Source organism: Rhineura floridana, chromosome 11 (genome assembly GCF_030035675.1).
Source record: "Rhineura floridana isolate rRhiFlo1 chromosome 11, rRhiFlo1.hap2, whole genome shotgun sequence".
In the NCBI taxonomy this organism is placed as follows: domain Eukaryota; kingdom Metazoa; phylum Chordata; class Lepidosauria; order Squamata; family Rhineuridae; genus Rhineura; species Rhineura floridana.
This window is the reverse complement of record NC_084490.1, coordinates 64,341,129-64,413,217: the sequence shown is the minus strand read 5'-3', so window position 1 is coordinate 64,413,217 and position 72,089 is coordinate 64,341,129. Positions and strand designations below refer to the sequence as shown.

The window sequence follows — 72,089 nt, the reverse complement described above, 5'->3', positions numbered from 1 at the left end:
GGCTTTGCAGTGGCAACAGCAGAGAAAAACAGGCTAGCGACTAACACAAGGAAGGGGTTTAGAGGAACAGGAGCTTGTGATGGCACTTTGAAATGCCCCTTCAGCTTCTGTCCCTTCTCCAGACTGGCTCTCTATCCCTCTGTGCAATGGGAGGCAAGGGAGCAGGAAGCTGTGGAGCCACAATGCAGGTAATGCTGCTTCTGAAAACTGCTGCCAGAAGAGAAAAGAGGGAAATCAGTCCCACATTCCAATCAGTGGCTGAGGTGGGGGGTGCACACTCATTTCCCTGCCCTCCCTCCGGCACTGTCCCTCGTCAGCTTCTAAGGAGAGGACAGCTTCTAGGAATGGGGGAGAGAGTCAATTCACTTCACATGCAGAGGTGAACTTACCAAATCCACACCTTCTGAAACAACATGCAGGCTGAAACACAGCCATTTGTGCAAATATGTGTTATGTGCTGGGGAGCATCTTGGCTAAAAGTCTAGTTAAAATTCAGACCCAGTAAATTAAAAATTAAAAATTGATCTTCTAGAATTCACATTTTTTTATTATTTTTAACAGGAAATGTGTTTATTGGGAGAAATTTGCTCTAAAATGCTGCAGAATTTTCATGAGGATTTTTTTTTAAAAAAAATGGCAAATTTCTGCAGAACTATGGAGAACAGAATTTAAGATTGGAAAAATGAGAAACAGAGAACTGAAAATCGACGGGTTCACCCATCCCTGTCAGCCACCAGAAGTAAGTGGTTCACTTTGCCTAATGGGAGAGCCCAGCCTGCTTCCAAAGTATTGGGATAGCAGGGCTCACCATGAGGCACCAGACACCAACTCACTATCTGCCTACAGTTCCACGATCCACCTTGGGGGAGGACTAGGATGTCCCACTTCAATGACTGCAGATGTTACACATCTGTTTAGGGAGCTACAAACAAAGCAGACTTTTATTGATCCAGAGCCACTTCAGCAGTTCAGGTGGAAACAGACTTACACAGTCTCTCAGAATTGCCACACCACTGCCCTGAAATCTACCTCTTTTCCCAGAGTTCAGTTTGCTTTTTACTTAAATGGGGCAGTTCTTGGAAGAGGAAGTGTGGGACATACATTAGTTTAAATGAATAAATATTAACCCTCAATAAAAGGCTAAGCTCTTAAGGCAGTCTGATAATTAAGAGAAGATTAAGACCTCATTACCTTTCAACAGACACACAGGTGGAAGCCTTGAGCCAGGTTGGCATTGCATGGCAGCGAGCATGAGTGGGATGGGCATTGCAGCTGTCCCAAGGCTAGACACCTGATACTGATGATTCTCTCAAGTGCTATGCAGAGCCTTTTGAAGTTTGGGGAGGGCATTTCAAGAGGGTGTGGGTGTGAAATGAAGTAGCCTGTGAAAAGGCTACCATGCTAGCCATGCCAGTAGCAACAACAATGGCCTTATGCACAAGGTAAGTGTTCTGACTATGCCTGGGCAATAGGGGAGGGATTAACTTTGCTGGCCCTGATTACCTCCACGGGGCTGTGCTGGGGAGCATCTTGGCTAAAATACAGACCCAGTAAATTAAAAATTAAAAACTGAGGTTGTAGAATTCACCTTTTTATTATTTTTAACAGGAAATCTATGGCATGAATCCATGTTCTTGCACCTTGGAGGTGCTATGAATTACAGGATCCATTATTTCAGCTGTTCCTGCAATTCTCCCCATGAACAGATGATCAGTGGCATCAAACTCTATCTCACTAGCAGCTTCAACTCCTAGACTGGAATTTTCAGTCTCGGCAGGGTAATATGCCTACAACACCTATATGCATATGCATTTCCTTCTGACATTTGTTCCCTCTTCCTCCCCACAAACAGATGGTTGGTATTACTGAAGACAATTTTATTAGGATTGCATATGTGCAGTCCTGGCTCCTGGATCAGACTTTGCAGGCCAGGTAAAGTTGACTGCAACACTTTCTCCAGTTAGATCATGGTCTTTCTCTTAATCTCTCACCAATAGTTTCTTATACCCTTCTGCCACTTATGGATCTCATCAGGGCTGGCTCCAGGCATGCTGGGGCCCTTGGTCTCCAGCCTGCCCTGGCCCCCGGCACACACTGCCAAGGATCGCACTGCCCGCCCATTCCCTCACTCTGCCTATCTTTCTGCCCTGTGTTTTGTGGCTGCACGCGCATTGCTGCCCTTAACCAAGATGGCGGCTGAGGTTTCCCTAAGGGGCTGAAGCCTCCACCGTCATTTTGGTTGATGGCACGCATGCATGCTATGCACATGCAGGGCTGCCATCAACCAAGATGGCAGTGGACTCTTTAGCCTCTTAGGGAAGCCTCGGCCACCATCTTGGTTAAGGGCAGCGCTGCATGCGCAGCAACAAAACACAGGAAAGGTAGGTGGAGCGAGAGAATGGGTGGGCGATGCTATCTGCTGCAGGGATTCTGCAGCAGATCGTGGGAGCGCTACTCCCCCACCCTAAAGAGGGGCCCTTCAAGGGCCACAGGGCCCTCAGCCAGGGCCCAATCTTGCCACCCTTTAGAGCCAGCCCTGGATCTCATAAATGTACCATTTGTGACATATTTGATAACATTGTAACTATAGATCATGTTCATTATTATGTGATTAGCTTGTTAATAGTTTTCTTCAGTAAACGGGACTGTAGATATTTTATGCATAGCTCTCTCTCTTTTTTTACAGAGTTAATGTAATTTTTTTAGATGACGTACTATGCTTAGAATGTATTGAATCTTCTATTGTTTATAGAATTGAAACGGGATGCAACAATGCATTGTTTGGATGTGTTCTGTGGTTTTAGGTGTGACAGTAGTTAAGACCCCCCAAATGTATAGAGCAGTTCAGAAGATTTATACTGATGGGTGCATTTACAGAGTGAGTGTCATCCTCCATAGTGCTATCTAGTTGCCTACCATGCTCTCTTATTTCTCTTGGTGCACAAATGCTTGTTTTACAATTTGTTTATTATATGGCAATTACCACTCCTTTTTGCAGTGTTAAGAAATATGCTCTCTACAAGGATCCATCTGAGCATTTCCTGTCCCTGTGATTTTTCCAATAAGGAAGTTAAATTCCCACCAGTGTTGGGTTGGAATATGTGTCTGATCTAAAAGAAGTGAGTTCTGTTTACTCATTTCATAAGGCGGGTTCACTGGAAAGAATGCCTGAGAAGGTCATGGTGTATATTGTGACGTCCTTCCCTGGTTCTCCCTGTCAGGTTCCCACCTGCTTGTGGCTACTGCCTTTCACTAGGCACCACCAGGGACACTACCAGTCAGGACCGTCCTTTATATGGTTTCTCACTCTGCTCTAGCACAGATCTCACTAGATCCCACTGCTAGGCAGCAGCACCAGTCACGTCCTGTAACCAATACGCCCAGAGACTTTGCCTAAGTCTCCCTATAGCTTGTTACTTTGTGACTGTGTGCCTATGCTGTTCCCAACCCTCTTGTATCTTTAGATATAAAGCATACAACTCTGGGTTGCTCTGGATACTTGACTTGTTACAATATCTCCCTTCACCGCTGCCACCATTAGATACAGTTTCTGTTCAGCCTTGGTAATTACCTTGCCCTCCCTTCTGGTTTGTATATCCCCCAGCCAAGGATCAGGCCTTTGGTAAACCAAATAAGTATTTATTTACTAATAACAGGAAATAACAAGATTACTTTAGGAATGTTTCACAAGCGTATGGTTTCATATATGGTTACTCTTTATGTTTCTGTTCATATATATCCTCTTTAAATATCAGCCAAATCCAATCCAAACTTCCCTCAGCCCTCTGCCAACCAACTCAACAATCTCTCTCTAACCGACTCTCTCTCCCACCTTCCAACCGACCTCCATCACTCACAAACCTCCATTTATACCTTCAGCCAGCCAGCCACTCAGCCAATCATCATCCAGCACACTTCAGCTGCTCACCCATGTACTCCCTCTTTCTGTCTCAGTCATTTACCATACATCACCCAATAGACCCGCACTTACCATATTTACAGATGCTAACTTACAGGAACATCACATCTATCCTCCTTGGCAAACCCATGTGCCAGATGCACATTTGGAGGCCATGTGAAGCGGCCTTACACATATACAGATGTATGTCTGTAGAGCATCTCCACGCAAGGGGTGGTGGTAGTCCTGACTGGACCATGATCCCTCTCATTTGGAGGACCAATGGATGCGGTGCAGCCCACTGACTATGTTTGGCAGTCCACAGGAGAACTGAAATGCTTCCTCCTTTTGCTGCCAGCTAGGATTGGGGGTGGGGGGGAATGCACTTATCAAACACCTGGCAAGTCACAATGTATATAGCTTGTACCTGAATGTGCCATGTGGGTCACATTGTAATCTAAACCATTACAATGGTGCTACACTGCTATACTGTTTCAGAATATTACAATGTGGTAAATATATGAATTGGCCTTATTTTAAGACCACCTCCTTCCCTACAGACCCTCTCTGGTGTTGAGATCAGCAGAGGGGGCCCTTATGGTAGTTCCACCACCCTCAGAAGCTTGAGGGGGTGGCCCGGGCCAGGGCATTCTCTGTGACGGCCCCTATGTTGTGGAACTTCCTCCCGACTGAGGTGCACCTGGCAACTCACTGCACAGCTTTAGGCGAATGCTGAAGACACACCTGTTTACCCCAGCCTTTGACATCTGAGATGTATATTCTTAGTACACACCTGTTTTGTGATTCTGGTTGTTTTTTATTGTTTTTAACACTGCATTTTAAGGTTGTTGCACCTCTGGGTGAAGGGCGGGCAATAAAAGCTAATTATAATAATTTCCCCATCTAGCCCATTTTATTCTGGCAGTGGCTCTCCAATGTCTTGGACAAAGTTCTTCGCCAACACTACGACCTGAGATGCCAGTAACTGCATTTGGGAACTCATGATAGCAAAGAATGCACTACACTACTGAGCTTTGGGTTCCCCAAACATGTTCCTCCTGTTGCTCAGGAATATGGACTTGTCTAGCAGCTGAATCCAAGACCTCTCCAACCAAAGTGACACTCATGCCAAGTTCAGATCCATACAACCGGTGATCCCCAAACCAAACACTGATCATCAACAATGTTTGGTGACCTGATACAGTCTCGACTCTTTAGGAATCCTAAGCTGCAATACCAACTTCCGGATTAGTGGGGTTCTTGTAAAAGGTTCTAGCTTGGGGAATGTTCTCTTTGCAGATGTTGGGAACTTTCTCTGGAGCTAGTCCTGCCTGGCTGGCAGCAAAAATATGGTTGGTTGCCATACAATGTAGCTGAATACTAGCTGGGTCACAAATTGTGTAGGCCTGCCTAAGACCAACAAGTCTGTTCTTGAAACCAACCATCAAACTGCAGCTCCTATTCTTGAGGCCATGTGTCCACCAGGTTTCCGCTATGCACAGCAGCCGAGGGTGGGAAGGCGGGGAGGGGGAGTGGCAGTTGTTTATCGAGAGTCGTTGATCTTTGCCAGACCTCCCCTTCGTGGGACTAACTTTGTTGATTGTATGTACTGGAGGTTGGGCTCGAAGGGCAGTTTAGGGATCCTGCTCATGTACCGCCCACCCCGCTGCACGACGGACTCCCTGGCAGAGGTGCTGGAGGTGATCTCGGATGTGCGAATGTTGTCCCCGGAGCTGTTAGTTCTGGGTGACTTTAACATACACGCCGAGACCACTCTCATCGGAGCCCCTCGGGATTTCCTGGAAACCATGGCTTCCTGGGAACTGCGCCTTAGTAATATTGAGCCCACCCATGTAGCCGGTCATACTCTTGACCTTATATGTGTCCCAGGGGGGGAGGGTAGTGTGCTGAAATTAGGGGTTATTTCTTTTACCCCTGTGTCATGGTCAGACCACTATCTGGTAAAGATGGATCTCTCGATGCCACACGCCCTCCGCAGGGGTAAAGGTCCTATTAGAATGGTCCGCCCCAGGCGCCTGATGGATCCAGATGGTTTCCTGACGGCGCTTGGGGAATTGGAACCTGCTGAAGGTCGCCCGGTTGAAGCCCTGGTGATGGAGTGGAATGAGAGGATAGCCGGGGCGTTAGACCGAGTGGCTCCGAAACGTCCTCTCCCCCTGAACAGAACTCAAGTAGCACCATGGTACACACCACGGTTGCGTACTTTGAGACAGGAGGTGAGACGACTAGAGCGCCGGTGGCGGAAGTTGCGCTCCGAAGATGCTCGGACACAGGTTAGAGCAGCAATAGCTGCCTACCAGGTGGCGGTAAGGGCAGCAAAGAGGGAATTCTTTGCTGCCTCTATTGCATCAGCAGAGTGCTGTCCCAGGAGGTTGTTCCAGGTGGTCCGAAGCCTGGTCGGTCCAGTTGCTCAGGAACCCTTGGAACAGTCCAAGGCCTCCTGTGACAATTTGGCAAAGCACTTTGCTGATAAAATCGAGCACCTGAGGAGCTTGATTCCGTGCGCCGTGGATACAGTGAGTGAGCTAGAGTTGTCCAGTTGCAAACCGGTCAAATGGGATCGATTTCGGCCTCTTCCTTCTGAGGATGTGGACAAGGTGCTCTCATCTGTAAGGCCTACCACTTGTCTACTTGATCCTTGCCCGTCGTGGCTCCTCATGAGCTGCAAAGAGAGATTGGGCGAGGGGATCAAGGCACTGGTCAATGCATCCTTGCAAGAGGGTGTTATGCCACTAGCCCTCAAGGAGGCTATTATAAAGCCCATCTTAAAGAAGTCCTCCTTGGATCCCCAAATATTAAACAACTTTCGCCCAATTTTGAATCTACCATTCTTGGGCAAGGTCATTGAGCGAGTGGTGGCTAATCAGCTGCAGACACACTTGGATGAAACGGATTATCTAGATCCATACCAATTGGGTTTCAGGACTGGACATGGAACTGAAACAGCCTTGGTCGCTCTGGTAGATGATATGAGGAGGGCATTGGATAGGGGAGAATTCACCTTCCTTGTCCTCCTTGTCTCTCAGCGGCTTTTGATACCGTCAACCACGGTATCCTTTTAGATCGCCTGGAGAGTTTGGGATTGGGAGGCACGGTTTTACAGTGGTTCCATTCCTTTCTCTGCGATAGGCGTCAACAGGTAGCATTGGGTGATGAGGTTTCAGACCCTTGGCCTCTCAATTGTGGTGTGCCACAGGGTTCTATCCTCTCTCCCATGCTATTTAACATCTATGTAAAGCCGCTGGGAGTGATCATCAGGAGATTTGGGCTGCAGTGCCACCAATATCCGGATGACACTCAGCACTATCTTTCATTCAAATCTTCACCGGAGAGGGCTGTGGAGACCGTATCCAAGTGCCTGGAATCCGTGAGTGGATGGATGGGCAGGAACAGGCTGAAGCTGAACCCTGACAAGACTGAGGTACTACTTGTGGGAGACAAGGGAAGGTTGGGAGATGTTGACCTGGTGTCTGGCGGGATGAGGCTGCCCCTACAGGACCAGGTCCGTAGCCTTGGGGTCATTCTTGATTCCAAGCTGGCCATGGAGGCTCAGATTTCGGCCGTGAGCCGGGCAGCTTGGTATCAGTTACACCTTATACGTAGGCTACAACCCTACCTCCCTGTTCAACAGCTCCCACTCGTAATACATGCCCTGGTCACCTCTCGATTGGACTACTGTAATGCGCTCTACGTGGGGTTACCCTTGAAAATGACCCGGAAATTGCAACTTATACAGAATGCAGCGGCGCGCTTACTTACCAACAGCCGCCGCCGTGATCACATTACGCCGGTGTTATTTGATCTACACTGGCTGCCGGTTGTTTTCCGGGCCCGATTCAAGGTGTTGGTATTAGCCTTTAAAACCCTGTATGGTTTCAGCCCAGTTTACCTGTAAGAACGCCTCCACCGCCACCAATTATGCCGCCCGATCAGATCAGCCACGCAAGGCCTTCTCTCAATCCCACCAACCAAAACAGCTAGGTTGGTGGGTACTAGGGAGAGGGCTTTTTCTGTGGTGGCCCCCACTCTCTGGAACTCCCTCCTGTTTGATCTCCGACATGCCCCTTCCATGGATGTATTCCGCAAGGCCCTGAAGACGTGGCTATTTCAACAGGCCTTTGAGATTTTTGGGATGGGTTAATCTCCATGATTTTGTCATCTATTATATGCTGTATATGTAAATGTTTTTATAAATGTACTGATGACTGTCCAGTATTTTATTTATTGAGATTAATGTGACTGCATTTGATACTATTGTATTTTATCCCATTTTAATGTACGTCGCCTAGAGTGGCTATCTGCCAGATAGGCGACACACAAATTAATTATTAATATTACTGTTCTATTAAAGAAGTGATAAAAAGTCACTTATGCAATTTTCAGATATAGGAAGCACAATAAACCAAACTCCCATTAAAGAAATATTGGACCAGATGGCTTAAGCAATTTATAGTGATTCATGTTAAACAATTTATTCTGTGCTTAGCATTGTTTGCCTAAGCTAATCGTGATAGATTAACCTTTGAAATGTGTAAGTTGATCTGATTCCTCCATCATGTTTTTAGCTTTGTAAACAACAGCTGACATTTGCAGATAACATGGCCAAGTGCAAATATTCCTCTCTAATACAGTCTTTCCACCTGGGAAAGAGATAGGAAGGAACCTTTTTAAATATGCAAGCCCAGTTCATACAATTAAATATCTATGCAAGTCATTAGGATCTATATCTTACAGCTAAAGCTATATCTAGATGGATAGCATGTTAGTGATTGCAGCAAAAACAGTCTTGTGAATATTAACAAATGCATTATGTTGTAAGTGAACCACAGCCCATTCTGTCAGATACATGAAGTGCTTTGATGGCACATCTGTTTTTATGGATGATTTGATGTGCTGCTTTACAGTAAGTTGCACACTGTGCTGAGAGCCCTTCAGATGAAGGGCAGGATAGAAAAATAATAAATAGATAAACGTAAATTCCGACATGTCAATACCGACTTATGGCAACCCTACGAATAGGGTTTTCATGAGGCTGAGAGGCAGTGACTGGCCCAAAGTCACCCAGTGAGCTTCATGCCTATGTGGGGATTCGAACCCTGGTCTGCCAGGTCATAGTCCAACACCTTAACCGCTACACCACACTGGCTCTCAATAAATAGATAAATAATTAAAATAATAAGTGTTGTCCTCGCTGGAAAACATCCTTACCATCACCATCACATACACACGAGTTCTACAAAGCGAAGCCTTCTGATCTGAGAACACCTTAAGCTGACAAAGGTGCCACACGCAGCCCATGTATTGTGGCTTGCCAGGTGCCTAACATCTATTCCCTCCCCATCCCCAGTAGACAACAAATATAGGGGTTAGTTCATGGTGGGCTGCATGTGGTCACAAGTTGTGCAGGTCTGGTTTATGACTACAAACAAGCATAAATCAGGTACCAGTAAACAAGATTATCTATCTATCTATCTGGAGACAAGGTAGTTCCCAACGTTTGTTCACACCAGGGGTAGAGAACAAGATTCACTATGATGTAAGGTGATTCCTCTTCAAAGGAAAGAATTGGGTGTGCACTCAGGAGCAGTCCCAGCCCTTCCTTTCTTCCTCTACAATCTGGCTTGAGCTCAAGAGACAGCTGCAAAGGAAGCATCAGGAGTGCACTTTAGGTCAGATGTTTGGCTTTAGATCAGGATGTTCTCCACAGTTTGAAGGTGTCCAAAGCACAGGTTTTGTTTTAGGCCATCTTGTAGGCCAGTCTTCCCCTGCTTGGTGCTCTCCAGATATTATGGACAACAACTCCCATCACACCATGGTGGCTGGTGGCCCGTGGGAGTTGTAGCCCAAAGCAGCTGGAGGGCTCCAGATTAGGGAAGGCTGTGATAGATTGTCACAGCTTCCCCAGTACTTTGCTTTGAGGGTGTGTGTGTGTCTTTCTGGCCCACCTCTACATACCAATGAGCTATTTCCCATAAGAACAAAACAGCAGAACAAATCCAGCCTTTCTGATGAGCAATCTGGAAGAGAATGAGAAAGCAGAATAAGCAATAATATTGCACAGCACAGGGCTGGTGCCAGGCATGACTGGGCCCTTGGGCACCAACTTGCCTCTGGTGTGCAGCTCCTGCCTGTTTCACCTACCTCTCTCATCTTCTGTTGCTGCGCACGCTGCGTGCACAGGGCTGTCATCAACCAAGATGGCAGTGGAGGCTTCTCTAAGGGGTTGATGTCCCTGCCACCATTTTGGTTGATGGCACGCATGTGCGGTATGCTACGCACATGCAAGCGCACATGCCTGCCATCAACCAAGATGGCGGTAGGAGCATCAGCCCCTTAAAAAAGCCTCTGATGCCATCTTGGTTGATGGCAACCCTGCGCATGAACCATGCACAGCCTCAGAAGACAGGAGAGAGAGGTAGGTGGAGCGAGCGAATGGGTGGGCAGCCTGAAAGCTCCCTCCCTGCGTTTCACGGCAGGGAGCCTGCCACGGATTGTGAAAGGGGAATGCTACTCCCCCACCCTAATGAGGGGCCGTTCAGGGGCCCCTGTGACCTGCAGGGCCATTGGCCAGGACCCAACCTGGCCATCCTTTAGCACCAGCCCTGGCACAGCATATTTTCTAAGCAAGCCTTGTATATCACCTCTGACCTTGTAGCCTAAGTGATCCCTAGCCTCTCCTCCTTTATTAAACATTATTAAATGCTTCTGATTTTTTCCCTTTTCAGCCACAGCTTAAAGCCTTTGACTGTGTAGATCATGAAAAACTATAGAATGCTTTAAAAGAAATGTGCAACCTATATTCTGGACAAGACACTACTCTCAGGACAGAATATGGAAAAACGCATTGGTTCCCCATCGGAAAGGGTGTGAGACGGGTGTATTTTATCACCCTATTTGTTTAATCTATATGCAGAATATATCATACGGAAAGCGGGATTGGACCAAGATGAAGGAGGTGTGAAAATTGGAGGACAAAATATCAATAATTTAAGATATGCAGATGATACCATTTAGCTAGCAGAAAGCAGTAGTGATTTGAAGCGAATGCTGATGAAAATTAAAGAGGAAAGCACAAAAGCAGGACTACAGCTGAATGTCAAGAAGACTAAAGTAATGACAAGTCTCCCCTTATTCCCTTTTTTCTAAACTAAAAAGTCCCGAATAACCTTTCCTAATAGGGGAATTGCTCCAGCCCTCTGATCATTTGCCCCTTTTTCTGTCTTTTCCAGCTCTACAATATTCTTTTTGAGATGCAGCAACCAGAAGTGTACACTGTATTCCAAGAGTGGTTGCACCATAGATTGGTATAAATGTAATTTGATTTTGGCAAGTTTATTTTCAACCCTTTTCCTAATGATCGCTAAAATGAAACACAGCTTTTTCAGAACTGCCACATGCTGGATTGACACTTTTATCCAGATATCCACCATGACTCAACACTCTCTTTCCAGGTCTGTCACCACCAACTCAGACCCCATCAGTATGTATCAGAAACTAGATTTTTGTCCCAGTGCACATCACACTACACTTGCATTGAACTGCATTTTCCATTATGATGCCCATTCACCACTTTGGAGATATCCCACTTAAAGTCACCGTAATCCTTTTTTTTTTAACCCCACCCCACCCCACTCTGAATAATTTGCTGTCATCTGCAAACTTGGCCTCCTCACTGATCACTCCTTACTCCAGATCATTTATTAATCTGTAAGCACCTTGAAAACAATGCAGTGACTATTTATTTTATTTATTTGTTATTGGATTTATATCCCGCCTTCCTCCCAGCGGGAGCCCAGGGCGGCCAACAGAAACACTAAAAACACTTTAAAACATCATAAAAACAGACCTTAAAATACATTAAAACAAAACAACGTTAAAAACATTTTTTAAAAAAAGCTTTAAAAACATCTTTAAAAAAGGGTTAAAATATATTATTAAAAAAAAAATTAACAAGCAATTCTAACACAGACTAGGATTACTAGAAGCCAACATGGATTTATCAAGAACAAATCCTGCCAGTCTAATTTTATCTTTTGATTGGGTAACCTCCCTGGTACACTGTGGGAATGTTGTGGACACAATATATCTTGACTTCAGCAAAGCTTTTGACAAAGTGCCCCATGATTCTGATTAACAAGCTAGCTAAATGTGGGCTGGATGGAACAACTATCAGGTAGACCCACAGATGGCTACAGAATCATACTCAAATAGCGTTTCTCAATGGTTCCTTCTCAAACTGGGGGAGGTAACAAGTGGGGTGCCGCATGGCTTGATCCTGGGCCCAGCGCTCTTCCACATTTTTATAATGATTTGGATGAGGAGGTGCAGGGAATGCTTACCAGTTTTGCAGATAATACAAAATTGGGAGGGATAGCTAATACCGTGGAAGACAGAAACAAAATTCAAAGGGATCTTGATAGGCTGGAGCATTGGGTTGAAAACGACACAATGAAATTTAACAGAGGTAAGTGCAAAGTGCTACACCTAGGAGAAAGAAAAGCAATACACAGTTATAAGAAGGGGGATACTTGTCTCAGCAATACTACATGCTAGAAGGATAATTGGATTGTTGTTGATCACAAGCTGAATATGAGCCAACAGTGTGATGTGGCTGCAAAAAAGTCAAATGCTATTTTAGACTATATTAACAGAAGTACAGTTTCCAAATCGTGTATTGGTTTGCCTCTGTTTGGCACTGGTTAGATCTCATCTTGAGTACTGACTCCAGTTCTGGACACTGCACTTTAAGAAGGATGCAGACAAACTGGAACAGGTTCAGAGGAAGGCAATGAGGATGATCAGGGGACTGGAAACAAAGCCCAATGAGGAGAGAGTGAAAGAGCTGGGCATGTTTAGCCTGGAGAAGAGAAGTCTGAGGGGATATGATAGCACTGCTCAAGTACTTGAAAGGTTGTCACACAGAGGAGGGCCAGGATCTCTTCTCGATCATCCCAGAATGCAGGACACAGAATAATAGGCTCAAGTCACAGGAAACCAGTTTTCAACTGTTCTTCAGGAAAACATTCCTGTTAGAGTGATACGACAATTGAACTAATTACCTAGGGAAGTGTTGGACTCTCCAACACTGGAGGCATTCAAGAGGCAGCTGTACAGCCACCTGTCAGGTATGCTTTAAGTTGGATTCCTGCATTGAGCAGGGGGTTGGACTAAGTGGCCTTATTAGGCCCCAACTCTATGATTCTATGAATAAGTTAAAAGGTTCCAGTCCAAAATCCCACCTGATCCCTTGGGGATGCCACGTTTTACATCCCGCCATGGTGAGAATTGTACATTTATTTCTACCCTCTGCTTCCAGCTGATCCGTAAGATTTGCCCTCCTATCCTATGACTGAAAAGTTTAGCAAGGAGTCTTTGGTGAGAAACTTCATCCTAATCTTTTGTAGTAGTACACAATTGGAACATCCCAATGTACATGCTTATTAACATTTTTGAAGTACTCTAAAAACCATTAATCAGATAGGACTTACCTTTGTAGAAGTCACGTTTATTTTTCTTCAGCAAGACCCACTCTTATATATGATAGCTAAATTTATCTTTAATAATGGTTCCTACCAATTTACCCAGAACAGTTGTTAAGCCAATCAGCCATAATTTCCATGATTCCTCCTGGACCCCTTTTAAATAATTGATGTTATATTTGCTCTTTTCCAGACCTGTAGTCAATCTTAGGAATAAGCTGCATATTTAGTTAGAACAATTTCACATTTGAGATCTTTAAGGCCTTTTGGGTGTATATCATCTGGATCTGGTGATTTGTTAATATGTAATTAGTCAACACGAACCAGAATTTTATCTTGTCACCACAGTTCGCTCCATTCCTTCAGACTTCCTTCCTAAAATGGTCAGTTCTTGTACGGGGATCTGGTCTACATCTTCTGCAGCGAGAGATGGGGAAAAGCTCTTGCAGCTTTTCTGCAATCTCCTTATCCTTAAATGCTCACTTTTAATTCTCTTGTCAATCAATAGTGCAAACTGTCTCCCTAGCCAAGCCATTTCCTTCTACTGATGTATTTTTTTTTTTAAAAAATAGCAATTCTTTGTCTTACTGTTTTTAGAGATTCACTCCTCTGATTTCTTTTCTTTGCATCCCTTATTGCTTACTTACCTTTTGTATGCCAAAGTTTTTGTTACTTTTTGTTCTCATCATTCTTTGAGAGAAGTCTTCTTGCCTCTAATAGCTTTCTTGACTCTGCTCATTAACCACACTAACATCTTCTTCAGCTGGGTAGTACATTTCTGATCTTCGGTGTACATTCTGTCTGAGCTTCTGTTATTGTGGTTTTGAATAATCCCCAAGTATTCTGAAGAAAATGAACTCTCTTGACTTTCCCATTCAATTCTAATTTTGTCAGTTCCCTGTTTTTGGACTTCTTTAGCATATGTTGAATTTCTTTCGACAACACTTAACATTTTACACTAGGTCCTGGATATCATTTAGGATTAAGTCCAGGATTGCCTCCTCTCTGGTTAATTCCATCATAAACTATTGTGGGCTTAGTCATTTTGGGAGTCTAGAAATTTTACACTCTTGCATTGAGCAGAATATGCTGTGAGACTGTTTGAACTCATCCATTATTATAAAACTTTCTTCCTTGGATGCACCCCTGATTTTATTCTCCATTTCAATATAACCCTGAGCATTTTGGTAATAGTATGTCCCTAGTATTAAATGACTTACTAACTTAGTTTTGGGGCCACAATGATTCTCAGGAGCAGTCTGCCCCTTTTGAGAAGTCTAGTTTGTTTGACACTCTGCCTTCTTTGATATACATAGTGACACTGCCCCCAGTAGGATGTGCTAGAATTCTGCCCGATGCAGATTTGGTACCAAATTTTTCATTAATTTGCTTATTCTCAAAAACTCAGTGAAATGTTTCCCCAGTGTCTCTGTCCACAAGTAGAATAGGAAATTTGGAGAGGCCATTTGGAGTTGTCACCCTAAGAAAAGGATGCCTTTATTATGTCTCTGACGGCCTTATCAGCAGATCTCTTTGCCTGTCTCAGCTTCTCCAAGTAAGCTACCTTGGCATCAAGGGAACAAACTTGTTTCCCAAGACCCAGAAGCTTGTTGTACCGAGCACACACTCATGGCTTCTGTCTAGCAAGCAGGTCCATTTGACCCTGAGCAACACATTTGAAAGCCCACAGCCCTTGCTGGCTTTATGTCAGCTGTTTTTGTTTATTGCAATTGTTTGTTTGGTAAGCTGAGTTATGAAAACCCAAGGGAGGGCTGACTGCCCTGGCCTCCTCACCCTGTTGTTAAGTCAGTCTGATAAACTGTTTACCTCAAAATACTGTTATACTGTCATAGTTTTCTATTACTATCGTTCTAAAGGGCAAGACAAGGTGATGCTTCCCTTCCAGACTTGGAATGAAGAACCCATGCAATTCCTGTGCCAGCCCCAAAGGCCTATGCTCAAGGAAGCTAATTTATCCTCTTTCCCTACATAAGATGAAGTATAAAACCCAATTAAGGCAATTAATTATTGTCTTATGGAGTCATTAACTTTTCCACCCACCCCATTACAAGTGAGCTGGCTCCATTCTTCCTGGACACACCTCTGTCACCTTTCCTGCAATGGAGTCTGTCCTATTCCATCCTCAGTTTAGAACTCTGATCTTCCTGGGTTCTAAATCATGCAGGGATTCTGCTCAAGGAGAACAGTCGCGCCACTGCATAAATTGAGCCCCTACATGGGGGAGACTACAGGAACAGCATGTACTAAAATGTGTATATTAGGGGGAACTGTGCATAAAATACATACATTAGTGAAAGTGGCATACAAAATGCATTATATTAAGGAGAATTGCTCACAAAATGGCAAAATCATATGAAGCTTGTATGTATTCACTAATAGGCAAAAAACCTTGCGGTTTAAGAATGTACCTATAGCCCACAGCTATTCTACCAAACTTTAAAAAGCAGGGAAATTGGGAAGCTATAGTGAATGCACCAGGGGAGCAGGAGACCTGAACTCCTCTCTGAGATATTGTACTGCCCTACACATTTGTCAAAATGCAAGCAGAATTTGAGTTGGTCTTTCACAGTCCAATCCACTTCCTGTGTAGCTTGGAAGAATTTGGTAACATGTGCCTCTGAGCATATGGTGAGTGGTGGCAACACCTGCCATCTCCAAAGATGGAGAATTATATTTTTGTATGTTTGTTGGTGTTCTTCTTACTTTGCTTCTTTCCTGTGTTACTAATGTTTCTACAGAGAATCTAAACTAGAAAATTTTATTTCCCTCATTATTCATCCTAGAAATCTGTGTCAAATTTATTTTTTATTAATTTCAAAGCCTTTTTATTGGTCAATGTCATATGATGATGAAGATAGCCTTTTTTGTTTTGAACTGGAGGTTGTGGTCTATTTCTATTTTGGGTGCATTAACAGTTTTAGCAATGCCTCTAGTTGTTGGAAAAAAGAGGATGCATGTTTTCAGCCTGCTATGTTTAAACCACTTTATTTAAGGCAAGGTGTTCACGATCAATTAAAAACATAGAGCACACCTAGAATTTTGCTAGAATATATTTCACTTTCCACTGTTTTATCTTGTGCAAATTGAGACACTTCTGAGGTCCACTGGAGACTATTTTGCAGAAGTCAGTGCCATTATTCCACAATTACGTTTGGAGTTTTTTTAGTATAAATTTTGCAAAGTGTTGCTGTACTTCACATACTCATAGAAACAAAAGCAAAAGAAAATGATTTCCTATAGAAAACGTCACTAAAATTGCAAAGTAAATCAGACATATTTAAAGTGACCATCTGAACTATATCGACTGTCTTAATAATGTTGCTTCCTCCCAGCTAAAACAAGATCAGCACAGGACATATCTTCTTTCTATTATTTGGGCTGATTACAGGTGTTGCCACCACTCACCATATGCTCAGAGGCACGTTACCAAATTCTTCCAAGCTACACAGCAAGTGGATTGGACTGTGAAAGACCAACCCAAATTCTGCTTGCATTTTGACAACTTTGTAGGGCAGTACAATATCTCAGAGAGGAGTTCAGGTCTCCTGCTCCCCTGGTGCATTCACTATAGCTGCCCAATTTCCCTGCTTTTTAAAGTTTGGTAGAAATATCCGTGGGCTATAGGTACATTCTTAAACCGCAAGGTTTTTTGCCTATTAGTGAATTTCTCTGCTTTTTAATCTGGGAGGTAACAAATGGGATCCTGTGCAAGTTTGCTGAGAATGGATTGATCATTTGCATGCTTATTGAGTTCAGTGGGATTTACACACACACACCAGACAATCATGCTTAGGATAGGTGAAACTGACTGCAGGGGATGGGGAAGGGAGGAGGGAGGGGTGGAAAGGCAGAGGGGAGGACTGGGATGGGAGCAGGCAGGAGGGGGAAGGGAGAAGAAGGACAGATGTGGTCGTTTGCTTGTTTATTGAGTTCAGTGGGATTTACTCCCGTGCAATCATGCTTAGGATAGTTAAAACTGACTGGGGGGGAGGGACGGAGGGCTGGAGTGGGCAGGGAAGGTGGAAGAAGGAAGAGGGGAGGAGAAAGGGAGAGGAAAGGGGAAGGAGGGAAAAGGCAAGACTGATCATTTGTATGATTATTGAGTTGAATTGGATATACTCCTATGCAATCATGATTAGGATAGGTAAAACTGACCAGGCTGGGCCTGCCAACCAAGACGTCTTCTGTATCTTTCACAGTTGGGCAGGGGGAAGGGAGAATTCTACCTTGTGGTTTTTCCCATTACAATGTTGCAAGAACAGCGGCATTTGGCTGACTTTCTCTTCTCCTAAAGATACAGGATCAGTCTCAGGCCCTGAACCTGGCAACCCTACCTCCCACCCAAATTTAAAACAAAGCTGTCCCTGGCCACATCTACACCAGGCCTCTATTACACTTTGGACAATCATTATTTATTTATCTATTTATTTGGTGTATTTATATACCGCCCCATAGTCAAAGCTCTCTGGGCGGTTTACAATAACTAAAAACATTAAAAACAAATATACAAATTTAAAAACACATCTTTTAAAAACAATTTAAAACAATTTATCATGGCTTCTCTCAAAGCCATGGCTGAAAGCCAATCATGGCTTCTCTCAAAGAATCCTGGGAAGTGTAGTTAGTGAAGGGTGCTGAGAGTTGCTAGGAGACGCCCTGTTCCTCTCACAGACCTTCAATCAGAGTGGCTGACTGTTAAACCCTTCTCTCAGGGGAATAGCAGTCTCCTCTCAGCACCCTTCACAAACTACACTTCCTAGGATTCTTTGAGGGAAGCCATGACTGTCTCAAGTGAAATCAAGTCTGGTGTGGGTGTGGCCCCCTGATTAGCCAAGCCCAGCAGCTGCAAGGCTTTTAGAACACTGACAGTTGGTCCTTACTGAGCATGCCCCGCGTTACAATAGTCTTCCAGCCAAAATTTCTTAAATTAATTAAAAATCAACCAGGCATTTTTTTAACTTTTGAACTGCAGTAGATGAAGGTCAGAGTATGGGGCAAGGTCAGTATTAGGATTACAGGTACTCTGTGAACATGGCTGATTTTTAATGAATTTCAACAGATTATGAGAACTCACAGAAAAAAGTCCAAAAGGGCTCTGAGTTTTTCTCTCTCTTTTTGGACTTTGAACTCTCGATTCTCTCTGACTGTTTTGTGTATCGCCATGAAAATTGACAGGGTTGTTAAGCAAGCGTTTCTGAGTTCAGATCTATAAGTTTTGTCAGCTTTTGTTTTGAAATGAGCTTATGGGAAGCCTCAGAATGGCATGGGGGGATATTTTCCATTTAACATTGTGGAATGTGAAAAATCCCCGCTGACTATAGTACACAGCCACTCTCATGGCTGTGTAATAAGGAGAAATGCACACTAAAATGTTGCAGGTTTAAATTAATTTTTTTTTTAAAAAAAATGCAAACTGATGTGGAAATGTAGTGAATTGGACTTAAGATTGGAAAAATGAGACACTGAGAGAGACCAGAGCTGACAGATTCATCCATCCCTAGAATGGAATTGGAAATAGTGGGGGAGGGCAATTTTAGGCTTAATTAGAAGCAAACACTGAAGTATGATGCTTTTAAAAAAACCTTAAAGTGCTTAACGTGAAAATGAAAAGAGGGAGAAATTGAAAGAAGAAATGTCCCTTCAGCGGCGCGTAGACTGGAATGTGGACTTACCTCGATGGAATGCCAGGCTTGGTTAACAACTGTTAATTTCTGGGTTAAAATATCGACCAATACCGCTTCCGGATTAATAACTCTACTCTGGAAAGACAATTGGATCTCCAGTTGGAACAACAAACTGGAATTGAAATTGTCACAAATGGGTCTCTCTAGGGCATATCTGGCATCGCAATCCCCTAGCGATGCCTTAGCTACAATTCGCTCTAGAATCAAGGACATTGATTATCAGACCTCAATTAGTAGGGCTTCTAGTATATGCTCCCCTTTGCACTTGAAGCTACACTTTACATTCGGAAAAGCCAACTCATATCTAGATTTCCTCACAATCCCTAATTTACGCCTGGCTTTCTCCAAAGCCAGGTTTAATTCTTTAAATTCTGTGGTAATGGAAGGGAGGTTTAGGGGGGTACCATACGAAATGAGTGTTTGCCCCTGTGGTGCTGATAGCATTGAAACCCTTCAGCATATTTTTCTTTATTGCCCATTGTACTTTCGGATCCATATGAAATTCTTGAACCCAGTATTGGTGAAATTACGTTATAAATCGCCTGAAGCTATTATTATCCACCTGCTCTCTGGATCTGACAAAGAAATATATATCCAAGTAGCTAAATTTGTATATGTGACTCAGCGGATGCGTACTTTTATCACTACCCCTTCATAATGGTACAGTCAGATCTGAGCTTTCCTGTATTTAAGCACTACAAATTGTATATAATACATTGTATATTGTTCTTTTGTCTTATATTCTATACTGTATTCTCCCTGTTTTCCTTGCGGGTCTATGACCGTAAATAAATAAATGAAACGACCAAAAAAAAAGAAGAAATGTGTTTATTATGTGTTTATATTCAACAGGCAGAAAATGTCAAATCAGCAGCATTTAAGAAAGAGCAGAAGTTGGCAGAGAAATGTTACAATGATCAAAGCAGGAATTAATAAGATAATGAACTAAGTGTTTGGTTGTGCCTGGAGAAAGGAAAAAGTGAATTCCAGATATATTCCAGTAAACCAAAATGACGAGACTTTGCAAGAGCTTTGACACAGGGAGAAAAGGAAACAGAAGAACTTAAAAAACACACACCAAGATTCTGAACTGGAGAAGGGCATAACATGAAAAGAATCAAGTACAAGCGAAGAGATTCTAGAAACGGATGAGGAGGACAAACAAGCAGCTAGTAACTAGACAGAGTAAAATCTGAGAAAATGTCCATGCAGCCACAGAGAGAATGCTGAGAGACCAGTAGAAATTGTAGAAGAGGAAATGTTTTTAATGTTTTTAGTTATTGTAAACCACCCAGAGAGCTTTGGCTATGGGGCGGTATATAAACACAATAAATAAATAAAATAAAATAAATAAAAGAAGAATGATCAGATAAATCATAGTAGAGTTGGTGGTACTGAAGACCAAATGAATGGGTAATGGGATCAAATGTATTTATGTATTATTAAATGTATATCCTTCCTCCCAAAGGGAGCCCAGGGTGGCAAACAACAGTAATGAAACAATAAAAACATCTTTAAAAAATCTTAAAAAACAAAACATATTGAAAAACATCTTTTAAAAAATTACAGTGCAGATGCACACTGGGATAATATCTACTTAAAAAGCTTGTTGAAAGAGGAAGTTTTTAAGTAGGCACCGAAAAGACAACAGAGATGGCACCTGTTTATTGTGTAAAGGGAGTGAATTCCAAAGGGTAGGTGCCACTACCCTAGAGGTCCAATTCCTATGTTGTGCGGAATGGACTTCCTGATGAGTTGGTATCTGCAGAAGGCCCTCACCTGCAAAGCATAGTGATCAACTGGCTATATAAGGGGCAATATGATCTTTCTGGTATCAGATTAAGGATTTAAAAAAGAGAGCTTAATCCGCTCCCGATGTATTAAATTTGTCACAGAGTTGCCATCATATTGGCACCCCATTGTAAATTTCCACCTCCAAACATAACATTCACAAACTCTTTCGGTGGAGATTTCCCAAATCACATTGTGTCGGGATGCAGGATTGGGGCCCTGATGTTTCAGAAGATGAAGAGAGGGAGGGGGTCATTTGGCCAGAGCCGTGTGAAGAAGACGCAGAGGAGGGGGAGGGAATCTCAGAGATAGAACTGTCTGGCAGCAAAGACCTTGAATGTCCAACAGACACAGATCCTTCCCAGGAGTTTCCCACACCCCCTCCCCCTTCGAGCTTAGAGCAGTTGGAGAAGGAAGGAGGGCAAGGGGGAATCCAGCCTCCTCCTGATCCAGAGAAAAGCAAAGAGAAGCAGCCAGATGGTTTAGACCTTGCCCCCCCACTTTCCCCCATACCTGAATCAGAGTCCTCAGAAGGGGAGGGGGCAGTAGCACCTCCTTCACCACGTAGAAGGAGACAGCAAAATAAAAGAGACAACAAAAGAAGGGGGAGAGGAGGGGAGTGGATGAGAGCACTTTGAGGCGGAGTGAGAGAATTCGCGTTTGATTGCCCTCTTCTTAAGGGACAGGGGGAATAGTGGCTCCTTGTTCTGTCAACTCTCTTTCAAGTCGCAGGTTATGTTTTGTAGTGAAACTTCATGAGAAGGCGTAGTCTTTATCTGGATATTACTTTAATAAAAACTGATTTGCTTTCACCAACTGGTCTGGTTCCTGAGTCCCAACCTGGATACGACACATTGTGAGCAACCACGCTGCTGCTCTGGCCTCCTTTTGGCCACAGATGGTGTTGTGACTGTGCGCTAACTATGCAGGGCTCCCTGCTGGAAATTTCACTAGCTTTATGAAAATTCTTTATTTTAACCACTCAAAATTCCTAAGAAAGAACTTCCAAATTTGCCAACGAACCTACAAATTTGCCTTTAACTGATTAAGTTGGGCCATTAGTCCAACCAGTTCAACACTAAACTTCTGGCAGTAGTTCTCTAGGGTCTCAAGTAGAAAATGATGTTTTCCAGTGTCTGCTGCCTGAGATCCTATTATTATTATTATTATTATTATTATTATTATTATTATTATTATTATTATTATTATTATTATTATTATTATTACCTGCCCTTCACCCATAAAAACAACCTAAACAACATCATAGAAAGTAGGGTGGGTCCTAAAAATATACATCTCAGGTGCTGAAGGCCAGAGTAAAGAGATGCATCTTCAGTATTTGTCAAAAGTTGTACAATGAAATTGCCAGATGTACTTCAGTGGGGAGGGAGTTCCACAGCTTAGAGACCACCACAGAGTATGCCCTGTCCCAAGCCACCACTACCCCTGAGCTTTTGAGGGTGGCATAACTACCAAAATGGTCTCTCCTGATCTCAACACCCAAGAGGTGGTCAGATATTTGGGACCAAAGTCATTTAGTCCTTTAAACATTTACTGTGAGATACCACCAGGGATTGAATCAGGGACCTTATGTATGTAATCTATGTGCTCTACCAATGAGCTACAGACCTCTTCTAGAAAAAGAAAACATCCATTTTAGCCATTTCAGAGAAACTCAGGGCCGCTTAGCACATTATGCTTTTAATACATGAACATTTAATACATGAAAATTTCCCCTTATGGAAGAGGATTGGAATAGTTTGAAACCGATGTGCAGATTGCCATTTATAGTGTGTGTGTGTGGGGGGGGGGGTTGCTGCATGGATACCACTGCTTTACTTCCTTCTGGGAGAAAAGGCAGGATATAAATTTAATAAAGAAATAAATAATATGACAGGACTGAAACCCATAGCAAATCTTGAACTGGTGACCTGTGCCATGTCAGCCAGGTATTCACATTGTGCAGACCACCTACCTCTGGCCAAGAGTCTACCTCAGTGAAAAAAATTAACCAGTCCAGTTAAAATGCTTTTCATTGCTCTCAACATTCCTCAGAGGTTTCACCACATCAGGAACTTATGCATGTGTCTCAAAATTTCTCTTTAGATGAAAAGTAGTGACAACTCTATAAATTAAAGTAATCCATGCAGAGGGAAATCTAAATATTAAAGCTGAACCATTTTGGGGTGCTGTACTAGCTCTTAGCATATGTATCTTTTCAGTCAATAGAAAAGTATTTTAGACTAGGGAAAGAAGTGTTCCCTGTCAAAAGTCCTTAAGTGTTACCCACTGTGAATATTTTTTTAAAAAATTGTTTCATCTAATACTAAACTTGGGTGACCCCATATCTATCAGTTTAGAACAGAGCCACCCCAGAATGTGTCGTGGTTCCTTAAACTCTGAAGAGCCTCTAGGTATACAGAAGTATATTTGATTGTAAATAAAAATGAAAAGATATTTAAACACATACACAAGGCCACGTCCTTTGGGAGGAAGGCTGGGATATACATTTAACAATAAATAAATAAATGGATAAATAAATAAAATGGCCGACGTGCCTGTGAGATCCAGGACCTATGGAATGTTGAAGGTGTTAGTTTGGGAAACAAAAAGGAAAATGTGGGAAGAAAGGCTGATTGACCCCTGACAGCTTATAATATCCAGGAAGGATCAGCAGATGTGCACTGTGAGATTGAGAACATCCCCTTCCGAGCATAAATGGGGAGGTCTTAGAAGGGAGGAAAGGAAGTTTTTCTCTTTCCCAGCCTCTAGAAACACTCTTCCCCTCACCAGTGTATAGCAATAAAGTACTCAGCTTTGGGCCCCAACTTAGGTTTGAGTTTTTAACCAATTGGATATAAGCTGTTAGGGACTCTCTCCCCATTTTCCTTCTTTTTTCTCATTGGAGACCATCAACATTCATTTGAAATGGAAATGGACTGCCTTCAAGTTGATCCTGACTTAAGGTGACCCTATGAATAGGTTTTCCATGGTAAATGGTCTTCAGAGATGGTTTACCATTGGCTTCCTCTGAGGCTGAGAGGCAGTGACCGGCCCAAGGTCACCCAGTGAGCTTCAGGGCTGTGTTGGGATTTGAATCCTGGACACCCAGGTTGTAGTCTAACACTCTAACCACTACACCACACTGGCTGTCATAGGTCCTTTAGCACTATACAAAATTGCAGAGATGGTTTCAGGAGGGTTGGAAAGAGAACTCTGTTTCCTTCCCCCTTTCCCCCCTATAAAATCCTGACTTTTATACTGTGCTTATGTATATGTTTATGCATATGGATATTGTTTATGTATTTTGCTTTGTAAATTAATTTGATATGTTTATTTATTGTACCTTGTGTATTCTATTGTAAACCACTTTGAGATCTTTTAGATAGCAAACGGTCTATAAATGGAAATAATAATAATAATAATAACAACAACAACAACAACAATATTTCCCCCCTCCAGGATCCCTACCCTGCAAGCACCAAATAATTATTTAAGCAGCATGTTGCCACACAGGGGAAACCAGCAGAGTGGGGGTGATTAACCTGTGACCCTCCATATGCTGTAGGAATACAGTGCCTATCAGCCCCAGCCAGTGTGGACTGTGGTCGGGGATGATGAGAGTTGTATTCCAAAGACATGTGGAGGATCACTCTTGCTATAGAAGCATGACTCCCACCATTCTGGTATGAGTCAAGGCTAGGATGATACTCTGGCAGAGGAGAGAAGGAAAGTTTCTGGTTGCCTAGAACGAATTTCAAATACAAGGAAATGAAATGATAGGGATAACTGCTACCAACAGTACAATGGGTAAAGTGACCAGGTTACCCATCAGCCATATACTTTGTTCTTAAAAAGCAGTTAATTGATTTATGTGGAAATTTCATTGCTGTAGACTATTTCACATTTCAGGGACCTGCTGAACTTAGTTCTTGCTCATAATTTTTGTTTTTTCCTGGCAGTTATTATTATTATTATTATTGAGTTGTCTATTGTGTTTTATATGAGCTCTGTGTCTACAATGTATGTTTTGCTATTTCTGCTTACCTCTAGAACATCACTTTCTTCATTTGGTTCTTGAGGAATAGCGTCTACTTTTTTGCACTGAAGAATGAATTTTAGTTTATTGTGTTGGGGCAAGAAAAGCAGGAAGTGCTGGCATTCCCCCGTCTCAAGGTAACGGAGTCTTGTTCGTCTTTGACTCTGGCAATCATGTCGCAGGGCAGATTGTGAAGGCATTGTTTCTCAACCATAAAACTCATATAATAGTCATTCCACCACTAGAGATGGGTGAAAGTTTTGATTCAGTTCCCATTTCAAGCCAAATTTATCAAATCCACAGAGAACTGAAACGCAGCCATCCTTCGAAATTCGTACTTATTTGAATTTTGCAATGAAGTTTGCCAACCAATGTTTACACACATGCATATGTCAGGGGGAAGTGTACATAAAAAAGAATATATACATGAAAATAACATGCAAAAATGCATTATATGATGAGAAATGGCTTGCAAAAATGTTGATATTATTCAAAACTGCCTACAAAAATGTGCTTATTAGGAGAAATCTGTGCCGAAATGCTGGAGAATTTTCATAAGGATTTAAAAAAAAAAAAAAATTGCTGTAGAAACATGGAGAACGGAGTGTTAAGACTGGAAAAATGAGCCACTGAGAGAACTGAAATTAACCGATTTTTTCATCCCTATCCATCAGTACACCTGGGAACAAGTTGTTGTTTTATATCCTACCTTGCCTCCAGTAAACTCAAGGCATTAGGGATGGTTCTGTAAGGAGGAGAGGTAGGAATATCTAGGATTTTGTATTCCTATCAAAATTCTTTCAGAAAGTGAAACTAGAATAAAACTGATATATTTGTAGCCTAGATTCAGGTATAGAAGATACTACTCTATAGACCTGCAATGTGGATTTTGGCAAGGACAGAAACGTTTTATATCATTTTATATCCCCTTGTGTATTGTTTGTTAAGATTGCAAGCTGTTGGGATTGTTCATGGTACATTTCCTAGCATGTCTTTAGACATCTTCTTTCTCCTCTTCTGCCACTTCCTCTTCCTTTAGTTAAATAATTTGAAGGTCTAGATAGTTTTTAAGAAGTCTGTCTGCTTGTTACCATAGACAAATTTTGTTCCTCCCCCTACCTTAGGTTCATTTGTTAATGCAATTCACACTGTAAATCACGTGCAGGCAATCACAAACCTCCCTATTTTCACGCCAGGGATGCAAGAAAATTAGAACATTCTGTTATGAAAATTCAATTAGAATCCCCATAAAAAAAGAAAGAGTGAGTTAATTCAGTACTTTATAGCAAATTCTCTTTCCTTATCCTCATAATTAAAAGAAGATCCACTTAGTCACAGAGCCAAATCTTCCTTTATACCCTTTCTTTGCATGCAGTGGGATGTTTGTAGATCTATGCTTTCCTGGACATACAATCAAAATCACTTCATCTCCACATAAATCAGAAGACTATTCAGGAAGTAATTCCAATATGATATATGTACAACTCAAATAATCCACTGTTTGGAGACCATAACAAATTTTAATGTGCATTTTAACAGAGTAAACAGAGGGGCACATTGCCATCTGCAAAGGCTCAGACCAGTGAAAAGTGAATGCATGAATTACAAAATCTCACACAGTACAGAATTACAAATTAAAATGAATGTTTTGTTGAAAAGGAAACAGAGATGTATTTTTGGTGGCACCACATTGAGTTAATATTCAAACTGGCTTGCAAGATGGACCATAGAATGTCTATTCTGAAGTTATATCACATATACTGTAAGCAATTTACAGAATTTAAGTTAGGTTTGCATATACAGGAGTTTGCAAAATTAGAGAAAACACATCAAAATAGAGAACACACACAAATAAAAGATGTATTTATAGAAACCTTCAAGTGCTCCCCAGGGGTTGGCCAGGGCCAGCAACTGCCACCATCAAACAGGAAAGAAAGCAAGAAACAATAATTCGAAGGGGGAAATCAAATTTGAGAAGACAGAACACTCAGGAGAGGATCCAACATTTTCTTGTATGCCTTCCAGAAAGATAGTCCTCTTGTACAGTTAGCAGCTTTGAAATCTTGTCAGAATTGCCACCTAGAACAAAACACACTTTCAAAACAAAACCATCACAAGATATTGTTTTATTTATATCTTGTAGGCCGGACAAGGTTTGATTGGGATTGGGATTTGGGAAAGGGGGGGAAGTTGGACTCTGTTTTCCTTCTGCGCAGAGCGATGCTGTCCAAGTCTAAGAACAAATGTCCAGTTTGATGATATTAAAAATGTGTAGCCAACCCCTGAAGAGACAAGGGAATTCAATGCTTCTCTTTGTTGACTCAAAAAGAAAAAGAAAAAGAAAATGTTGTCGTCAAGTGGAACAATGTTCTGTTACTGCACTCCAGTTCCCCTCAAAGAAAAGACCAGTGGTACATTCCAATGAAAGTAAGACTTGAAGAAACTATGGGCTAGCCTCTTCTCTCCCTTTAAAATTTTGTATTTAATGTTTTGCTTTTGTGTGTGTCCTGAAGAAGGTGCTCCTTTGTGTAGAGAATTAGAGTACATTGGGTGCAGGGAGGTGGTTGGAAGTTAGGGTCAACTTTGCTGTCCGCTCCGTAGGTTTTACAGGCGATTTGCTCTTTGCTTTAAGAAGAGAAAGTGATATTGGAAAAAGTCAGCACTTTTTAGATTAAAGCAAAGCACCCTTCACAAAGCCACAAACAAGAAGCAGGACAGAAAGTCCATGGCTTGTAGCTATCCTCGCACCTGCGGAAGAAGTTATAAGATATTCGCTCATCTTGCAGATTTCCAATGCTCCTTTATAAGGCTGTTTAAACATATACATTTTTATACTTAATTAGCTCGCCAGCTTGGCTCTTGTGCCCATGACTGTCTTGGCATGCACTGCAAATAACAACACATACAAAGTATTTCAGTCCCATGGAAGTTGTTTGCTCGGTCTTCTTGTATCGCTGTCTGTTTCTTTTTTTCTTTCTCAACAATGTAATCCAATCACCACATGGCAAGAGGAACAAACTAAAACACCTTCCACCTCAAAGCATTGTTTTTTTTTCACAAAAGAATCTGTACAGTCACTGACAAAGTAATCCCTTCTCAACTAGAAAATAGTTCCTGCAGCAATTAAGCAGACACTAAGACAGGGCTGTGCAAACTGTGACCCATCAAAATGAACACAGTCCAGAAATGATGCATTGTGCCCTGTTGGGTCCAGCCCCTCGTGAGCCAACATGTATTGCTGGTGGGTTGTGTCTGGCTAGGTGAGAAACAGGTTGTACAGTCCTGTGCTAAAGTGTCTGTAAAAAAAACCAAAGGCAGCGCATTGGACAAAAAGGATGTGTTCAAAGATACTTGTATATGCGCTTATTGCAACTTAGGTGCTTTTCCCCTTCCACAAAAAAGAAAGAAATACTGGGAGGGATATCTCACAAGCAGGAGATTTGCCTTCCATGCAGAAGGGCCAAGCTCAGTTCCTGACATCACATCCTAAAAAGATCTCAGGTGGCAAGCCAGGAAGACCTTCAGCTGCTCAAGACTACAGGGAGCCACCACCAGCCAGTCCTGAGCAAAGTGGCCTGACTTGGTATTAGGCCACTGCGAATGTTTATAAAACAAAATGATGTTATGCCACTTCTACATCAGATCTACATAACTACAACCTGTAGTCCACCAGAAGTTCAGTACGCCTCCTTGTGTTGCTGCCTGCCTGAGTCTGCAAAAAAGGGGGTGGGAGAGAGAGACTGAAGCCCCTGGCAGACCACCATCACACAGGTGGTGAGATGTGTTCAGCCTCAGTCCAAATCTGAGGTGTAATTAAGTCCAATAAAATCAATGGGTGTAAGTATGCTTAACTCCATTTAGGACTGCATTAATCATGATGATACCTGAGAACTACTCGTTTATATATTATAAAATTATTGTTGGCTAGCTCAAAGAAGCATTAATAGTTGTGACTTTGGAATAACAATGTACAGGACATTTAGCATCCACACAAATATGCATGTTAGTGTTATATCATTAAAATATAATGGAAGGGAAATAACAGAAAATAACAAATATTGAAAGGTGCATAGAAGCTGAAGATAGATTTATTAGACCCATTTCCTCTTTTTTTTTTTTTTTTGCTTTGAAGATTTGGCTGTGAACCAGATGATTGTGAGTGCACAGACTTTGGCCAAAATGAAACATATGTAGACACTACACATGGAGAAGGGGAAGTGGGACTGTACAACTGATCCCACCCCTGGTATCTTGCACACTGCTGGCCCTGTCTCCACTCCGCAGCATCCACACATTGAACATGATCATTTTCAAAGGGGCACCTATCCAGGTTCCGCTGAACTGAATGCATACAGGTGCGTGGTGTGCCTGTGCATATTCAGCTGCTCAAGCCCCAGACTTGTCACAATAAACATGTGGACATCAAGATCAAGGGAGGTCCAAGCAGTACAGTTCCACTCCCCCTTCTACATGTGTACCTTTGATGTGTGATTAACTTCTAAAAAGGGGACTTTCCTGTAATTGGCTATAAAAATGCTCATTGTCTCCTGGATTATGTCCTTAGACATATGCATACCTGTTTGTCCTGAAGCTTGGGATTCCATTGGCAATGAGAGGTTTAGAACACTTCAAACATATTGTTGAATGAAAACAAAAGTCTTCCCCCATGGAAAATTGTAGTTTCAGAGCCAAGAACTGGCGTGAATTTTCAAGACTGCACTCTGATAAGGATCCGAAATGCAGCCATCTTGCTGCTACTACTTTTCTAACACATAAACTGTTTGCTTAGGTTGTGGTAGATTCATTCATTTATCATTTTCATTTTATTAAATTTCATTTTAAATCATGTTTGACAAGACATGTGCAAGCTAAAGCAGACCTGAATATGTAAAGAAGTTTAAAAGAAAAAGAACTTTAGCCCTTTCACATTTCTCATTGAAATGTCCAAGATCACTTCCAGCATATTCTGTTAGATAGGGCTTTTTATCTTTCAGTTTTGTGTCTGTACAGTCTGCATGAAAAAAAGAAATCTAGCGGTAGAAAATGAACTTTTTGGAAAGTTTTTTCTCTTTATGATTTTGGAAATATAATCCCTCAATCAGTGTCAGCAAAATGGTCCAGGGTTCAGAGGGCAAAACTACTCTGAATAATATACCTTTCTCTTCTCATGACTTCAATCGCATTCCATTCTCCTTACCTATCAGTGACCCCTCACATGTCAGTATCTGTTTTCCTGCCCTATTAATCATCACCAACAATTCAAATATCTGTAAAGAGTATGGAACAAACAAGACGTGTTTAAAACCAATACAAAATGGACACCTATGGCAGGGACCTATTCTCCAACTAGGAAAGCTTGACAGAACAGTGTCTTCAGCTGTTTCCAAAAAGTGCAGATAGCTAGTGCCTGTTGTGTCTCAACAGGATGATATCATCACACTAGAATAGCTACTTACACATACCTAAATAAATAAATAAAATGCATCACCAAAACAGAGGACACAAATATGCTAATTAATATGTCTGGATGTAAATTATACAGCCATGAGAGTGTCTGTATACTATAGCCAGCATGAATCAGCATGTTAAACTGAAAATACCCCCATGGCATTCTGCTGCTTCCCATAAGCTCATTTCAAAATGAAAACTTACCACACTTATAGTCCTGAATTCAGAAATGCATGCTTAACAACCATCTAAGTTTTCATGGTGACACACAAAACACTCAGAGAGAATTCAGATTTCAAAGAAGAGTAAAATAATCCAGAGCCCTTCTGGACTTGTTTTGTTAGTGGTCTCATAATTTGTTGAAATGAATTAAAAATCAGCCATGATAACAGAGTAAATGTAATCCTATTACTGACCTTGCCTCATACTCTGATCCTCATCTTCTGCAGTTTAAAAGTTTAAAAAATGCAAGGCTGATTTTTACTTAATTTGAGAAAATTAAAATTGGAGACTATGATACTGCAGGCATGCTCAGTAAGAACCAACTGTCAGTGTTCTAAAAGCCAGAGTAACTGCTATGTGGCTTGGCTAATCAGAGGGCCACAAGCACACCAGACATTTATTCCACTTTAAACAGCCATAGCTTTCTCCAAAGAATCCTGGGAAATGTAGATTGTGAAGGTTGTTGAGAGTTGTTAGGAGACTCCTATTCCATTGGCCAGAGTGGTTTAACAGGCAGTCTCTCTTCCCAGGAAATTCTGGCGATTGTAGCTCTGTGAGGAGAATAGCAACTCTCAGTACCCTTCATAAACTACACTTCCTAGGATTGTTTGGAGGAAGCCATGACTGTTTAAAGTGGAATAAATGTCTGGTGTGGATATGGCCAGGAACAGCTTTGGTTTAAATTTGGGTGGGAGACTACATGTGTCTGCTGCAGAATAAAAAGTTGGGGGGGAACCCCAAATTTTTATTTTATTTTTTATTTTATTACACTTTTAAACCGCCCTATAGCAACAGGCTCTCAGGGCGGTGAACAATATGATAAAACCACATTTAGAACCAGCGAATGTGGATAAAACATGTAAATATAAAAACACATTAAAAACAGATTAAGACAAAATAGAACATTACACTAATTAACTATAACGTTAAAATTAAAAAACAAAACTAAAACTGAAACTGAAAACTAAAACTAAAACTAAAATGCCTGGGCAAAGAGGTAGGTCTTTACCTGGCGCCGAAAAGATATCAAAGAATATCAAAGATATCAAAGATACTGTTTACAATGTTTTCCTTTTGGAAAGGAAAGGGACTTTCCCTCTGCTCATTGCCCACCCACCCCTCCCCCTATTTCTCCTCCTCCCTCTATTCCTCCCACTTCCTCCTAATTGTTACCACATGTTACCAAATTGTTCCAAACTACATAGGAAATGGATTGGACTGTGAAAGACCAACCCACATTGTGTTGCATTTTTAGAAATTTGTAGGGCAGTACAATATCTCAGAGAGGAAGTCAGGTGTCTTGCTCACCTAGAACATTCACTATAGCTGACCAATTAAAGTTTGATAGAAATCTCTGTTGACTCTATGCACTTTCTTAAACCGCAAGGGTTTTTTGCCTATTCGTGAATGCATAACGACTGTATTGTAAAAAGAAATACAGCATATTGAAAGATTATTTAAAATGTTTTTGAATAGCCAGTCATTTTAATGATTGTTTCATACTATTTTTAAATGCTTTTATGTTGCTGTATGCCACCCTGATGTTTTGTGAGAAGATGGTATATAAATACTTTTATATTTATAGGGGCTCCTGCCAGGAGGAAGGGCGGGATACAAATCAAATAATAAATAAATAAATAAATAAAATATATTGTGTCAACTGGTGATCTGTGTGCTTGCTCAGTCTGTTGATGGGCAACTTCATGGCTCCTGCTTCTCCTTCTTCCAGTTTTCTGTCTTTAAACTGGACTTGAACTGAACAGTCCTTTAAGCAAAAGACTCCTCCAAATAGAGGACCCTTCTCTGACAGACCTTCAAATGTCTTTTGTAAAATAGAACACATGGTCTACATCACAGTGTTTCCCCACACCCTACAAACAGGAGCTAATAAAATCAAACTGGAGGGTCAGGGGATGATACTGTGCAAGATGATGCCACGTCACATCTCTGTTTTAACTAAACATTATTTGGAGACACGGGGTGGAAACAAAAGTTGGCAAGGGCCACGCAATAAAGTTAATGCATACTGTTGACCCTCTAAAATCTAGTTGAAAATAATGCATGTAGATTCATGCAAAACAAACATAGTTCTTCTATGCAGTAAAGCAGCTTGCATAAAATAAGTGTCAGAGTTTAAATATTTTGATACAAATGTTGGGTTTAGATTATTTCAGAAAGTTATAGAGGACTAAGGTTAATGCCAAAGACAGATTGCATTTTAAAGATCAATTGATTATTTGGGTCTGTTTCCAAAATTACTGTTAAAACTAGGTATGAATATTTTCTAGAAATACTTGCTGGCCTTTGCGTTGATTCATCTAAAAGTCCTTCATAGGACATGTTGGGTGCCTCTGTGGATAGTTTGATGAAGGGCTCTTGGTCTTGGCTTCTTTTCATTGTTGACACTGTGGTTGTCAGGAGTATGTGGTTGAAACATGACATGTTCAATCTGATCCTATGCATGTTTAAATAAGTACAACTCAGGGCAATAGCCCTTTCTCCTGCTTGGAATGTTGAGCCAGCACTGGGTTCTTTTTTCAGTAGCTCAGTTATGATTTATATCTAAGGCAGCTGTAGTAGCTAAAAGGATTCACTTAACATATTGGAAATGTGCTTCCTGTCCATCAGTTTATTTATGTTAGACAACTAATCACTCTGTTCACAAATGAATGGATTGTATGTAAAAGGAAAAACAAATGAGATTTATTTCTTTTTAAGAAAGTTGGTCTCCTCTTCTGAATAATGCATTTGATTTCAGTAACTGCTAGGTTTGGAAAATGTTTCTGAAGGAGTGTGGATTATGTTTTGTATTATAGAAGACTTTTTTCTTTCATTTTTGTAGCATAGTGCATAGCATTGTCAGACTTTGATTAGGAGACCTGGATTAAAATCTCTGTTGAGTTATGAGGTCACCATGAGCCATTCAATCCCTCTCTGTCAGCCCAGCCTTCCTCACATGGTGGTTGTGAGGATAAAGTGTGAAGGCCTATGTACCCTATCCTGAGCTCCTTCAAGGAGGAGTGAGATAAAATTGAAATAAATCAGCAAGGCACTCTTCATCAGCCTCAGCCCCCGAATATGTAATCTAGGGCATGCAGGAAAAAATAGTGACATCATAAAGATTTTTGACATAATGCACATGAGGCATTGAGCATCATATAATTGCAAAGAGAGAGAAAACTGAGGAGTGGGGAAGTTCTGCCAGTTGAGGGTGGCTGCTAATCTTCCCCTAGCCTAATTCATCATGAGCACTTCCCCTTCTCGTCTGACCATTGCTGCAGCTGCAGAGAGACATAGGCTGGAGCCAACTCACTCTTCCCAGACTACCTACTCCATGGGCTAGCTGAGGAGTTCAAGCTGCCTTGTCTTTGTAGAGGTGGATACATGCATACATATACTGTTACCTGCAATAGAATTGTAGCCAAATACAATATCTCTACTATTTGAGGTGGGAATATCTTTTTTCCCCAAAGGGAGTGGTTATCAGTCTTCTTTGGTCTCTTCTGTTCCCACTACCATGTGATCTGATTGGCTGTAGAAACCCATATAATTTATTTTTATGGTAGCTGTGACATAACATGATGATTACATGACTGAGCATACCGCAACGTCCATGTATTCCTTTCCATGTCCAATTGCATGGAGGACCTACACGCCTTCAGGCAGCTGAATGCAAGTAGGTGTTCCTTTGCAGATTTCTGGGCTACACATGAGAGGGGGTTCAGCTAGCATGGTGTGCAACATCAGGGGTCAGACCTCCCATCACTGGTGCAGCCTCACTTCCTTATATCCATACAGATCTTGTATGCATGGATAATGCGTGCACAGGGCTATAATTTGTACACAGAAGCAGGGCACATCTTTCTGTGATCCTGCCCCCAGAGCTCATTGAAAACATTGTTTCAGTGTGATTCCTCTCAGTGCCCCTTTTCCTCTTCACCTTCATGGTTCCTTGATCTCATTTTCTCACACTGCCCTTAAATTCTTTTGACCAGGATGATCCCACCATGTTTCTCAATGACATCTCCATGCTATGCTTGCCATGGATGGTCATTTAAAAAATTGCATGCATTCCTACATTAAATTAAAGCGGTCTCACCAAATGAGGCTGAGGAATGTGAGGTAAACAAAGGAAGTTCTCTGCCCTCAAAAATATCTCCAATGCCTGAAGAGAGTTGCTATTAGCACATGTAGGAGTCAGTCATTTTGGGAGGGCAGTGCACAGTGTGTCTGTGCTGGAAATTTCTCTACATCTGACCAGCATTATTGTGGAGGGATTTTAAATCTTTTCATTCCCTGCCTGAGAAAATAATATTCACTGTATTATAATTAAAGTAGAAAAAGTACAATAACAACACACAGTCTTGACGGTTATGAGACGTTCACATTACTTGCAGAAATGTGAGTAAGGTTTCAAAACATAACTTAATTACATCCACTCCTCTCCACCCACACTCCTGATTGCTACCTTTTCTGATACTGAATAAAAGCTCGACCAGCATGAAATCTCAAAGCACTGTATCAACTGTCAACAGTACTTTAGATTTTTATTTTTTTTTAACACTGCTGTTAGGCACTCTTTTTTCCCCTTGGTTGCTGCTTCTCCTCAGCGCCATTCCCCTCTTCTTTCTTTGCCTGGCATTCTGCAGCTTAATTTGGTGACACAATTGTTGGATCCAGTTCATTGTAGCAACCCGTGTGTGTGTTTTATGAGCATCTGTAGCAAAAAGCAAAGCCCACCCTTCTTTCTGCCTCTCTAAGAAAATCTCTCTGTTCTGTACCTACAAATGTTCTATGCCATGAAGTAGGAAGGATGGAGCAAGTCACATCAAAACCATCTCCCTCATATCCACAGGGGATTCCCCATCCCATTTGACAGGACAAATGAAGATATTGGTCTCATTCACACTTTTTGTCCCACCTTGCTGGGCTGTTGTTGGCAACTGCTAATTATAAATTCCCCTCTGCATAAGTGATGAGTCTCAGTAGCACACCTATGCTCTAAGTTTTCAAGGAGAGGTACAGGAATTGCAGATTGGACTCTGCTTGCACACAGTGGGAGTTGCAAAGGATATTCCCCTCCCCTTTCAGAACACTGCAAGTCTAAGCCTCTTCTCCCTGAACTTGAGTAAGTTAAAAGGAAAAGTGGTGGTGGAAGTACCCAGAAGTAAATAACCCAAATAACATCTTGCAGTCAATCATACTTCACTAGATTGAGATGGGGTTGCCTTTACAGTATCCATGACATCAGGTATATAGCATTGTGATACCACTGCAAAAGGATGCAAGGGCAGTGTATGAAAATGAAGCCAAGAACCGTGAGGGTGAAAAAAGAAGAAGGAAAGGGGCACTGAGAGGAACAGCATTTCAACAATTAGATGTGACCATTTTTCTTTTCATGAAACATCACTGAAAACTAGAGACATTTTCTTTTTCATAAGAACATCAACTGTAACCTAGGTTTGTGCACACATTGAAGCCCTGTCTACACATTTATGCCCAGGGGTTTCTTGCATCTGCATCTAGATACATTCTTACCCCTTGTGAGTGTTTCCTTGCCCGCAATGGGGCTGAATTCTCACCTGGGTGCACTTTTCATTGCAGCATCAATACATGTACTGTGGGGTTTTTCAAACAAAAATGGATCCAGGGAAGCAGAATTAAGTTTGCTTCTTCTGAACCCCCACCCCTTTGTTGGGCATTTTGCTACCCCAGTTTGCCTAGGGGTAGTAAAATGTTCCAAAAATCTGACTATGTAAGTACTTGCATTTCTGCTGAAGAGTTAATTTCTAAATTGGAACGTATTCAAATCCAATCCTTCTTGTAAGTATTGAACTCCATCCTGGAGTCATCTACCTCTTAGTGCAGATATGGATGGGCAAAATGTGATTACTGAGCAATGTGGTGCAATCTCCAAAGGCCCTGATATTGCATTATCATTTTTAGCTATTGCTGCTGGACAGAGTCCTGCCATTGAAAACAAGTTCTGAGGACAAATCCCAGAAGACAGTTTGGAAGCAACATCAGTGTAAAATGTAGCTACCCTTTGTCAATACAAGGCTGTACATTTATTTTGGCTAACTTACACTGAAATTTCATGTGCTGGTTACCACCTTTAGAAATCTTAAACACTGAAATCCGTTAGCATGCAATCCTGTATTCACTTATCTGGGAGTAAATCTCATTGACCTCACATATAGAACTGCGCTGTTAAGGATTATCTTCTCCCATGTCAGCTTCTCTGTTTGCTAAGGTAATCTCAGAAGGCCTTGTTCAAGGTTTGCCATTCACGAGAGTCATCTCAGAGGGTACTTGAACCTCAGTTTTTTTCTGTGGTGGTGCCAAAACTGTGGAACACCATCTACCTGGGAGCTTTCAGAAAAAAATCAGAAGAAAGTACAGAAAAGGGCAACCAAAATGATCAATAGGATAGAGCAACTCCCCTAGGAGGAAAGGTTGCAGCACTGAGGGCTTTTTAGTTTAGAGAAAAGGTGAGTAAGAGGTGACATGGCAGAAGTGTATAAAATTATGCACGGCATGTAGAAAGATGATAGAGAAAAGTTTTTCTCCCTCTCTCATAACACTAGAATTTGTGGACATCCAATGAAGGTGAATGTTGGAAGATTCAGGACAGGGGGAAAAAAGTGAAATTCACTCCCACAGGAGGCAGTGATGGCCACCTGCTTAGATGGCTTTAAAAGAGAATTGGACAAATTCATGGAGGATAAGGTTATTATTGGCTCCTAGCCCTGATGGATATGTTCTGCCTCCACAGTTGGAGGCAGTATGCTTCTAAATTGCTTTTTAAAAATGTGTTTTTAAATGTGTATATTTGTTTTTAATGTTTTTGATTGTTGTAAGCCGCCCAGAGAGCTTTGGCTATGGGGCGGTATACAAATGCAATAAATAAACAAATACCAGTTGCTGGAAACGGCAGGAGGGGAGAGTGCTCTTGCGCTGAGGTCCTGCTTGCGGGCTTTCCACAATGAGCATCTGGTTGGGCACTATGAGAACAGCATGCTGGACTAGATGGGCCAGCAGGCTCTTCTTCTGTTCTCATGACAAACCATGGTCGCAATATAATCACAGGTGCCAAACTATGTCCTTATATAAGTTGTATTTATGTGTTACACAAATATAAGGCACAATTGTGTACAGTTTGTAGCCACATCCCAACATTAGGTCTTCTTCCTTTAACAATCACATGTTTTGTGCAGTTGTCTGTCAGAAGCCAAGTAAGGAAGCTGCTGCTCATTTGTAGGGCCTCTGCTTGATCAAGAGACCCATACAATCAGGTGTCCCAATTGTGTGGAGCCCCTGCACGTGAGCAAGAGCTGACACATCAGACTTTCTGTACAGGCATTTGTATGCAATTAGGAAGAAGATCCGATGTCAGGGGTGGAACTAAAAGCATAGCCCTGTCTCCCACTGTACATGATTATGCGTAAAGTTTTCGTTGCCATGAGAACTGAGTCTAGCACCAACACATGAGTGTTCTAAATGCAGCCACCACAATTTCCACCTTGGTGGTGAAATGCTGCCACTATTAAAAATTGTTGTGGCTGCAAGTCACCATCTCCAATAGCCCTACATGCAGCTCAGGTGATCCTATGGATGATAGCATTATGTGTCAACCAGTTCTCAGATTGCATCTGATCTGGCCTCAAAACCAGCAACTCAACATTCCCAGTGATCATTAGCACAGTGTATCTGTATCCTTGTGGCAGCATCCTATGTATTACCACTTGGCATCTGAAGAACATAATATGGGGCCACATAACCGTGCTTCCCTGATCTGTTGATTTGAGGTTCTTGGCAGCTGAGAACAAGTGTAATGACTGAAAACCAAATGCTTTTTGTCTTAACATAGGGGACTTATGTTAAGACGTTAAATTGCATGAGACTTGTTAAATTCCTCAAGAGCTGGGATGAATATTTTTAACTATAATCATAGCCAAGTTAATATATTTTAAAAAAAGTAGATGGACACCATATGAAAAAGAGTTTCAGCTTTTCAAAAATCTGATCTTAAATATAAAAAAGGAGTCATTGGCTGGATGTTGCTTAAAAACTGTTTAACTTATATGCTGAGATAATACACTTTTCTGAATTTAATTTATCTTAAATATTGTGAGTACACACTAGAATAATGAGACAAGACACCAGAACATTGTGTAACTAATTGGCCACATTTTTATTAACTTGATTACAGCAAGATTTTCAGTTCTAACAGATGTGGGATTTTATTAAACTCAGGAGCCACCTAGTGACTCACCTTGCTGCAATGGGTGACTACAACTTGCTCCTTCAGGTGTTGAGGGAGGCTTTCCTGCAACATCCCCACTCAGGCCCCACAATTCCAGGTAGATGAAACAAGTTGGCCCCAGAGGGGTTCTGCACCCTCCCCCATGGGTCCCACAGCCAGGGCTGGCTTTAAAGGGCGGCAAGTTTGGGCCCTGGCTGAGGGCCCCATGGCCCAGAGGGGGCCCTCTTTAGGGTGGGGGAGTAGTGCTCCCCTTCTGTGATCTGTGGCAAAATTGCTGTGCAAGATAGCATTGCCCACCCATTCCCTTGCTCCGCCCACCTTTCCTGTGTTTTGTGGCTGCATGTATATCACTACCCTTAACCAGGTTAGCGGCCAAGGTTTCCCTAAGAGGCTGAAGCATCCGCCGCCATCTTGGTTGATGGCAGGCCAACATAGCACGTATGAATGTCATCAACCAAAATGGCGGTGGAGGCTTCAGCCCCCTAGGGAAACCTCGGCCGCCATCTTGGTTAAGGTCAGCGCTGCGCATGCAGCTGCAAAACACAGGACAGAAAGATAGGCAGAGCTAGGGAATGGGCAGGTGGTGCGATCCACAGCAGCGTGTGTCAGGGCCCAGGGCAGGCTGGAGCCCAAGGTCCCCGACATGCCTGGAGCCAGCCCTGCCCACAGCCTAAAGTGGCAACTCTCAGGAATTCCGATTCCCAAAACACCTTCAAGGTGCCTCCAGATGCTCACCAGATTTCTACCTAGTCCTATTCTTCCTAGAAAGCCATGCAAACTGGGACCAACTCACTCATAATTGCAAATGCCCTCAAGCACTAATTTTTACCCAAAGATGGCATCTCCCCTCATATCACAAATAATATGAAGAAAGAAAAACCCAAAGAAACCCAGTGTGTGCTAGGCAAATTGAATCAATCTGTTTGACAGGCAAAAATAAAATAAAATGAAATTCCTAATTGGCTCATCTAGTCTAGGGATGCAGAATGTGTTCCCCCATGTGCAGACTTCCAGAGGTTGCATGCAAGTGGTGGGTGGAAAAAGAAGCAATAAGTCAGTGGGATTAGAGACAAAAGTGAGGGAGACAATGGATGTGACACTTAACTTTTTATCGTAGGCTACATTACAACCAAACAAAAGTCTGAGCTTTCTACATAGCTTCCCACCCATACCACTTTCCCCCATATTCTATCCAGGCAAGCCAGAGGCATGGTCACAGCTTTATGACATATTCCAGCCAGGCAAAACACTCAAGGAAGATGAGGAACAGGAGCAATTTGCCCGAGTAAGGGGTCATGGTTGGGAGAATCCCAAGGGCCAAATAGAAAGGACTGGAGGGCCATGTTCACCTCCTGGCCTGAGTTTCCCCACCACTGATCTAGTCTCATACTGTAGCCAAAAGGGTGAGTGGCTTCTGCAGACCTGCAAAGAGTCCTGGCTTAGAATGGCACAGGCTGGTTTAGCCTCAGAAGCCATGCCCCTTCCAGCACTGGTGAAATGTGCGGCCACACATTTATATGCTGACATTCCCCTTTTCTATCCAGAGCACCACAAAGCTACTCTCCACATTCTGCAGCAGATGAGGGTGCTTTTAAGAGCTGCAGTTTCAAAAATCATGAAATTTCAAATGCCATACACGATTCTCTTTGTGATTTTCCCCTTGTCATAATGTATTTGCATGGTGGTGGTGATGATGATGAACACAAGGGAAGATTTGCAAATTTGCTGGATTTCCCTGTTTCTCCAAGCAAAACCTGAACAGAAATAAAGTTATGTTTTAAATTTGAAATGTTTGCCCACAAAATTCAAAATTTACTTTAAAAGTCTTGCTATTATTATTATTGCTGTTGTTATTGTTTTTATCCTTTGATGGTTTTGATTTTGGCAGGTTTCAGCTTTGAAACTGCCTAAGCTGCCAACTGTGAAATGCTGTCAGATGCTAATTACCAATGCACTTTATCTGTCAGATGAAAGATACCATTACATGGCAACTATCAAGTACTGTCAAATGCCAGAAAAGCCTTGGTTTGGGGAAACATATAAGAAGTTTTTCAATGAGAAGTTCAATAATACGAAGCCTCCCCAAGAGATAGCCATGGCTGACTGTTGGACAATGTTCTTTAAGTGGGCACACTCAGTTCATATGAACTGTGCAGAAACCTTAAAACATGCCCCAGAATTATCTGCAACAGCCTGTACATGAGCTATCAGTACTGTTAAATACTAATTTTGGCTTTGATCCAGACAAGTTCAGTTATGCTTTAGTGCAGGGATGAGGAACTGGATCCAGCCAGCAGGCCAGACTCCTAAATCCTCCACCACCTCTGCCGGCCAACTTTGACACCAGATGATTGACACCTGTCAAAGTTCAAAGGAGATCATTGTAACTGCCAATTAACTGGTGGTGGTTACAGCAATCTTCTTTGAAAATGCAATTTCAGCACCAATTGGCACTGGGGAAGCACCTTCAGAGAGGTTTGATGTAAGTGTCCAACAGGTAATTGGTTGATCTAGGGAGCCCCTTTGAAGTCTCTGCAGCACTTTTAATCCAAGCCACTTCTTCTGCAGAGGGGAAAATGCTCAATTTTTTATTCTCTTTAGAGACAGCAGATTGCATTCAAAGTGCTGGAGGAAGTGCTTTGAAGTCAAACTGCTTCTAATGCCCTGCAACTTTATTAAGAAGTTCCTGATATGGAGCTGCACTTGCAAAGAAGCTCCCTGTAAGTTCCTGATTGTTCCTTTGCAGCCACACCCATACTCGCCCCACACCTACAGTTACATATGGCATCAGATTTGGGGCAGGTGGCTGTAGATTTTAGGAAACAGCCTTGTTGACTTAATTCCTAGGACCTGGGCTCAGTTCCTCACCCCTATTTAGTGACTAACTTTTATTGAGCTCAGTGAGATGGCAAGTCACTGGTCAAGGAAATCTGGAGAATGTTTGAAACAAAAGAGCCAGATTTTGTCATAATCTCTCTCAAAAGAACTGGAGCTGCACAAGGTAAGCACATGTTGTTGATGATGATAATGATGATGATGATGATGATGTTGTTGGCGGTGATGAGGATGTTTATATCCTGCCCTTCCTTCCAGAAGGAGCCCAGTGTGGTAGCCTTTTAATACAGTGAAATCACTTCCAGAGGAGGGATTTTACTGAGTTCCACTGGAATCTGGGTGGTTATTTCAGTTCAAACCAGCTACGAAGCAACACTTCAACACTTTCTAGGCATGAGGTGAAGATGAAGCAAACTTGTGTTCTCCTTAACCAGCCATTAAAGAGTGGGGTGAGTGCAGCTTTGTGTTCACTCTGGGCACAAAGCAGGGCATGGAGCAACAAGGGATGCATGCAGCATCATATTGGCATTAGCTGGGACAAGTGTGACTATTTAGGTTGCCTCACCCCGAACCCAGGATTCCTCACAACCTGCATCATGGTGCCCACCCTCCTGCCCGATAAGTGGCAGTATAGGTAATATTGTTCACTTTGGGGCCAAATGGAAGCGTTTTACCCACCTTCCAGATTGGTGTATTACACACACACACTCCAACTATTCTGCACTGCACCAGAAAGAAATGATTGGGCAGGGTTGTGTTCTCAAAAAGGGTTGTTCATGACTATAGGCAGGGCAGAAATAAGAGTCACTGGGGAGTACCCTGAAGCACTTTTGTGGTGACAGGGGATTCCTAAGAATGGCCCCTTAAGGCTCAGGAGCCCAAGGGTCAGAGAAAGGACACCCTTTTTGAGGTTTAACTGGCTTGCACACCTAAAGCTGAGGGGTTTGGAAGGTTAGTGAGTTGGGAGGACCTCTCTCTACATCTAAAAATGGGGTCATCATGCAGCCGGGAGGGGGATCATAGGCTTACATGTCTGAATCCAAGGGGGAAGGTCGCCAGTCACTCCTGACCTGACTCAGTCATAATAATTTTCACAAAGAGTACTGTAGATCTCCTTGTTTAAGTATTTAAATAAAATCATGGGCCTAATTACCCCTAATTGCTTCTTCCTTCTGGATGTGAGTGCAATATACCATATTCTGGGAATGTGGGCTAGGGCTGGGGGGAGGAATGCAGCACTGCCCTCATCTAAGGGTATATTCTAATTTAAACGTCTATCGTAATGGTGAGACATAGTTGTCATGTGTTGGTTTGCTCCGTAGTCTGAAACATTTGCACCAGCAGCACACAAAAATCTCTTCAGTGCCAATGCAACATCATAGGCATACAGAATTGCATGGAAGAACATCATAACATGAGAATGGCCATGCTACACCAAACCAACTATCTAGTCCCTTTCCTACTAGTTCCAACTGCTTCCCAACCTGTGAAGTTCGTTCTGCAAGTTTCTACTATCCTCTTAATCTCTCCATTGCTGTTCTATATCACCCTTCTGGCTACCTCTCAGTCTTCATCTCAGACTTGATGACTGGGTAGAATTCTTTTTTTAGTGATTTCAACATTCATGGTAATAATCTGTTCTGACTCAACCGTGTCCTGTTTGCTGTTCCTTAATCTTCACCCTTAGACTGACACTCCCACACACTTGGGGATTCTCTTGATTTTGTCTTCACCAAAAACTGCTCCTTGTCTGACCTCTGCTTTGGAATGTCCTCTGTCTGATCATTATCTTACTGTATATATATATATATATATATATATATATATCACTATATATATTACTGTATATAGTGTGGCGTAGTGGTTAAGGTGTTAGACTACGACCTGGGAGACCAGGGTTTGAATCCCCACATAGCCATGAAGCTCACTGGGCCAGTCACTGCCTTTCAGCCTCACGAAAACCCTATTCATAGGGTCACCATAAGTCGGAATCGACTGGAGGGCAGTACATTTCCACTTTTTTACATATGCTTCGGCACTGAACACAAGCCACAGACACTGTGTTCTGCCTTGTGTCTCTCCTCTGTTGCTTTTGTCTACTCTGTAGACTCTCCAGTCACCACCACCTGCTTGTCCCTGTTATTGGCCTTTGGCACGTTTCTCTCCCCCCCCCCCGCAGCCTTGGCTCACTACCTCCATTTCATATCTTCACTCATGTCCTCATACAGCCAAATACCTCCAGAGGACAAGAGAGATGGACAGGAACATTGGAAGCTGCCTTATACTGAGTCAGACCACTGGTCCATCTAGCTTACTATTATCTACATTGACTGTCAATGGGTCTCCATGGTTTCAGGCAAGAGTCTCTCCTGACCTGATCTGGAGATGCTGGAGATTGAATTGGGAACCTTCTGTGTGCAAGGCAGATGCTCTACACTGAGCTATGGCTGTTCCCCGAATGACTTTCTCCCCTATCAGTTCACAGTCTCCTCAGCTTCCCTCTCCAACTTGCGCCCCATTTCCCTTCTGCCCTTCACCTCCAAACGTCTGCAGCATACTACTTACTCTTGTTGATTCAGCTTCCTTTCCATCAGCTTTTCTCATTGATTTCTACCCCCTGTATTCCTCACAAAAATTGCTGGTAGCTGCCTCACTGCAACACCAGAAGGCCTCTGTTCAATCCTCACTCTTCTGTCCTTTTTTGACACCTTTGATACACTCTCTCCTCCTTGATACCCTTTATGCCTGATGTCTCCAGGATTCTGTCACATAACCCTGCCTGTCTAATAATTCTTTCAGTGTTTTCATAGGTGGAAGCTCTTCCCCTGCTTTCCTTCTCTGTTGAGGTCCCTTAGGAATCTGTTCTGAGCCCTCTGCTCTTCTCTCTCTCTCTACACACCATCCCTGCGTCATCTCATCAAATCCCATGGTTTTCATCACCACCTGTGTGAAAATGACACCTAGTGTGCGCGCTCTCTCGCTCACTCTCTCCCCAAAAGGTTTCTGTGTTTGAAGATCCATTAATATCTGACATGTCCTCCAATATTTTGCAGACAAAACTAGGGATAAATTGTTAAAACCCCAATTATCATTCTCTCTCACTCACACACACGAAGTGCCTCCCTCACTTCCGCACCACATCCCCAACTGCCTCTCTGATATTTCTGCTTAGAGGCATCATCATCATCTTGAACTCAGTTTGTGCAAGGCCGAACTTCTCATCTTTCCTCCCAAGAGTCCTCTTCTCATACACGTTCTTTGGGTAGGAAAGGCATTCACTATCTGCACTTTCTAAAAACAAGTGAATATATTTTTGTTCTAAAAAGTCTTCTCATCTGAATGAACAGGTCTCAGACAAGGGGGGCTACTTTAAAAAACACCTTTGTTTTTAACCTTTTAGATTTGATTGTACATCACCTTAAGACATATGTGTAGAAGGTGATTTTAATAAATAAATGAATGAATAATCCATTGTCAGTGTTACCATCCAACCTGTTGAACAGACACATAGCCTTTGCTTTGACATTAACTCCTCTCTTTTCTTTGTTCCCTGTATTCATTCCATAGCCAAGTTGTGTTTTGTCTCCATTTACAACATTGCAAAAATATGGTCTTTCCTGGCTCCTCAGCAAAAACACTGGTCCATGCCCTGGTCATCTCTCACCTAAACCACTGCAATCTTCTCTGTCTGCCCTTTCAATAATAAAAAACAAAAGCTCCTTTCTCTTCCTCAAGAGCCCCCTGGACCTGCTGTAGTGAGGAGGTAGACTCTCTGAGGAAGGAGAGCCCATGGAGGGTGTCTTGCTGAAGAGCTTTCTAAAACCTGGAGCCAACAGCATTCACAGGACAAAACAGAGGAGAGGTCTATCAGAGGGTAATAGCTATGATAAGTGGAACCTTCACTTGCTGCAGAAGTCTTCCTAACTACCAGATACTGGAGAGAGTGCAGGATGACTTTGCCTGTAAAAATGTTCTTTTCAGTGAGAAGCTGCAATCCAACCAAATGAAATGAAAGAGATAGTGACTCCAAATGGCTTGCACATTTGGATTAGGTTTTAGAATGCACGATCCATATGCATTTTTGTGATGTATTATTTCCTTCAAAAGCCAACACTATATTTTATAAAGCCTGAGCCAAAACTACTCAGTTTTTCATGAATATATTCCACTGTGTCAAAAAGTACCCTGTTTATGAATGATGTTTTTAAAAACACCTTGAGTTAAAAAATGTTCAGGGAAGTCCTGCATTTTATCCTCCCCCAAGAACAAAACAAGCAGTTCATAGTTTACACATAGAGAACTATATATAAAAATCTATGATTCTGTTCTGTATATTCTTCCTTTTTATATAATAGTATACAAGGCCCAGAACTCAATTAGTGCACAGCTGAACAGTTCTCCTGTACAAGCCCCACAAAAAATAACGGCAGCTGCACAGAAACGTAAGTAGAAAGCAAAGGGGTGGGGATGGGGGTGGGGGAATCTAAACGTTGGTATCAGGTAAAGAAAAAAATGTTCTGAAGGCACAAGGTTTAATCTAGAAAACTGCAAAAAAGCTCTGGGTGAATATTTATAAGATGGGGGAGAAACCCCCTTTTTTTGCTTACTGTTGAACTCTCTTTAATATGCATGTCACAGATGCCCTTGTTGCCCAAAGGAGAAAGTGGACACATGAAGGGGAGCAGCTCGGAGGAGGTCATCAGCTCCTCCCCCCTCCAGTGCTGTTTCAGGGTTCCAAAACTTGCTGAGAGCCTCCATTGATACAAAGGGCCCCCGCTTCAAACAATCACCTTCCACGAGTTGGAAAGCAACAGAAAAATGGCAACAGAGAGGGTAAAGCTAAAGTGTTTGCCCCAGGACACTGTTCCTGCCAGCTCTGGGATCACTGACTGAGAGAGAGGGTTTTTAACTATTTTTTTAAAAAAGTACCATAATTGTCATCATTGAGTTTGCCACCAACCTGGGCTCCTTTAGGAGGCAAGGCAGGATATAAACTGAATAAATAAAAACATAAAATGGGAAACATAACAACACCTGCTGAAGTGGTTTTCTGATTTCAAAAGTCAAATTTCTAAAATTTGTTTATTGAATTCTAGAGTGCTACTCGGCTAGCTTACTACTCAGTCTACAGAATAATGCTTCCTTTAAAGGAGATTTTGTTTGCATTTCCTTTTTCTGCATTTAGTGAGCCTTGTCTGAGGTTTCACTGGACTTTTTGACTCTTTCCATTTGGATGGGGTTTTCAAAAATGGAACTGATTTTTGTCTACTAAATGCAGGCAGAAAAACTGATCCAATCTGAATACAGTTCTTTGTATTTCCCTTGAAGTTCATAAGGATCTTTTACCAGAACAAGATCTTCCACATGTACTTCCTTTTTTAATTTCATTCAAAATTCAGGGTAACTAGCTATTTCTGATATTATTAATAAAGTCAGAAAAGTGAACTTAGGACTTTTGTTGACCAGTTCTGTCATTTTTTAAAAAATGTATTTGATAGATGTGATGGCAAGTAATGGCAAGTAATGGCAGATAAAGCTCAAGCCATGATTAATTTTACTCTAGGATGATAGTTTGAGATCTGCTTGAACCATGTTTGTTGCCTTCACTCACAAACACTCCAGCTGATGTTATTCCCATTAATACTGTATCAAGTAAGCCCAAACTCAGTTCTTTCCATGAAACTTTTTTTCTCTTCCAGAGAACAGCATCACAACTTCATATGCTTAGGGAATGAACCAAAAGATTAAATGATCTACTGCAATGTGTCACCATCCATATGTCAGACCCTTGCAGACCAACCCTCTCCGTCTCTAGAGTCAGTGCTGTCGAGAAAGCTTGTGCTCAACAATGAATCACTTTGAAACAAAGCAGCTTCAGCTGAGCCAGTTAAAAAAAGAGAGAGAGAAATCCACATGCTAGAAGGGAAAAATAGCCCCTTTTCATTTGTCAATCTGACATGCAAAATCACTACCTGATCCATTATACTGATGATAATAAAAACCTTGACTATGATTATCTACTTCTCAAGAGGAATTATAGAGTTTCAAGATGGTGCCTGCTACCTTTTGCCTCTATGTTCCCTTTCTTTCCACTTCCTTCTGTTTTATTATTGCTGTAACTATTGACATTTATATTGTCAGTTCCTTAAAGCAAGGATCTATTGTTTCTCATCTATGCTGCTCTGTACAGTGTCCTAATAAAAGTATTGCCCAACAGTGAATTTTGGAGGACGTTCACTGTATAACCCCTATCTAACACCCTTTCCTGAGTTGCAGCAAAATGTTGGCAAATCCAAGTATTTAATCCTTAAGAGAGGAGTCACCATGCTATGAATCCACACTGACAGTGAGATACAAATCTGTTTATTTGGACATATATGGTTATACTATAATTATCCAGTGTGCTCTCATCAAAGAGAAACTAAAGCCTCTGGCACTATCCTTGAAAATCCTCGCTACTGGTGGGGGCATGTAGTATATGTGTAAATAAAAGTGGTGCATCTGCTGTATAGCACTGAATCAATAACACATTGAAAGCACTAATAGAATCATACTTGTCTTTAAAGTAATGCCTAGTCCTCAACACCATATTGAATTAGATCTGCTTTTATAAAGTAACCAGAATAATCTTTAACTTGCACATTTGACTTATCAGAACATGTATTGTTGCTGAGATGTTTATCAATTTTGGAAAAAACAAGTTTCCATCCAGCCATAGCAGTCTTATATTTTCCCTCCTGTTGCTAGGTTTCCTCTCAAATTCCATCTTAATATTGCCACAGGGTAGCACACCAGCATAAGTACTGCTGTGAATATTCATGCCTTCCACACCTTCATTACTGCAAATGCTATACTTGGAAAAAAACCTTATTTGAATCTTGGCTGTTCATTCAACACTGTAAAAATCTACATTTCAGTTCCCATACACCTACATACCAGGCATTGGTATGACTAGTACTGCTGTTCCTGCTGTTATCATCATCATATTGTACTTATAGCAATCCTGAAAAATAGGTCAGTATTATTATCCCCATTTTACAGATGGATGCCTGAGACTGAGAAAGTGTGGCCTACCTAAGCAAGTTCATGCCAGAGACATCACGATTCATAGCTCACTCTCTTAGCCACTGTGCTGTCCCAACCCACCACACTTCCACACCCATCAGGAATCTGGCAAAACTTGGAAGTGGTCAAATTCACCTCATGATTTGGAAGAATGACACAAGACTGGCTTACCAAGTGGTTACATGCAGGTAAGGAGACAGGGCATCTGCACTGATCCAATGCCCACACCAGAGGGATTACATCCAAAGATGTGGGAAATCATTTTTATGTTTAAAAGACTGACACATTCCAAAATATAAAGGTCTTCATGGTTTTTTCTCTTTCTCCCTTCATTTCTTTCAAATGAAAGTTGACCTTCCTTCCTTTCCATTTGACGTTCTTCACCTCTAGAAGCATTATAACTCTAAATAAAATAGCCATTTGGTAAACGGGTATCTAGAGCAAATCATCCCAACTTGTGGCCCACTAAGCCAAATGCGGCTCTCCCTCCAAGTTTTATGGCCCACCAGGGAGTTGCTAAACCTCATTATTTTGTTACCTGCATGAGACTTCAAAAACAAGGAAGCAGGCAAGTATCAGGCAGGACACAGCACATAGCTAGTGAGTTGTGTTCACTTTAGTGAGTAAGACAACGCACAGGCTGGCTCTATAAAGAGACCAAGTAAACTGAATCAGAAACATGCTACTCTTCTCTCTCTCTCTCTCTCTCTCTTTAAAAAAGGGAAATAATATCATAACACCTTTGAATAAAATCCCTCCTGTTTGGGGTCTTGATATGTACTTATCTTTATTAAAATGTTTGATAAGGACCTTGAGATATGCTGTATTGCAATTTGTCTGAATCATGCCTGCAGAATTTGTGACTGATTAAGCCATGTATTGTGGCTACCTGGTGCTTGACACCCTCTCCCCTCTGTCCTAGTTTTGTAATCCCAGAAAGGCATCAAAAGCAAGAGATTTATCAAGCCCTCGGTGGGCTGCCATCCATGGCTCATGGACTGCATGCATATGACTTGGTGCATAACAAGCTGTGTCATCCCGGTTAAAACATAAGGACAATTTTGGGCATGAAACCATGCCAAAGTCTATGAATGTGGGTGGGGGGAAGCTTGTGTTTTATATGGTCAGGAGGACCAATCATAGCAAAACTATGGATTTTTGTCTGATGAGTTTTCCTAGCTGTGCTTTGGGTGTATGAAAGCACAGAATATCCTTTTTTCTCTAGTAACAGCAGTTTTTGTTGTTCTCTGAATCATGTTGCAAAGGCATTAGCAATAACATCCTTCAAGTGCTCATAATAGTTTCTCATACCTGATTGTGGGCTTTGTTTGGGGATTTTGGCATCTGCTGGAGGACTGGAGGTGGGGCGCATACGCTGACTGGCAGAGTTATGGATGCTACTGGGGATGGCTGCTGAGATGTTCTTACGAGGTTTATCCTGTAGCCACATTGGGGAAGCTTCAAAGGCCTGCATTCGTCGAGTGTGGCTGTTTGCATTGACTTTGAGATAGGCCTGGGCTTTGTATTCCTGGAGCTCTCCATAATTGGCGTCGACCACCCTGCACTCATACAACCCTTCATCCTTTTTCCTGACTTTGGAGATCTGCAGTTTGTGGGAGATGTCGTTCCCTTGTACTTTCACTGTCTGCAAAATTTCCAGAAACAACATATCACATTACCACCAGCAGACATTTCAACCACCAACTAGAGAAGGAGCTTGTCCAAGGCTACCCACTGGATTCATAATCAAAGTGACATTCTAAGCAGTGGTAGCTTGTAACATTTTGACTTCGTAGGACTGCAATTTTTAACCTTGCTGTTTTCATCCCAATAGGACTTATACAGCACTTAATTAGAAAAGTGTGCCATTATACATGTGTAGCGTGCCACTTTCTCCTCACTAAAATATATATCAATTGTCTGCACAGTCATGGACAATGTAAAAACTTACATGTAAGAAGGCCAAGTATTGTTTTCAGACAAGATCAACTCCACATGTCTTATATAGAAATTAAGCCATACCACATGACAAATGTTTTTGAATTTGTGTATTAATTCCACCTGCACATCCATTGTGAAAAAACTAAACACACACACTCAAAAACTTTCAAAATGTGAGGAACGCTTGCTTCCTCACCGCAAAAATCAATTTAACTTTTCATTATAAAACACTTTTTTTCTAAATTAAAAGATTCCAACTAATAGACAAAAAAAAGTTTCATCTGAGCCAGGACACATCAGAGTAAAGCAGAATATATTTGCAATGCATGGATCAGTCCTGAAAAAGTGAAGCAATAATTTGTGCTCATGTGCAGTGTACATAACACCAGACTAAACACAATCAGCTTCTGTTATGAAGATTAGGGAGAATATATTCCCTTTTAGAAATCACTGACACAACTCACAAAAAAAGCAAGCAAGAAATAATAGCACCAGCATTTTCCTCAATTCCTCTTTATTGAGAATATTCTGAATTTAACCTACAGGAGGGGCTTGTAGGAAACAGATCCACAAAACTTTTCTGGAAATACTCTGGAAAATACGTTGGAATTGCAAGTGGCTCAGATCAACTGGCCCATCCAGCTTTTAAAGAGTGAATGGAGAGAAATGGTTAATATAGAGTTTGTTGCAACACATACACAAACAATCCACTACTTCTCTGTCCCATTTCCCCAATTCACAAAAAGGAAGCAAAATGCTTAAGTTAAAAGTAATAGAAATGTTGTTTGTTTATTTGCTTGCGCTCTCTCTCTCTATCTCAAGGTCATAAAAATACTAAACAAAAAAAAAGCTCCTTAAAGTAGAAAACACCACCTGTTGCTTCTCTGTTACCAATGAGGACGTCTGATCTTCAGAGAAACAGCTCTGAGAATGCTCTGAGAATGTATGATTCTGATATAGGCTAAGGCTACCACAAAGGACTGTTCTTAAAGCAGTCTTGTCTCCTCCCTAATTTACTATACTGGCTATGCTGGATAAGCCTCATAAGATCAGATGGAGTGAGAGTCTTCCTAGTAAGGCTGAGAAGTGAGCAGGTCTCGGAGGGACCTCTTTGCCATAGATGTCATTTTGAATTAGAATTGGCTGAGTGGTGCAGAGACCTGATTGGCCAGAGCACAGGAGATTGACAGAAATGCCTTCACAAGACTTGTAAGTCAAGCAATTATAAAATATGCGTAGGATAAAAAATAGTGTGTAGCTTTGAGACTTGGGGAGGAGGTAAAAATTCTTGACACTTTCTTTAGGAGGGCTGTGTCCAAGTAGCCCTAGTGGACCACCCTCCAATGATACTTAGCAATATTGTAACTAGAATAGAGCACTAAGGGCATCTGCCTCAGGCAGAAATTGGACACAGGGAGGACAAAATGGGCACCAAAGGTCCATTTTGGTATTAGGTATAATGTTAAAATCAATTTGAAATGTCAAAAATCAGTTGGAAACATAATGCAGGCAGCACACTGGACAGTGGGGCACCACTGCAGGTTCTCATTGGCTCTGTGGTGGCAATGAGATTAACTCACACAGTTAATGACATTCAGCCTTTGAAAATGGCTGGTGGGGGAGAGAAAAATTATACATGTCACTCTGTTAACTATAACTGATAGGACAGTGGCTTCTAACAGGATTTTTGCACAAAAGCTTCTGAGCAGGAGTAGTTTGTTCGAGCTATGACAACTTGACATTTTAACAGTGGGACTCTTAAAGGTCCATAACCAGCCTTAACTCACCCTGGATTTTACCAATCATTCCTATGTGGGCAAATTAAGAAATAACTCTTGTTATATTGTTAAGATTCAGTATATGTTCTATGTCCCCTTCGGGATAGTTCTGGATGTGACTCGTTATGGCATTGATTTCAACTTCACAATCCCCCAACCATACATTTAATTTACTCCCTCTCTCCCTCTCTCTCTCTTTCTCTCTCTCTCCTTCCATCCCAGCTGTCTTCCATCCTTGCCCCACCAGCACATAAGATTTTTAAAAGTTCAGATTGGTACCAATTGAAACCTTTTTTAGAAAAAGAAAAAGGCCTAACTGCTCTCTCTCTCTCTCTCTCTCTCTCTCTCTGTGTGTGTGTGTGTGTGTGTGTGTGTGAGAGAGAGAGAGAGAGAGAGAGAGAGAGAGAGAGAATATATGGGGTGGGGAATCACAGTGCACAGGGAGGGATAATTCTTCTCTCCCTCACTGCAGTCACATGAAAGTGCTCTCCATGCTACAATTAGACATTTAAAAACTTCCCTTGGCACCATGTTTGATTAAATTAAAGCCTAATCATAGTGCAGGGCCAGGGCAGAAACTGGAGGCCGTGGCCTAGATGGGGCCCTTGCCCCTCTCTGAGAGCCATGGCGAGTCTCAATTGTATCTTGTTATGTAGAATACAGGAGCAGAGAGAATGTAGCCTGACAAAAAAGACTCTGACCCAGCAAAATGCATTTAGATAGAATCATAGAATAGTAGAGTTGGAAGGGGCCTATAAGGCCATCAAGTCCAACCCCCTGCTCAATGCAGGAATCCAAATCAAAGCATTCCCGACAGATGGCTGTCCAGCTGCCACTTGAATGCCTCCAGTGTCGGAGAGTCCAGTACCTCTCTAGTTCCATTGTCGTATGGCTCTAACAGGAAGTTTTTCCTGATATTGATAATGTGGCTTTATTTAAAGATTTATTTTGACAGCATAGTATTCCTTCACCTCTGTTTCATATCTTAACTCACATATATCCTTCTACTGAATTGCTAAAAATAAAACAAAAAAACCTAAATATCTCCAGAGAGTTCCCTTAAAACATGCTTTGGTCCACTTCTTCAATTAAGCGTACTTTTAATTACAGGACTGAATTGGACCACTGAGCCTTTAAACCAGGAATGCAAAACCTTTTTTCAGCCCAAGGGCCACCTTCCTTTCTAGGCAATCTTCTGAGGGCCGCTTGCCTGTAGTGGGTGGAGCCAGAGAAAAATGTGGGCAAGGCAACAAATATAAATTTTACCTTTGTACGGTAGGTTAGTTTCTACACATGCGCACCACCCCACCCCCCGTTCTCCATCCAGACAAGCAGGAAGCATGACCAGAGCTTAAGGACACTTCTTAAATCAAGGTGCAAACATACTTAGGGTGTGAAGCAGGGCCAGTGAGGGCTGTGGCCGGGGGAGGATCATCTTGTTTTTCTTAACTGTGTTGTGCATTCTCATTTTACATTTACAATTAAAGCCTTCAGATGTGGATGGCATGTTCCACTGTTTGATTTGAGTTCCCTGGGATTCAGCTTCCTTCATAGGATCTCTAAAGAAAGGAATAGAATCTCAGGGTGAATGATGGACTCAAAGGGGCAGGCTACTTTCTGTATGGCTTGAGGGTTATGTCGGTAGCTCTCCCCCCCCCCCCATTTCCATAAGACACTACACATGAGACAGCAGGCTCAGCTAGGTTCTTCTCCTGCCCCACCAGACACCACTAGGCTCCACCTTGCCTTCCTGGTTCCACCCCCTGTCTGCATAGAAGGCAGGGGAGGCAGCACTTGGAAGAAGGTAAAACCAGTGGCTTATTCCACTGGCAAAACAGTGGAAGACGTTTGTGCCCCTGAAGAAGACAATTTAGTCAAAACAAGTTGTACGTACTACACACACTGCAACAGATGTCGAGTCTAAACTTCAAAAATAAAAACCTTTTATTTCTGGAAAATAATTTAAAAATACTAATGTTGAATCATGTCTGGAGACAGACATGGAGCAGGAGTCTGTCAGTGTAGCTACGTCCCCCCCCTTTTTTTTGTAGTTGGCCAAAGTCTTTTTCGTTGGTCTTGATTACCATTTATTAATTTATTGCCGTTTTGGCATGCTTGCGTGGGGTTTTTCAGTCTGCTTATCTTAAGGGTTGTCATAGAAACTGGATACTCCTACTTTGGCTGTACATCTGATGAATTAACATAATCTCACATGTTCTGAGGCTAGGATTTGCACACATCCCTGTCTAGGTTCCAAAGAAAACTTTACCATGCTTTCTTATTTCAGCTGTACTGTGGAAGTCATCGACCCCTCAACAGCACTACATGGTGGCCTATTCAGGATCTGGGGGTGGTAAACTGTTAATACAGTGGGCAACGTTGATGAAATACAGGACCAGAATTACCACTGGAATTTCACTGCCTAAAGTGAAATGTTTAGGGACGTATAAGCTGCAGGTATACTTGTTGCTTCAAAAGCAGCCAGAATGTTTTTTTTCCGGTTGTGTTTTGAAGCAACACCGCTCTCTAGTGGCCACACCTCCCTTCCCCATTACTGCCTTCAGACTTTCCAGGACCCTCCACAGCAAAGCATTGGGCCACTCACTGTCTCTGCCTGAGCCTGCAGCAAAGCATTTCCATTGGTCACACCTGGAAGACAAAGGGGTTGATCTACCAATCAGTTGTGAAACCTCCCTGAAGCTGATTTTTTTTTTTAAACTCACTGGAGATGATTTGACAAGGTTTTAAAAGTAAAAAAGGGCAGAGTTTGACTAGGGTCATGTGCCCCCATTTTGAGAAAAGAGAGGCAGGGATACACTGGATATGGCAGAACAGTAAGTGTGTACCCATCTCTCTCTCTCTCTCTCTCTCTCTCTGGGGAGGGGTTAAGAGAAGTATGCAAGGAAATTTAAGGAATGTAAAAAGAGCATTGATGACATTCTTTTTCTTATGGTGATGAGGGGGAAGGATACTGCACATGTCCAGTTTTCCAATGTAAGGCTGAGCCCAAAGTTCTTAGTGGAAATGTTTTGGCTGGAAGGAGGGCAGGAAGATGGTCAAAACCCATCCCTCTCCCCCTCTTCTGGCTCATCTTATTTTGTATCACCAATATTTCACATTTCTCCTACCATAATTCCCTTCATCAGGACATTTGTCATTGCATCATGCCATGGGAGAATACTGGCAGTGATCTTCTTCTCTACCACTAATCACCACAAAGTACCCCCTATTTTACCACTCAAGAACAGTGCAGTGAATTTTTTTTGTGGGGAGGCATTTAAGCTCAGCTCTTCAAAGATGCACATACATGAGATTGTCTGAAAAGGAGGGTTAATAAATAGATTGTATTAGATGGCCAGAACAACATGTACACAGACTTTCTCTTATCTTATCAGTTAGTAATATATTAAATATAAATATTAGACAGGTACTGTCTTAAATATTAGAGAGGCACTGCATCTGTTGTCTTCCTTTAGGGGAAGGGCTGTAGCTCAGTGATAGAGCATCTACCTTGCATGCAGAAGGCCCCAAATTCAATCCTCAGCATCTCCAGGTAAGGCTGGGAGAGACTCTTGCCTGAAATCCTGGAAAGGCGCTGCCAGTCAGTGTAGACAGTACTAAGCTAGATGGACTAATGGTCTGACTCAGTATAAGGCAGCTTCCTATATTCCTATGTCTTTTTTTGGTACCTACTGAAGACCTTTCTCTTTCAAGAAACCTTTTAATAGAAACTTTTATCCCAGTCTGTGTCTGTATTGGAATTGTTTTTAAAATGTTTTTGAGATGCTTTCATTGTTTTATCGCTTCTGTTTGATGCCCTGGGCTCCTTTGGGAGAAAGGGTGGGATATACATTTAACAAATATGTATGTACGTAAATAAATAATAGTGTGTTGCATATCTTGGTCAGGTTCTAGATCTGCACATTGGCGTTGTTGAGCTGAATGTACAGCCTTGTTTGGAGTCTGCGTGAAAGTGATGAATGGGGCTGCAAAGGTTCAGAAAACATATAGGCATCTGTGTGCTTACTGCACCCTTCCTGGCATGCCCTCCTAATCTTCAAGATGGGGAGATCACAGTCTATGTCAGTAAGTGGGGAAGCCCATGTGGGAACCTCTAGGGCCCAGCACACTCCAAGTATGTCATCAGGTGTGTGCCAGATCCTAGAATCTTGCTGATTTAGAAATTATCCATAAAAAGTGGACTATTGCTAGGTGTTCTGGGGTATGGGTACTGTGTGTGTATGTGTCTGTCCATTACTACCAGACACACTTTTTAAATAGATGCTGACATCTCAAAACTCTTTTCCAAAGACAGACATGAGAGCCCATATGCAAAATTTTACTTAGGCAGAACATACACTGAAAGTCCAAGTGAATTTCATGTGAATTTTGATGACCTGTGAAAGATTAATTGGGTGGCTATTATCATAGGAAGCATCACATTGCAGCTTGGTTGCATAAAATAATGGCTATCATATATCAGCTATTACAGTAGGAAAAGTCAGATGTACTCAGCTTATTTCTTGATCACTATAACTTCAGCTGATCATATGAACTGGTTCAAAGCCAAGGAATATGTGAACTCCCTGAGAAAAGTAACTAATCATATTTAAACTGCTTTGGCTTCCCTCAGATATTTCCCATAAGAAAGGCTTTTCAAAGGATCTCATCTGTGGCATCAATGGATCCATATTTTGTGATTACCATCAGATCTGGAAATTTATGCATATGTCACATATATATTCTTCCCAACATCAGTTGGACAAATTATAATGGGTAACTGAATTCCATTCCATCAAGCATTTCTACCAAATGTATTGGTTTTGGATGGTGTAGAACTGGCCCATAACAAAGCCAGAACCGACCAGGATCTGAAGGCAGCTCAATTAAGCCTAAGTTCAGATGTCTGTGGCATGGCACACAGTACAAAGCCATAATCATGGCAATCATTACTGGTATGTGGTGCACTGGAACTTTGTACATGTACGGGAAGGTCTACTGATGCCTGGGAACATCCACAGCTGTCCTTGGTTTTACTGTGCATGTGCAACCATCCAGCATGTTATGGCATCAATAATATCCTCTATGCATGACTGGTGTGGCACTGCATAGAGAGCTTCTTCACTCGCCTGGACTCTTCCAGTTTTGGTGTCAGGCAGGGGCAACCCACAATAATGCTTGATGAACAATTATTATTATTTATTACATTTGTATACCACCCCATAGCCAAAGCTCTCTGGGCAAATATACAAATTTAAAAACACTTTAAAAATGTATTCTGTGGGTCCCAGGAGTGATATAATCCCCCCCCAAATTACAATGTTTTCTTCTTCTTTTGCTTCCCTTAAAATTGCTTCGATGCTTCACCCAATAAAGAACCTCCAATATTTCTCTTTCAGAGAAATGCAGTGACAACTCTGTTGGCAATCTTTCTGCATGCATGCGCTGAGCACAGAAGGAGACAGTTAAGAGTCAGAGCATTTCTTTCAGGAAGGAGCAAACCATTTATCTGCATGTATTTTCTGCCCTAGCCTTCCTCCCCAAAGGGTGCCCAGTACAGGCAACAACATAAGATCTAATGAAATGATATTCAATATCCAATAAATATCCAATATCCAATAAATAGCATGTCAGTTATAAAAACTACAGTGTCTAAATGTACTTGTCCCCTTCCAAAGGAACGGACAAATAAAAAGGTCTTCAAATTCAAAAGGGCCAAGGAAGGGGACTCCCCAGTCTCCTGCAGAAGGGAATTCCAAGGACTTTGATAATGGATCTCAAAGGCCTGGAAAAGGCACAGAAAGTAAATTCCATTCACTAGACAATTGATCATGGGTTTTTGGATGGTTTCTAATGAAAGAGAGCAAAGCAAATTGAAAGTAATTTAAAATTTAGCAGTAATCTATGTTTTGTCGTACACTTACGCTTATCTTTGATCCATCGTTGTCCAAATCTCTCTCCACCTGTTGGGGAATGAATAACTGTTTTTGCATACCAAAGGTGAGGAGCATTAAGGGTTAAATCATTTTCCTGTTGCTCCCTTGAAATTTCCCCATGACCTCTATCTGGTCCCACCCTAGTTTCTTCCAAACTCTAATGATATATGTCAGCCAGAGCCCAAGCATGTTTTGGTTCAAGAGGGTTTACTAGCGGAGGACTGCAGTAAGAGAAGTGAATCAAAAGCTGTTGAATGGCTCTACAGCTGTTAGGTTGCTCCTATCAACAGAAATAGGTGAATACCTGACTGTGCTGTGGTTGAACATGTCATAAAATGTGCCTACCATACTTTCTACAGCTTCTTTGGTCTTTATGTCACAAAAAAGTGGTAATGTCCACTGGGGTAAGTGCATTTAAGGCAAATTAATGGGCTAGCAGGTATCAATGCTGATAGGTAAGTGGAACCTCCACATTCACAGGCAGTGTACCTCTGAGTATCATATGGTAGGGATAAACAACAAGGAGGGTTTTGCCCTTGCGTCCTGCTTGTGGACGTCATTGAGGCCTCTGGTTTGTCACTGTTGGAATCAGGGTGCTGGACTAGATGGTCTGATTTGGTGATGTAGCTGCAGTTAATAAAGAATTGGTTTGGAGTATAAATATGCTCAGTTCATACTACACTAATGCATTATAAACTGATTGCTGTTTCTTACATTCTTCTACAGCTCAGAATGTCAAAGCAATTCTGTACCTGAACAGAAAATGTTTTATGATAACCATATTCTTCATCCAAGGCCTCAATACTAAGTTAGAATTAAGCAACTGTCTCCAAAAGGTGGTTTTTAAGGTTGCAGAACTGTAGGCAAGCTTTCAGAAGATCTCAAATGAAACATAGGAACAATCCCTGAGCTTTTCTGGCCAGTCATACTGAAATTCCCCAACCTGAATGACCTATAGATTATACCAACTCCATATGATTGCATTGAGTTAGCCTTCCTTCACCAGTCTTTAATATAAAACATCTTTTTGTTTATAGTGAGGCCAAAATGTTTCTTCCAAAAGCCTCAATATTAAATGCAAATTAGATGTTTTAGTTACTAGAACTGTAATAAAAGCAAATAATGTGGCATAATTTTTATATGAAATTGATTGTTTTCCTCCTCTGAACATTTCTATCCAAAGTCTCAGTGTTAAATGCAAATAAGATGCTGATTTTCACTTTTTGGTTTTTTATTAATTCCATTAATTTAACCAGCTGAGAAACATGATGAATAAGTAGTAAAAATGAAAATGAGAGGACTCCACCACTGCTCAAGTATTTTTTTTACTTCCCACCAACCCCTCTAACCTCTGTAGAAGACTTTATAGATCCTTGAGAGATAAAAGCAGCAGCCACACAGGAGAAAAGAAAACACAGGTATGGGTCTTTGTGTGTGTTTGTGTGTCTGTGCACGTGTATGAGTGCGTGCGTGCAAGAGAGAGAGAGATCACAAGTGAGGAATCAGACATATGTGTTTGTGGGAGACAGATCTGGGCATGAGGGAACAAGGGGTCAGAATGGTGATGCAAATATCCCTGAAGGAATGAGTTGCTGTCATAGATCAGCTATCAGAGTTCTCTGTCATTATGTAAGGCAATTAAGATAATTATCTAATCCTTAGCACACTGGAAGGGGCTAAACTAAGTTGATCATATATTTGCCATCAAAGAAATTGTGTGAACAGCTCACTGGGAAGGAGAAAATAGTCTCATGTTTATGTGTTAACCAGTGAGTATGTGAGATACAAAAAATCATTTTGGGTACACATCAATGACCAAAATTGGCATGGAATTCAGAGTTGCAGAAAACCCTAGTGAGGGTATGTGTGAATTCTTGATTTTGCTCCTCCCCCCGATATATTTCACCTTGGACCTCAAACCAGGGGTAAGACTGAACTCGTGCATAAGCCCATAGCAGTGAATCTCGTAATGCTGTGGGAATACTGATAAAATAACTGGATTCTTCCTTGGAGAACACTCACATGCTCAGCCTGCCACCTATGGGCGGAAAGGCATTCAATCCTACTACATTTGACCAGCATGCTACATAGTTGGGTGGAAGCTGATCAGTTCAAGTTTGGTTTTATTTAATGCCTATCAGTGCAGCCAGTTGCAGAAGACTGGGGCACCACACTAACTGGTTCATATGTTTGTAGCTTTTTCACTATGAAAAAATTATTAATTCTAAAATAGTCTGTATATGTCAAATGAATTTGTAGAAGAAAAACTTTGTGGGGAGGGGGCAGGCTGGAAAGAAACAGAATGATAGTGATAATGAGGCAGATTTTCCATTGTGTCTCAAAAAGAAAAACAGGCATCATTTGAAGCCAATGAGATTATTTCTTGCCAACTAAGAAATAAGAAATAATTGCTAAAACTGAGTCAATGGAGGCCTCTGTGGTTTCTAGAAATCATATCCATAATGTGTTGGTAAGTATCTGTTCCATGTGTTTATCATTCTGAAACAATGGAGGAGGTAATGAAATTCCCTGAAGGGAAAGAACTATAACAAGCAGCCTTTTTAATGGAAAGAAAAAATGAGGTCTTGTTGTCCAGTTGCATGATTGCACAGCCAGGGTTACAAATTCAACTGAATCCATTGCTAATGATATAGACACTTTGCCTTGCCATTGATGAAAAATAAGATAATGCATGCATTATCCATTCATATGAATTTATCAGGTTTTCGAAAACTGCCAGAAATGAAGTGAGGGGCTCAAGGTTCTATCCCCTATTGGTGGCTGTTTCTCAGTGGATTTCTGCTGCTGTCAGACAATGATGTTAGCCTTGTGGGGAAACCCAGGACCTTCCTCATTTCCTTGATCCCCACTTCCTCTTTGCTTTGGGGAATGGCTGGCTTGCATAGGATTTCAGGGGCAGCAAACTGATACCTGGTTGCCCTCACCTCTGCTCCAGGTTCTTGGTCCTCAGCTGCCCGTAGAAACCACCACTGGATTTCCAGGTACACTGAGGCAGAGCCACTCTGGAATGCACAAGACATCTCCACATTCTGCCCCTCAGTAGTTGTGACATTTTGAGGGTATTCAGTAAATTTGGCTGCAAAAGAAAAGCATATCTTATTGGGATTCCTCTCCTCTGGTTTTCATCACATCTTTCCCTTTCATTTTCCCTCCCCTCCCCTCTTAATTTGTCTTCCTTCACTTGCAATCTTATGTCCACTTACTTGGGAGTTAATTCCATTATATTCACCTGGGGTTATTTACAAGTAAATATGCATAGGATCAGACAGGTGCTTTGTAATCCAAGTCTGTTTTCTGAGTTCAATGGAGCTTACTCACAAGTAAGTATGTACAGGACTGATGCCCTGTCTCTCTTTTCCTATTTCACTTCAGCCCCTCCTTTTTTCTCACCTAATATTTATGTCTCTTTGCACCCACATTTTACTTATTTTTCTCATACTCTTCCCCCCCCACACACCCTTTTCACATTTGTATGTATTGCCTAGTAAGCCCATCTGGCTAATGGAATAACTGAACACCCTACCAACATCTCCCTTGAGTTTGCAAAGTTACAAATAATTATATGCAAAGTTAAATTTTCAGCACTTTAGTTTAGGGATCTAAACCATTTGGAAAATTAGCCCAGATGATTTATTGTATTTCATAGGTATTTCATAAGGTATTTTCATTATACCACATTATGAAATACATTGTAGCTTACTATAATAGGCTTTTGTTTGTTGTAATAAGTCTGAATTTTTTAAATTATAGATTGCGGTAGTAGTTTGTCATGTGATCATTTATTCTTAATGTCATTTTCCTTTTCCTTTTCTTCCTTTTGTTTTGCTTGCATTGTCAACCCAAGAAAAAACTTGATCATGTTTTAGTTCAGTAGATTTACAAACTAGAAATTAGTTAAATCCTGGCAGTTCAGTATGGCTACCCTTTCCAATCGTGCTTAATAGAGGGCATGTATCTTGACAGCACATTTCAGGATGCCAGGATATATCTTTGTGGAAGTCATAATCACCACAACCTTCTTGATTCACTTTCTAGCCATACAGGGAGCTTCAAAAATGCCAACCTTTCAGTCAGCTGTATGAAGTTCTCAGTGACAAGAATAATTCAAATAATAATAATTAACAATAAGTACTTTCACTTTTCAGAATGACTAGGCAGGAGAATAAGGTGAGAATTTACCAGTGTAGCCACTTCTTTCAATTCTGTGTCCTTACAGGTTGACAGGGAGCACATTGAAAAGGCTTCAGAAATAATTAATGCATATGCGCTAGATTATGCCCTGAAACTCATAGGTGGGCGATATGAGAATATAAAAGAGCTGCCTTTACTTTTTCAGTATTTAAATTACAAGTAGGAATGTGTAAAAAGATTTTTTCCCCTGGATCTGAATACGTGCTTACCATAACGTCCCCTCCCCCTCCCTAGTCAGCACTGTATCACTAGTTATGTCTATTCACCTTATCGGTAGGAAAGGAAATCATATTTCTGCATTCTCAGTCTGTCTCCCCAAGCACCACCTCTGCCACCCCTCTCTAGAGTTAAAACAAAGCGGCTGAGAACTACACGGTCGTGGGTGCAGCATTCGGCAAGCCGCCCCTTATGATTTGTCCATGGTTCTGAAATAATCGCTGCAGCTCTCAAACTCTCAAGCAACTGGATGGCTTCTGCAGAGCAGGGGCTACTTGGAATGCAAGAGGCGCCTTTGTCAGGGCGATTGGGGCGGGGGAGTGTGTTCTTTGTAGAAATACAGACTTACAGACGGAAACCAAGGTTTGAGAATATGGACAACAGGGCTCTTGAAAAAAATTGGGGGCAGGAGAGGTTGACCCTCTGAAGATACTGCACTATTTAAGGGAGACAAGCTAATTCCCCTTTTCATAAGATCTATGACTGTATGAATCCTGAAGAAAAGAGTTGGAAGATACACAGTGGTGTGAGATAAATATATATATTACATACACATCCGAAACATAAAAAGCCAGTACCCATTCCTCACACGAAAACAACAACGTTTATACCTATGTTATGCCCACGTTGGCCAACCAAGTGCAGGATATCCGTTTCATATTCACTTTGGGTGAACTTTTTCCCCCGGTGGAGCGAGGATAAGGTTTAGGCGAAAAGATACGACGACGTTTCAATTCCACATAGCTTCCCCCTCCACAAGATAGCCTTGTTCTGCCCACCACAGACCCTGTCACTCCACACACAAAACCCAGCTCTTACCTTGAGAGGAAAGTCCTTGCTGAATGTATAATAATGACAAGAAAAGGAATCCAACATAAGCCCAAAAGATCCCCATTATTCCAGGGCGAGGGGGGGTTACATCAGGGTAATGTCAAGAAGACACACGTTCCCGCAAGGAAAGGCAGGGCAAAGAAATTTTACAAGGCAATTGGGCGCTGGAGCCCCAGCCGCACCACTGTCAGCATTCTCCTGGCAAGGCTGGAGGGGGCACGATCAGCTTCCGACGGAGAAAGACAGGCTGGGGGTCTCGGATGCCTGGAGTACAGATCCAGCCCTCCCAGTAGCTGGAGAGTTGGCTCTTCCCGGGTGTCTTTCTTCGTTGCTACCTGGCAGTTCCGTCAGCCCCTGCTGCTCAGGACTGCGTGATGTGCGCCCTCCCTAAACATTGAGCCAGCTTGGAAAGTAGGCAGGGAGAAAGGAGCTTAACTGCGCTTCCAGCACTTCGACTCCCTCTCTCTCACCCCCGCCCCGTCCTCTCTCCCTCGGAAAGGCTGCGATGACGCCTTTAACGCTGACTCCTCGGTGGCTTCCCTCGCCTGCTGTCCGTGGTGCTGAAAGGCGCGCCAGAGGAAAGCGACTAATGGAGATGATTACGGAGGGCAGCAGCTTTCATTGTGCTGATGGGGCACCTTCCGCCTCTCACCTCAGACTGAGAGGTCAATGAGGTGATTTCGTTGACGATGGTCTCCCTCCCCCCCCCATATATACAAAAGGGGAAAATTGTTAAGATGATGCTTGTTATCTTTTCCCCCCATTTGAAGTTGTGCACATTCCAATTTGTAAGCCTCAGAATTATGAAAGGTTTGGTGTACATGTAGTCACTGTGGCATGGGCTTCCCTAAATACTCTTACCCCTAAATAACTACTGTTTAATTCCAGATTAAATATCCTCATACACACACAGAGTTCTGTATTCATAACAGATAAGATTAGAATGAAATACTTTACACAGAACTCAAACTTTAATGTGGAATAGAATTCAGCAGATCTTATCCCTAGAAACTGTTTCTAGATCAGGACTCTATCCGATAGCATAAGAATAGACAGAACATCTGAACATGTTCCCAGTGCCTTCCTTCACTGTTATGCAACTTCAGGCAGCCTATGCATCCAAGGCATTTTCAAGCAGACTTGAGTGGTAGAATTTCTTCTCATGTTTAAAAATTCCCACCAACAGCTGCATTATGAATCCAGTGGGCAGGGAGACACATTTGGACTGCTTGACAAGTATGCTAATTGTGACTAAAAAGGTGGTTAAAGTGTGTAGAAGAGTAACTAGCTTGTTTCACATGTCTGAGGAAAAAAATAATTTCAAGTGTCAATGTGATTTACTGATTTTTAATTTTATATTCAAGTGTTGAAGAAACATTAGGGATATGTTCATGGGTAATATCATTACACCCTTAAATGGATCTTGTTCTTTTTAATTTCTAAATACACGTTTATCACTTAGCAATGACAGTATTGTTAAATAATGATCCCTGCACAAGCTCTTCTTATTCCTGACCCTGAGCTTCAAATGATTGCCATAATCAGGAGTTAGCTGAGGCTCTCCTTTCAATTTAGAGGTAATAAGGTAGCCATCTGCCTATATTTGGAGGCCTGTCACATAGATGATGGAGAAAAATTGTTTTCTGTTGCTCCAGGGCAGTTTTGGATCCCCAGATGTTGTTGGACTATAACCCCCAGCCAGCTGCCTTGAGCTCCTAGGAGGAAACATTGATTATAAATATAATAAATAAATAAATAAATAAACCCCAGTCAGTGGTCAAGGATGATGGGGAATGTACTCCATCAACATCTGGGGAACCAGGGTTGGGAAAGTCTCCTCCAGATATTCAGAGAGTAGGATACCAACTTGTTCAAATGAAAAGAAAGGGAACACCAACTAAACATTAGGAAGAACTTCTTCATGACATGAGCTATTTGACCACAGAGCAGACCGTCATGAAAGGTAGTGGATTCTCCTTCATTCCAGGTTTTTGTCAGAATCCACATGGCCACTCATCAGGGTTGCTGTAGTAATAGATTTCCTGCATTGGCAGGGGATTGGGCTAGGTGATCTTTGAAGTCTCATGATTCTATGACTCTAATTCACTTTGAACAGGGAGTGGCAAAGGAACATCTATCTATCTATCATCTATCTAGCTTAGCTTAGCTTAGTTTAGTTTAGCCATCCTTCATCATAAGGTCCCAGGGCTTTATATAATATAGTTACAAAAACAGATAAAACAGTTACAGTTTAAGAAAATAAATAAAACAATTTTGAACAGAACAGTATAAATAGATGGATCCGCTATTTCATTAGCCACACCAGTGAGCCATCAGTGGTTGTGGTCTGTTCAGTGAAGATCTGAGATAGAGTCCAGATAGGATCAGGTTAATTCAAGATTCAATATGTCATTATAGGAATTAGACATTTTTAGAACTGATGAGAAAGTGCTAGGTGAGTTTAATTCATAGATTCATAGGCTGATATATTTGGAACCTAGAATGAAAATTCCCTCAGCCAGATTGGATAATAAACCATACAAATGTGGAAAGAGAAAGTGAGTGAGTGAGTGAGTGAGGGTGCACTACTTTTCTTGCTCATTGTGTAACATACAGGTTGGCCACTTGTTGCCATATAGCTCACCAGTTGCTCTTAACCTCTGAATTTTCCATCAACAGATTTGTCCCGATACAGCTGAATGCTTCATAGAAACCCTTGCCAACCCTCCTTGCTCTTGCATTTAGTGCCAGTCTTGCATAGCTGACCATAGCTGTGAAAAGTAGAGTGTCTACTCACTGTCTATAGCCCATTCCAATGTGCTGTAGTTTCTGCTTCTGGGCTCTCTCAAGCAAAGGACTGTCTTGCCCGCCACTGATCAAGCATGAGCAATGTGTTCTGGGGAGTCCTACAACAGCTGGGATGAGATGAGATGAGTGTGTGTGTGTGTGTGTGTGTGTGTGTGTGTGAGAGAGAGAGAGAGAGAGAGAGAGAGAGAGAGATGTGGATGTGTGTAAGAGAGGAGGTTGTGAATTTTTCTTTCTGTACATGTGCATTTCTCTCTCTGTGTGTGGAAAGGTATTCATGTGTTGGTATGTGCATCCCCAACCCACTGTCTCAGAGCCAAAAAGGTTGCCCACACCTGGAGTAATACATAGCTGAAAGCTAGTATAGCACAGTAGCTAAGTGGGAAGGAAGCTCATGGGGGGAAGATGCCCTTTCTTTCCCCTGAAGTCCCTCTCTACACTGCAGGGATAATACCTACCCTACCTACCCTACAGATTTGCTGTAAGGATCACTGAGATGATGTTTGTGAAGTGCTTTGGACTCTAATTTTAAAAACCTTAGTAATTTTTATGCATCTTAATTCATTTGCATGAGCCATGGTACTGAATTACTACATTATTAACTATGCATGTGAGGTGCCTCTGGTGTAGGGTACCTTCTGTGTTCTGATTGTGGTGACACAATGTAAGCGGGATGAAACTGAGTCATTAGAAGGAAGGTTTGTGTGTAGTGTAGAAGCACGTAAACCGATGAATAATCTTACATCAGTCTGGGAAGGTTGGGTACCTCACATATGGTTATCCTGAGGCATAGTGTACTCAAAGTGGCCATTGAAGCAGGGGTCCATGCCACCTGGGCAGGAGCAGGATGGCTTTGCTATGGAATCAGTTCAGGCTTACAGTATTGCCTTTCTCTCCAGTGCTATGCTGCTGCATACTTCCCAGCTCAGTAGACTAGAGTCAAAATCACCCTGTAGCTTGGGGGCAGGCTGATCTCTACCTCCTTGCCCTGCTACTCCAGGATCTAATGGACTGAAGTTATATAAGGATAGATTTTGGCTGAACATTAGAAGAAACCATTCAGTGGGTAAGAGCTATTCAGCAAGGGAAACAATTGCCAGCTCTCTCTTGCTGAAGGTGTTTAAGCAGAGGTTGGATAACCACCTGCTGGGGATGTTCCAGTTCTGGATTTTCTGCATTGAGCTACCCACATCATTGTCAAATAACTGAAGAGTTATTGTTTCCAGAGTAATTACATTAAAGCTACTGTGTGTTATTCTCAGAGAGGTAAATCTGAGCTGCCACATAAGCAGCATTGTGATATGCTACCTCCATTTCCTTAGCCCTTCAACTGCATTAGGAATAACACACTAGACTTAATGACAGTGTTCAAATTATGAGGGGGAAAGTGAAAAGTGTGTGCATGGGGGCGGATTAATGAAAGTCTGACTCCCTACCAATTTAGCCCATTCCACTGGTCCTCATAAGCTGCTCCCCTTACTTCTGTCTAACCTACTGGTTAAGAGTAAAAGTGTGGAGAGGGGGCTGTAATTTGAGCAGTGTGTAATGGGGTCAGTGAGAAATGGTGGACAATTTGTTTTTTTCTACTAAACTTGCTGCTTTTTTGATACACTGGTTTTTGCCTGCATAATGATACAGCTAAATGTTGACTACAGCTTCATATTCAGTTAACTGTTTCCAGGTTGCAAAGCAAAGCAGGTTTCCAAAGTATATGGTAATCTGTACATTGGTGTGGGCCACATGCTTTACTCTAGGCATACACAACTTGTAACCTTCCATCCTGCTCACCGACTGTAAGGTTGTTCACCAGGGACCTGACAAATCTCCTGGTTTTGCTATCTACAAGCTTATCAATCAAAATAGGAGGATTGTTCAGCACATGGCAGGCTACAAGACATGACCCATGGCCTCTGTTTGGCTTAACATGTCGCAAGTTGTGCAGACCTGGTGTTTTAGAACTTCAGGCTGTGCTGTAGTGGTAAGTTCTTACAGCCCCTTTAGCCCCACCTCCAAGGAGAGTCCGTAGCCATGTCCCCAAAGAGAGTGCCGTGTTGATCCACATGCCCCCAAAGAGCAGCAGTACGTAGCACAGTGCCAAATTCATTATGACAGTCATAGGATAGCAAGGTGGCAAAGAGTTGTGTTTAAAGCAGCTTCTGCTTGGGGGATTTTAAATCCTGAGGTTTTAAATTTCTGTGGTGTGATTTATGTTTTAAATTTTGTATGTTGCAGATTTTAATGTTGTAAGCCATTCTAAGACCTAGATGGTGAAAAGTGGGATACACATTTTTAAAATAAATAAGATAAAATAAATAGTGCAGTGATTAGCATGCTGAAAGTTGGCAGGGGAGATCTGGGTTCACATCCCTGATCAGCCCTATTCTTAGTGAGTAAGTTCCATTGAACTCAGTGGTACTTATTTCTGACCTCATAGGTTCAACTTGCAAAGCATGTTTTGGTTTAACAAAATACCATCATCCAGCCGAAATGGAGTCTTTAGCTTTTAATTAGAAATGCAGACAATTTTGCAAAGAAGTGTTTTACCATTTAAACTGCTAGTGTGAAGTAGGAACCCACTGAAGGAAAGAAATATCCATTCTCTGTTTATTATTTTCCCATTCTCTGACTTGTATGTTAATCTGACACAAAGGGTATTCACACTTGAAAGCTTCATTACCTCATTCACTTGCCAGAGCAAGAAGAGTCCAACAATTACCCTGGTGCCCTGACAAATCATGTCATTGCTCCTGATCTGAAGAAGAAAAGTCCTGGAGCTCTGCTCCCACCCTCTTCCTGTTCCACTACACCACTGCCTTAATCTTCTGAGCACATGGTTCATTGCTGTTCATTTCTCAGAAGGCAAGTGCACACATGAGAGGGAAGGTGTGCACACTATTTTCAATAATGAATGACTGTCTCAGTGATTCGCAGTAGGCTTAGGACAGGCAACGGATATACTTCTTCATACAATGCATACTTAACTTGTAGAATGCATAACAAGATATGGTGATATCCAGCGTGAAGGCTTTAAAAATGATTAGATAATAAATGGAAGGTAGATCTATCAATGGTGATAAGCCATGGTAGCTAGATGGAAACCTTCAGAGGCATTAAACCTCTGAGTAATAATTGCTAGGTCCAAGCAAAAAAGGCTGGGTATCAGTTACATGCAAGTGAACTTTCAGATGTGGGACCTTCTATGTGATCCTGTGGGATTCAGCAAGGCACTTCTTATTTTCATATCCTACCCAACACTTCTCAAAATGGTACTTCAATTGCCTCAATGTATTTCTAGATCACCATGCAACTTTAAACCCTCTGAAAATGTGTGCAGTGATGATGTGAAGGGAAGGATGATTAGCAGTTAAGTACTCACCACTCAATCTATAAGACTGGGCATAAAAAGTGCCTGTTATGATGACCTGCATTACTATGTTATAAAATAACTCAGGGCATCACAAGTATACATTAGGATGAGTTTGTTTGTTTGCTTAAAATATTTTTATCCCAGCTTTCAGTCCAAACTATGTAAAACACTAACAAAATAACCACTGCAATTACAATACTAACAGAGCATATACTGAAACCACAGCAAATGCCAACACATAGAACATGACAGAGGCAGTTAATGTTTTGCCATAGTCTGTATAAGGCGCCCCCCATTCACATCACAATTACTTTCTGAATTCCAATGTCTGATACTAGTCACAACCATGCTGCCCAATTTTAGCAGAACTGCCCTCAAGCAGCATGTATAGGGAATCAGAACGCAGGTTCTTTGTGATGCCTAGGCATGCTGACACAATTATCCCACCAGCTTGTCTTCATTATATTCCCTGCCATGTGTTGCTCTTCATCATCTTAAATGTTATTACCATACAGTTAGGAATATTGTACAATGAAAGATAAATATTTTATTTGGTTACACAGCTTGAACTGACACACTCCAGTCTCTTTTCATATGTCTCAGATTCTAATCTATCTTTTAAAAGGGTTTGGGGGGGGAGGACTCCACAAGTGGTATTTCAGAAACATTCCTTGCTCTGGATTGGAAGTGTTTGAAAGCAGCATTTGAAATAAAAAGCAGAAGCTTGAAGTCAAATAACTGGCTGAATGGTTCAAACCAAGTGTAAAATTCAGGTGGTCCCACCCACCCTATTTGTTTCTACTCTATCTTTTCCTCTTCTCTCAGGCTCCTTATCCCATAGTTTCTCTACCTCTTAGAACAGCCTTTCCCAACCAGTGTGCCTCCAGATGTTGTTGGACCACAATTCCCATCTTTCCTGACCATTGGCAATGCTGGCTGAGGCTGATGGGAGTTGTGGTCCAACAACATCTGGAAGCACACTGGTTGGGAAAGGCTGTCTTAGAACAAGGTCCAGTCCTTTACCTGCTCCACAATGCTTCATTGTTCCTGTGAAAGTTTTTAGTCCAACCAGACTTACGCCTTCTTTTCCCCTCAAACTGATATTCACACAGTATTGTTTCCTGAGCATTTGAAGCATCTATGAACATTCTGTGCCATCATAGCAGCTTGGCCAATTGGAGCTTCACTGTCACAAGCACAATATTGTTTCTTCCATTCCCTCCCTTTCTGGTTTGGGGGGGGCGCAAGACAACCAGGAGGCAACAAGGCAAGGGTGAGTCCAATCCAACTAATACAGAGCCAGTGACTGATGGTAGGTGACAAGAGGGTTCTTAAGCCCACAACTCCAACTTTCTGATACCAAGAACAGCCATTGCTGAATGCTAGGTTGAGCAAGGGCCTGGTCAGCAGTGGTAGGAGTCCCAGGGAAGAGGAGATGACAGAGGTAAATTATGGCAAGAGTTGCAACAGAGCATCACAAGAGACAAAGGAGGTGGCAGACAGCAGTAGCACATTAGGCCAGCCTGCCCAGAGTAACAGTTGAGGTTAGAGTGGGTGTTGGGTGGCAAGGCAGTTTGTGTATACTGCAAGGTAGTTCTGTCCCAGAAAGAGCCAAATATTATTTATTAATAATAATATTTGTATGCAGATTTTCATTAAAAAAAATCAAAGTGGTTTACAACAATCATACAAATATACAGTAGGGCCCCACTCATACGGTGGGTTACGTTCTAGACCCCCGCCGTAAAGCGAAAACCATTGAAAAGTGGAACTCTTTGAATAGAATGGTGCATGACACCTGAAAACCGCCATAAAAGCAGAACAAGTGACATATGAGTGGGGCTTTAGTCTCATTGCGTCCAATTGAGATCGCTGCATTAGTGAAGCGCCGTAAAGTGAAGCGCCGTAAAGCAGGGCCCTACTGTACAATAAAAACCATATAAAAATATAAAATCAGAGATCATCAATCAACTATTATAGAAAGTTATTTTCTTAATTACCTGCATAAGCTTGGCGACATAGAAAAGTTTTCAGCAGACATTTAAAGGTTAAAACAGAAGGTGTCTGCTGTTATTCCCCCCCTCCAATACGGCAGTTTTCTCTAGCCACACCTTTTCCTCAGTGTCAAAACCTGGGGGTTCAAACTTTAATAGGAAGTCTGCCCTTGCCCACTAGGAAGGTAGTGCAACAAAAGCTATTCCGTGCTGATGATACAGCTGTGTGTGTTGGGTCAT

General features: G+C 41.9%; 1 protein-coding gene across 1 annotated transcript; it reads right to left on the bottom strand.

Annotated features, from left to right (window-relative positions):
* Window positions 1-27,469: 27,469 nt before the first annotated feature.
* VSTM2A (V-set and transmembrane domain containing 2A) lies at window positions 27,470-63,747 on the bottom strand. The gene is made up of 6 exons (XM_061590576.1): window positions 63,672-63,747; window positions 61,350-61,521; window positions 58,548-58,564; window positions 58,413-58,441; window positions 50,081-50,414; window positions 27,470-27,558 (listed from the first exon to the last, which is right to left on the bottom strand). Exons 1-6 carry the CDS (start codon window positions 63,745-63,747, stop codon window positions 27,470-27,472), a joined length of 717 nt encoding a protein of 238 aa, XP_061446560.1.
* Between the last annotated feature and the right edge of the window lie 8,342 nt (window positions 63,748-72,089).

What these genes read in the sequence shown, in the direction of transcription:
- VSTM2A (XM_061590576.1), bottom strand. Translation starts at nt 63,747, where the DNA reads ATGGGGATCTTTTGGGCTTATGTTGGATTCCTTTTCTTGTCATTATTA. An exon ending in GCAAGGACTTTCCTCTCAAG is followed by an intron (nt 61,522 to 63,671) that starts GTAAGAGCTGGG and finishes TTTCTTTTGCAG; the next exon opens with CCAAATTTACTGAATACCCT. An exon ending in ACGATGGATCAAAGATAAGC is followed by an intron (nt 50,415 to 58,412) that starts GTAAGTGTACGA and finishes GAAATTTTGCAG; the next exon opens with ACAGTGAAAGTACAAGGGAA.